Genomic DNA, 72,089 nt, shown 5'->3' with positions numbered 1-72,089 from the left:
TTCCATCTTCAAAGTCAGGGATTCATTATTTTTTAGTTTCACTGACTTCTCAACAATTCATGAAATACTTATCAAAATTTGATATGCCCTTCATGAATCTCTGAATTTAATACTTTTTTTTTTTTTCCTTATAAAGGTGGGCAATAAATACAGGCTCCTTTGGAAGAATCTGGTGCTGTGTACACCAAACACAAGGATATTACAGCTGTTTCAGGATTAAGGTCTACAAGTGGTAGGAGGTAACACGCAGGCAGAGCAGGCATTCTAAACCGGAAAACTTTGTCCTCGTGCATTTGGCTATGTGCAGGCAACACTCAGGTTCAGTTATCATCACCGCTTACAGAGGAAGCTTCCTAGAGTTATGGAAAGTCGTCACTTCCTAACAGAAACATGAAATGGCAGCAGAGAGTTGCCAGCAAGGCTCTTGCCTACCAGCTATCACATGTGAGCAACTTCCACTTCTCAAGAGGAGAATCCAGTTTGCTCCTTCCTGTCCACCCGCATGTTCGACAAAGGCAGCCTGCATCTGCAGTACTTGTGCTTTGAACGGTCTCTTTCAAACTGTACTATCTGTGTTGCAACTTGACTCGTGTGAGAACGACCGCTAAAATGTTGTCACACCATTTCTGCTTAAGTTTGATTCCTAGAACTTTTGCACAGTATAAAATGATCTCGGAATGAAAGATTGCATTTGCCATCTTATTTTTGACAATATGAAACATTTCAATTGCATTCACAAACACAAAAAATACCTGTGATAACTATAGCAGTTCCTTACTTGGAAAAGTAATACTAGAAAGGAAACACTCAGAACACTTATCCCTTTCAGCTCAGCAGCTACATTTTCACCATGTAATCTACCCACATCACATGCATCGCCATCTGTGCTGGTTTTGGCTGAGAAGGGGTTAGTTCTCCTCACTGTGGGGGGCGGCCGCCTTTCCGGCTTCCCGCTCTGCCGCGTGGCGGGGGGGGGGGGGGGGGGCTGGGAGGGGCGGGGCCACGGCGGGGGCAGCTGACCCCGACTGGCCAGTGGCAGGTTCATTCCATACCATGTGACTCCATGACCAGTATATGGAGGGGGGGCAGTTTCGCAGCTCAGGAGCAGCACGGTGTCGGGTCGGCGGGCGGCGAACGGCTGCGGCGCGTGCTGTTCGTTTCGGCGGTTCGTTCCCCCTCTGCCCTCCCTTCCCCCCTCCCCCAGGGCTTTGCGCGTCTCATTGTTCTCCTTTACATTGCATTTCTCTTGTTGTTTCTTTTAATTTTAATTATTAAACTGTTCTTATCCCAACCCATGAGCGTTACCCTTCTGATTCTCTCCCCCATCTACTGGTGGGGGAGTGAGCGAGCGACTGTGTGGGGCTGAGCTGCCGGCTAAACCACGACACCATCAAATGGACAGCCGGTAGCCCACAAGCCTATAAATAAGAATAACTATTTCAGAACACTTATTTAGAAACTATGAAACAACATGATTATAGGCAACATCGCATTTCTTATGCTAAAGATTGCTTTTTGAAAGCTGTACCAGCTTACATAGCCAAGGACAAAGCCAGAATCTGACAGAACTCTGCAGCTAGATCTAATATCTTTAACACTCCATTCTATTTTGAACTTTGCTTTTCTTCTTCAAATTAAGTCCTCTGTTTATAAACAAGATCTAAATCCCTCCTGGGGTTAATCAATAAGCACAAAATACAAACCCAAAGAAGAGAAAGCACCTTCAAAGCTGATATTTGCTCAAAACCTGGAGCAGTTGCCATGGAAATCAGACCCTTTTGATCCATAAATAGCATTGAAGTAACATGAATATTTGAACCAGGGCCAGTTAGTTTGAAATCAGAAAATAAGAGGAAATGAAAATGACAGAAGGAAAAAGAAGTGACAAAAATCTCCCCAAAAGTTACATTTGCCTCTCCTTTTCAAACTTTCTTCCTAAGTCTGTGTTTTACTAAAAACTTCATTTTAATCTTTGTTTAATGAAAATTTGAAGTGCTGAAGAGGCAGAAGATTTAAACAAAGAGATTAAATTGAGAGCAGCATTGTTAAATACTGCATAACATAACTATACTAGCTGTGTGAACGCTGTGTAGTTATTAGTTGCACATAGTCAAGAAAACATCATTGTACCTGAACATGTCTGCATCTAAACTTGTGAATAGATAATTTGATTCAGAAGAATTACTCATCCAAGTACTCAAGAATCTTTGCCATAAAGTGATGGTTACATCAAACTGTACCCTTGCAGACCTAGGCATCATGGAAAAAGTCTCACCACACAACTGTATCCACTATGCGCAACACCATTAATATAGATTTTCCTATACACGGTCTTGAAACACTTCCCCCCATCCTATTTTGCACTTTCACTGACTTAAGACAATGATCCAGTTTAATAATTGGCTCCATTTTTTTTTTTTAAATAACAACCGAGAAAAGGCAGTTTAAGTGTACCAGTGCTACATCCTGTGAGGCTACCCTTCCCCCGAGCAGCTGTAGAACATTCCTCTACAGCCCTAAGGCATAGCAATGCTGGTCTATGCCTCAGGGGGGTGGTGGGAAGCCCTGTAGCAGCCCTTGTGCCTTCCTCTGTGCTTTGTCTCATCCTTACCAAGAGGCAGGAACCACTACACTTGCAAACTAGGAGCACTGACTAAAAGTTTAGCTCTGTTCTAGGCTCAGTTCTCCATGGCTTTTACAGCTAAAGCAAGACCAGGAGACCTAGACTTCCCCTTCATTATGACTCTCATTACTTACGGTTTTCCTTCAAAAACAGAAACGACCGAGCTTGCATTTCCTGTCTGCAGAGAGTAGTCTATGCTGGAGATGACTCCAAAGAGGCAAATTTATATGGTGTTGGATTATTTGGAAATACACAAACTTATCTTGTCTTCCTCTTTCACCTCCCTGCACCACAGCTTCTTGCACAGAAAGAGACTGAGGACAGCTTCAGAGCTTCCTGGGCACGCTCTTGGAGATCACACTGCAGAATAGCTACAGCAGCTTCTCCTCCAAGCAAAGTCAAGAGGCAGGATTTATTTTCTCTACTTCAAAATGGTACTTAGAAAAATCCTGTTCTGCGAGCTGCTTCATCCTGCAATCTCACAAGCTTTCTCAGACAGCTTTTGCGAAACAACTTAGGGAATGAGAAAGTGATCATTCCTTCACTGAATTGGCAATAGTATCAGAGACATCATTCCTTTTCTGGAGGAAACTGCTGCTTACCAGTCCTTATTTTACCTTGCAGAACAGTGCTTCACTGGGATGAAATAAGATCAGTAATTGCTGCCTTACAGCACAACCTACCAGAGCAGGAAGGGGGTTGTGAAAGCAAGTATTTTTCAGTGCTGTACTGGAAAAGATCTCTAAAAGAGCCCTTACTTCCAGTTTCATTATTTTTTTCCTTAAAGGTACTGCTTTCAGTGCCCAATGGCTATGGTGATGAACACGGTCAAAACAAACCAGGAAACTAAAAACTTATATTGAAATACAAGTTCAAACTGCTAAACTGACCAGTCAGAGGGGTAAAACAAGCAAGGAAACAAACAGAAAACCCACACTAATTGGTCACCTACACAATGATCCCACAAAAATATGATAAAACAGGAATTTATACATATCAGCATGAATTAAATTGAGGAAAAATCTGAAACAAACCTGAGAGTTGTACTGAAATGTAATGTAACTATTGTATTGATGTTGTTGTAATGCAATGGTCAAGTTGCTTAAAACCTACTGGACTTCATGAAACATTTTAAGTAGCATTTTTCAGGAGGAAAAAAGTCAGTTTTCCAAGATAGATTTGTCATAAAATACTGACTGGTTCTATAACAATTGTTTCACAATATCATCTACTGTTCCTCTTATATCTAAGATCAGTACAACTAGAAAACTTCCTTACTGTTACCCCTAAACAATGACATATGTAGAAGTAAAGACGACATCATACTTACGTTATGGCACATTTGCATTACGGAACAGTTCAGATGCTACAGTGGAGGCCTGAGTATTTTAGACACTATGAAATATTTATGAAGATGTATTCCTTTGTTGTAAAGTAGTACTGGGCAAGACCTGAAGAAGGAACAAAAACTAATCATCTATACACTCTGCTTTCCTATTTGTATACCTTTGGAAACTTCCTTTCAGGCAGTCAAAGATTCAACAGCACTTTCTGCTTCTTGAGCCATCAACAGCTATCCAACAGCCTTTCGAGGCAGCACAGACAGGGCAAGGTTGAACAGGACGGAGATGACAATAGGTACTGGGCTTATGGCTCAGACAGGAGAGCCCCATGTACAGACTGACTCACAGGCTCCCTGCAGAAGAAAGGAAAGGGGAGGCAGGCAGCCACGCTCTACAAGGAACCATCAGTGTGCCACAGACTGAAGAGTTATCCGATAGCAAAGAGCAATACCAGTGATTGATGACTATATTCTCTATATATGGACTTCCTATGTTATAAGGCAGTTGAGGTACATAGAATTATTTAGGTTAGAAAAGAACTTTAGGATCATCAAGTCCAACAGTTAACCCAGCACTGCCAAGCCCACCACCAAACCATGTCCCCGAGCACCACAGCTACACATCTTTTAAATACTTCCAGGGACTCCACCATTTCCCTGGGCAGCCTGTTCCAGTGCTTGACAACCCTTTCAGTGAAGAAATTTTTCTCAATATCCAACCCAAACCTCCTCTGATGCAACTAGGTGCCATGATACATGTACATGATTTGCAGTCATTGCTTTGGAGCAAAGATCTTCCAAAGGACTTCTTAGAAAATGCAGTTAAGACTTCTGCTTATGTTAAAATTGTATTGGAGATCAGGAAGGAAAAGAAGGAAGAAAAAAAGACAAGGTTCATACAAAATATAGTTCCAGGATTACTCAAAGAAACATCTGAGTACAAATTTAGTGGGCTCAAGGACCAGAATTATTGCTTATATCCATCAGAGGATGAGACCCAGCAACTCAGAAATAGCTGGACAGTGACTAAAGATACGGTACATTTAAAACAAGCAGATGCTTTTCCCACTAAAGTTGTCAGAACTTTTCTAAAAGTTCTGAAACCCTGTGTCCCCAGATCAATAAAGACATACATACTTGGGTCACAATCCTGCAATTTAGTATATGTAAGCGCATACATAGGGGAACACATTTTGTGTACAACTATTTGCACATCAAGATCCTTATTTTCCATTTTCATGCCTATCCTGCATTACTTTCACTTTCAGAACTTACGTACTAGTATTTCAGGACATTAATTATGTCTTTTTTGACTGGAAGGCACTATGTGCAAATATGTTGTAAATAAAGTCTGTTTGGTGCCTTAGTGACAGCCCCCTGTTGGCTTTTTGTATTTGGACACTTCTTTTCAAAAAGAAATGCAGAAATAAGATATTTTCAATGGTATAAGCCTCACAGCGTTCCTTGAGGCATGTGTTATCTTACTGCTACATATTCCTTGGCATATGCTTTTTTTTAATAAAAAGCTCCTGAACAAACACTGTATCTTTTGTTGAACAGAGGAAAACCAAATTATTCCCATTCCATTTATGCCGTGCAACTATTATGTAGAAAATTAGACTACAGCTTGCTTTCTAAAGAGAGGTAGGCCCAAAAGCAGATCTTTAAGCAAGCTAATTTGTTGTGCTAAGGAACATTAGAGGTGGGCGTAAATTAGTCAGAAAATGATCACAGATGGTAAGGAAGTGCACCTTAGAAGAACTCATACACTATAACCAGAAAATTATGCGTAAGAGTATATATGAGGCATAATTAGAGAAAAGAAAGTACAAATTAAAGGTGGCCTTGCTCTTTGTTTGCAGTTTTCTCAACTGCACCCGCAACTTTCCCTGAGCCCATGATCACAACACATGGCTGGAGGAGCCTTGGAGCAAAGCACTTAACAGACACCGTTCAGCTGCCCCCCACAAACTCTCCCTCCTCCCAAACCTGGCGATCCTGGCACACTGCCACCCTTTGAGCCCTGACCACCTCTTCCTCTAACGGCCACACTAGGGGCGGGAGGCAGAGTTCTCACCGTCTCCAGTACAAGCTGCCACACAAGAAGGTTTTGGCCCATGAGAAACAATAACCTGAGAAAACTAGCCCATTTCTCATTTCTGGAGGAACTGAGAACTCCATTCATTCCCTCTAACAGGCAGCAGCCCCCTGGAACTTCTCCAGGCTAAGAGGGAGTTTCCTGAATTTCTTTTTGAATGCTTCCTGTCATGGTTTCAGCTGGCATAGAGTTAATTTTCTTCACTCTAGCTGGTATAGTGCTGTGCTTTGAAATTAGCATGGAAAAAAAAAACCTGTTGAGATAACACACAGATGTTTAGGCTGTTGCTGGGTAGCGCTTATACTAGTCAAGGACATGCCTAGCCTCCCATGCTCTGCTGGGTGCACAAGAAGCTGGGAGGGGAGGGGGGCACAGCTAAGAGAGCGGATTCAAACTGACCAAAGGGATATTCCAGATCATGTAACGTCATGCCCAGTATGCTACCTGGGAGGGGCTAGCCAGGGGAGGGAGGGAGCAATCGCGGCTCAGGGACGGGCAGTGTCAGTCGGTGGGTGGTGAGCGGTTGTATCGTTCGTGTTTCTGCGGGTTTTTTTTTCCTGTTTTCCCTTTCCTTCCTTTTCCCTTTTATTATATTAACATTATTGTCATTATTATCATAATCATCATCATTCTATTGTAATCATTAAACTGTGCTTATCTCAACCCACAAGTTCTTTTGCTCGTCCGATTCTCTTCCCCATCCCACAGGGGTGGGGGGGGGTGAGCGAGCGGCTGCGTGGTGTTCAGTTGCCAGGTGAGGCTGAACCACAACACTTCCTTATAGAGTTGTTCACCACCTCCCTCTCTACACCCTTCAGGCATGGGTCACCACTATATCCTTCCTCTGATCTGTTTTACATAAAATCCTGATGGTATTTCTTCCTAATAGCTACAAAATTCACCCACCCTTTCTACCTCAAATCACTGGCTCACAACTGCACTGTTAATTACTGACACCTCATTCTCTACAGGTTTCTGTGGAATTAGCTGTTATCTCCTGCTAGTCCAAACATCCTCAAAAAAAGCATCCTTTAGGCAACTAAATTTGCGTTATTGTCTTTTCTCTTTTCTCTTCTAAAACTGTACTAAGATTTTACTCTTAGCGCCTCCCATACAATAGACCCCAAACATCATTGCTTGCAAGTTGTGTAGGGCAGCTGTTTTTAAAAGATCTTTTGAGACAGATACACATGTGATCTAAGTTGTTCCCAGGATGTTATCTGCAGTCCTGCTTTATTCTCACTTCACTTGGCTCTTACCCACTCAGTATTTTATCACAGATCCTAAACGATAAACTCTCCAGGCAAAGCTGCTGCTCCCCTCTGCTTTACCAGGCGTCAGGCATCCCTTTACACACTACATAGGTAAGACTATGCAAACACCATATACTTTGAAAGTACACAGGAAAAGCTGTTTGACAGTTGATATTTCACCATGTAAAGTCTGGAGCACAGTTTGTTACTGACAAGGTAAACAGAAATAGAATTGCAGCCCCAACGAGCAGTGCCAGGGGTGACAAACACAGCAGATCCCCTGGCTCGCTCCACAGGATCACAACAGAATAGGCAAGGCCAGCAGGTCCCTCAGGCCAGCCTTCTGCTCAAAGCACAACGCGGCTTGTATGGCCTTCCCAACAACCAAACGGGTGCTTCAATGGCAGGAGAACCCCAACCACGCCATCTCCTGCAGAAGCAGACACATACAAACCTCTGCACAGTTCTGATGTCTTCTTTTATTCATTAACTTATAAAGACAGGGCCTATCTGAAAACATTCCAGGCCAAATTCTTTAATTTCTGCTCACTGCAAGCCTAATGCTTTCATTGTGAATCTCCTGTAACTGTAATATTGATAATGAAATCACAGACTTTTCCCTTTGGAAAAAATCTGACATTTCCACTAAGATTATGAAAAGAAATTAAACCATCAGAAGTTTCAAACACGGCACCAGCATACCAAAGCAATAAATGCACACTGTGTGAACTGGCAACCCCTCCGCCTCTCCAAAACTGTATTTAGATTGTGGCCCTAGAAAAATACAGTGTGAAAACAGCATTTGTCCAGAGAAAAGACTGAAGATACACACCTTTCAGTTATATGAAAGGGGGCATCCTCCTGATTTGCTATTAAGTGCACAATCCTATACAATTTTTTAAAATCTGATACAATATCTTCAGAATTACAAGTTTTGTTCTGTCAGAAATTACTCAACAGGACAACATCAGTTTGAAACAGCAGCATTTCAAACCAGATCTTTCAGTTCTATCATTCGGCTCTTTGGAGTACTGTTTAGCAATATAGAAGAGGAAAACTCTAAGTAGTCACAAATTTAAAAATCAGAAATAGCCCTCATAGTGAATGAATCCCATTCATAGAAGCATTTGTAGGAAGGGTCCAACCAAAAGGTCAGCTAGTCCAACCTCCCACTTTAAGCTATAGCTTAACCACCACTAAACCAGATCAGTCACAGGTTTACACAGCAAAATCTTGAAAACCTCCAAGCACAGAGACTCCAGAATGTCTGGGCAACCCCTTCTGGTGCTGTACTACCCTCATAGTAGATTTTTTTTCCCCCCTCCTCTAAAGTTCTGCCCAAACCTCTCAAACTACACTTTATGGGCATCACTCAACTCTGGTGAGATTGCATCTGGAGTACAGTTCCTGCTGAGTGGCCTAGTTCAAAAAAGAGGCTCAGAAGCTTGCAAAAGTACGTTGGAGGACCACCTCTGTGGTGGCAGCACTTGATCTAAAGGAAAGGTTGAGGGAGCTGAGCTTATTTAGTCTGGTTAAGAAGAATCTAAGGGACAATCCAAAAGTCCCTCCAAGTTTTGATGGATAACGTCAAAGAGGAGGCCAAACTCTTCCAGGCAATATAACAAGGTCCAGAAATCTCTTGCAACCAGTATTTCTATGCTGCTACAACTCTAAGGAAAAAAACTGGCCTCCATATTAACTCCTGGGGCACTCTGCTCATGATCGGCCACCAACCCTTCAAACCTGGCAGTACAGCCAGTTTTCAGGTGACCATTTAGCCAGCCCATACTTCCCAAGTTTCCACATGAGAACACTGCAAAAAGGTGTCAAAGCCATACCAAGGTCAAACCATATTACAGCTTCACTGATCTCCCTTCATCTACATTACCGGGCCCTTTTCAGTTAAAAAACAGTTAAGGTTAACAAACCAGAGCTTTCTTTTGATAAATCAATGCTGACTACTTCCAACTGCACGCTTGTTCTTTATGTGCTTGTAGCTGGCACTCCAAAGATGTTTAGCATGACCTTCCCAGGGACTAGAGTAAGTCTGACCAACCTTAGTTCCCCAGGTCCTCCCTCTAATATTAATTTAAGATGGGTGTAATCTTAGCTGTTCTCCAGTTGTCAGGGGCCTCCCTTAATAACTGTGATTTTCCAGCCTTGCAAAATCACATGGGCAATCTCTTTCACCATCATTGAGTGAAGCCCGTCTGGCCCATGGGTTTGAACACTGAAGAGGAGCAGGAGGGCACATGACCTCCAAAGTGGACATGCCTTATTAGACCCTGCTTTGGAACAGGCGTGGAGAAAGATCCTACTCTCCATAAATACCAGGGACATGAAGCTGATTTAACTCTCCTGTTAGGGGTGTTTTCCGCTAATGCATAAACACACACGAGGAGAGTCTTATTGTTTTATTCTGAAATTAGGAAAATCTTCTGATTCCTTACAAGTCCCAACAGATGAATTAGTACATCATCTCTGCCATCACAAATGTGCCAGTGTGATCACAGCAAACGAATAATGTAAACAGGCATGATTTATTTCAAAGCTGTGAACTTTCACACACATTTTTTAAAAAATTCCTTGTGCTTGATGAACCTTGCTTTATCATGCTTCATTATAGAATAGTTACCTCGCTTTGCATTATGCAAATCCTAGAAAAACCCTAGAAAATCTTAAATAGGTCACTTGCATAATTTCCAAGTTACGTCATGGGAAAAAAATAAATCACACCGTTGCCTTTTTTTGTTTTTAAATGTGCATGGAATGGTGAGAAGATTTGTTTACTACTTCTGAGGGTTGCAGGAGAGCTTTTGTTAAAATAAGATTTAAACTTGTTTAGGAAATCCATTTTGATTGTCTGAGCATTGTTAGACAATTTATCATATTGGCAATAAACATCTGCACCACACTCTATAACGGTTCCATGGGACTTTATAGTGGGATATGCTGAGAATACATATGAAGAATACCACTAGGAAAAAGTCCCATTAGCTTAACAAGTTGCTAAGCCGAAACAGAAGCACTTTTTCTGTGTTTACATCGTTAGTTTAATTGTTCAAAAAGCTAAGCAACTGCATCACATTTTCTTTAAACAAATGAAAATATCTAACAGCCAGCAAATTCACATATTTGGATGCAGGTGTCTGCACATCACATATGTTACTCCTAGTACGGATGTTCAGGCTTCTCGTTCAGGATGGTATTTCATGCTGTACATGATAGAAAACAGTAAGTCACAGATGGAGCTTCCCTGCCTGAACTCTCTATTCCCCTTTGATTTCTGGTCAGCATTTTCAGCAGAAAGGGGAATAGATGAACTTTGTGGGCTCTGAAGTTCTGCAGACTGTGCACCTTTGTCTGCAAGTGAGGGAGGCAGAGGGGAATATGCTAGGGACTACAACAGTCCATAAAACTAACTTCACCAGAAGAATTATTTTTCTCTGGCACTGTATTCTTACTTCATCTTTTACCCCAGCATTCCCAGGGCAGTATGAAAGGGCCAGTCCTATATTCAATGTAGGTTTCTTACCTGAAGTTCTTTTTGCTGTGTTTGTGTGAAGAGGGTTTGGTTGGTATTCATTGGTTTGGTTTTTTGGTTTATTTTGTTTACACAGATGAAATAATACACTGTTGTTCTCACTTCCCTTTTTTTCTCCCTAGTGATTTTCCTAAGTGTAATGGGTTCTTGATAACATTAGAACTGAATAAAACTTTTTAATCCATAAATGGCTTCAAAACAAAGTTTGTTCCCTAATAGCAAAATGTGTAGAGCGCTACCAAAAGAAAAAAAAAATTATTGGGAGTCGCTTGATAAAATTTTCTAAACAGGTGATATCTTGTTCTGCTTATTTCGTACCTCTCAGGTTCATTCCTGGAAAAGTAACACTTCCCCCGCCCCCAGAGGAAATCCCCAACAACAGAAAGCTATCCAGAAAGGTACAATGATCTTTTGCTCCAGTGACCCTAAACATTTAAAGAAAGGATTAGAAAAAATTAAAAAGCAGGTGAGGCAGAAGGCTACTGCATATTTGTTGTTTATGCCATCTATTACAGTGGTTCCAAAAGTTTCATGAACATAACACACACTAAAACTCATCTTACAGATTGCAGGGTCACACCAGAAACTAATTTCATCTCCACCTGGACATCAAAAAATTACCCTTCTGTATAACGAAGTCAAAGTTCAAACTGAGATTCAGCAATGCATTTTAAACACTAATAACCCACAAGCAATTCACGGCTCAAAAGCAACAACCAGAGTGAATGCAAAAGATCAATTAAAACAGTAAGCACATCTGAGAAGATATATGATGCTTTTATAGAAGATATGTTAATAGGCAAAGAGAAGAAATTCATCATAGAGATTATCCACTATAAATTACTCACTTAACTGTTTAACTTCCGAGAAGCACAAGTGCCTGGATTCAAACCTGCGCCAGTTACAGTTCACTGATACGTACGGACACACTCATCTTGAATGTATCAGCTTCTATTACTTTCCTTAAGATACATGAACTTCTGGCCTTTCACAAATAATACTCTTGGATAGCCAAATGTGTAGAAGAGCTGCTATTCATGCACAGCACATGAAATCCACATCATCTACGTGAAGGCTGTTTGATATCCATTCATGGAGTCATAGAATCATTAAGGTTGGAAAAGACCTCTAGGATCATCAAGTCCAACTGTGACTATGGAGGGAGAGTGGGGAGAAATGATGCCTAAATCCTTTGAACAGCAGCTCACAAACAGTTACAATCCCACATAAACATAAAACAGAAGATAGAATCCAGACATTTTCTATTCTAGGGTCTATTTAAAAAGATGTTCTCTTCAAACCACGTGAAGAGATCTGGCATCCTGCAAAGCACAGCTTCATGGAGAAGTACAATGATATGTTTTAAGAAAAAATCCTATTATTTCTGTAAGCACTGGAAAAGCATCCCTTCAACTAACAGACTTTTTTAAATTCTCATTTCCAGCATTGGCAAGCATCAAAGCCAGCATGCAAGCAGCTGGGAGTCCAGCAGCAAGCTCATACTTGGAGCCAAAATCCATCTCTGCTGATCAAAAAGTGTACCAATACGTAAGAGAAGGACAAAAAATAGTTTGTTGGTAGTCAGGTTCTAGCAGTTGGTCAGTCAGTCTTTGGAAAGGAGCATTCGTCATAGAACCACATTTTGTGTATTGTGTACTCACCTAGTGAGGGCTCTTTTGCTTAGTTTTGGGCTAACGCAGCCACTTGCCCTTCACATATGGAGGCGGTGTACCACAGGTACACAGGAACAAGTAAGGCCAAGAGGGAGAAACTACTGCCTTCGCTGCCTTTACAGCTAAGCTCTGCACTCCCTAACAGTTGCATTCTGAAGTGCAGGTGTCCAAAGTAACAAGAAGCACCGTTGCTTTCTGGAATCATTCAAATACAACCTACAGCACAACTGACAAAAATACCACTTACTGACATAAAAGAAGAGAGTTTACCAACACCTCATTTACATGTTTGACTATAACCCAACTTCAAACTTTTGGCCTTCACTTTGATGGGATTCTTCTAGTTGAAAAGTTTTGCCTGACCTAAGGTACACTAGAGATCAAATATTTGTTCCAAGCTGAATAATCTTCCAATTAGCATATTTGCTTTTTGTCATAAATAAAGCATGATTTATTCTTCAACTGACAGCAGACTTAATGTCTCGGTTTTGCTTGAACTCACGTTTTAGTGTTTGAAACAAAAAGCTCTTTCAAGCCTTAATTTGGTATGAAAACAGATTCTCTGTTTCTCTCTTCAATATATCTGAACTGCAGAATACAAATGTCTGAACATAGCTTTTCACAAAATGGGTACAGAACTGACATAAGCAACAACTGTTCTGTTAAAGTATTCTAAAAATGTTACAGAGAACTAAGATTGCCCTATAATTAAGTCTAGCTGGGTTAGATGGAATACATAGGTACGTAACGTGTACAGTATGTACACAATGTATGTGTCTTATGTGTGCAGGTACTTACTTCAGGTTTATGACTTTAGTGCCCGTACTCCTTTAAGCACCAGGACCTAGTCTTCCAGCTTTAGGGACAGAGTGGCAGCTGTGCGAGTCATTTTGCATGCCAGGAAGTACTTTGAAATCAGTCCTTTAACAATACAGCCATTGGGTTTTCAGGCTCAAGCCCAAGACAACTTTTGTGGTAATACGGCATTTAAAAAGGAAAAATTAAAAGAAACATATACAGAAGCACAGGCTGCTTCCTGAAGTGTTGGCTTCAAGGTCAACAGCAATGAAGTCCACATCTCAGAAGCGGTGAAAATGCAGTGCCTTGAGCATTTGTTCTCCTTTTTAAACACTTCACACATTTTGTTTAACATCTTGAACAAATAGTTTGCATTTCTGACACTCTCCCACAAATCTTGCAATCGATTTACATGAAAAGTCAGGGCATCGCAGCTGTATGTTTTTTAAAAAGTTTCAAGGACACTAAGACATCTTACAGAAATCCAGAACAATTAAAAAGAAAACCATTTTGGGTGATCAGGATTTTATTAGAGGATGAATCAATCTTCTACTGCTCCTGAACTGCTGCATTCCAGCAGAGGAGACAACATGGGTTTTGCACACAGGTTTTTCCTGCCAGTTTTTGAATACCAGCAATCTTCAAATGGCCTACTTTGATGCTTCTAAAGGCTTTCAAATGACCTTACTTTTGGAAGTGTAAACCGATCCTCTGAAAATTGAGAGTGATAAGCCATTTGAATATTGACAAAATCACTTACTGCTTTTGAAACGACTACAACTCAAAGTACTCAAACGCATTCTGATCTTTGGCCTGAAAAATAATTATTTCAAATTTCCCTATCAGTCAGTTACAGTATGAAGAAGCAATCAATAATACAAAAAAATTAAAAATTCATAAGGCAGTTAACATTCAATCAGAGAGAATCCAATGTAGTGATCTTCAGTTATCCTAGTTAGAAATGTAATTAGCTGAATCAAAACAAAATAATCATGGCCATTCAAAGTGCAGAGAGATATTTAGGCCAGTTTTGTTTCAAGTTTCCCAAATTGGTTCAACCCCTCCCCACATACACATAGTCTTCTCTTTTCTTATTGCTAGAGTACAAACCCAATGCTTCAGACTTGGTGTAAGAAAATTAATTCAGCCTAAAATACATGATAACTAATAAGTGTGTTGTCTAAGGTGTGTAGGTAGGAAGTTACCCTAGGCTTGATACACAGCAAATCGAGAAAAACAAGCAATGCCGAGAGGGAGTCAAAGCACAGGCTAAATGAACCGCTTCAAGCGGCTCCTGCTGCTTCATTTACCACATCCAGCTCAGGCTAACTTAAAGTTAGATGCAGCTCAAAAAAACCCATGTCCTAGATCATCACCCAAAATGAGGAGGGAATAGGCAGGTCTTTGCATGCATGCACCTATGCAGAGACACTGCATATGTAGCATCAGTGTTCAACATGTAAACCAAGCCACTCTGTGGCTTCTAGCTGCAGCTTCCATGAAGAATAAAAAGCATATCCCGTTTGTGGCCTCAAAAATGGAAGCACTAAGAAAGGAGTTAGAACAGAAGGCAGAAAGGGAAGCAGAAGAATTGTTTAATGTTAGCAAAGGTAAGAGCAACATACTCTAAAGCAAGCACTTTTGCAGAATTATTTCTTTGAAGCCCAACAGAAAACCGCAGAGCCCACGGTCCTGCCATCAGAGAACACCCTGGAGAGCAGCAATCTAGAAGCATGCATCAGGCCCACTTTTGGCTGCAGAAGGCCAGCCTGACGAGTCACACCGCATTACCTCACTAGGTCCCATAAAATTAAAACCAAAACCTAGGTACAAAACATCAAGGAAAGTTCAGCCTTTGCCAATAATGTTTCTGTGCATCAGCGAAACCAGTAGGGAGCGAATCGTGTTGAATCTGGTCCCCGGTAGCCTCGCACCTTCCATTGCTGTACCTGCACGCTCGTGCTTCCCCACGCACACCGCTGCTTGTTGCGCCAATCCTGCCTGTACTTATCCATGACACGGATCACTCTGGGTCCGTGTCTGGACTTGTTTTTCCCCAAAGACTCATCCACGGGGAGCGGTACCCTTCCGGACACCCTTCGGGTGCGCTATGGGACAGCGGCGCTTCCCTCAAAGTGGCCCAGCCACCTGCAGCTTGGTTGCAAGCAGCCCTGCCAGCCCGAGACAGCGCTCCCAGGGACTGCTTTGGGCAGCCTATAGAAAAAGGATTTAAAGGCAACAAAACTAGTGGCTCGGCAGTGGTAGCACATAAAAACTTGAGTACCAGGTAGAATACGCCTGAAAAACTCATTAATGGTAGCTTGTTTAATTTACCTTATTCTGTGTGTACTTCCAGCGCTGTACATAGTTTCAACAGACTGTTTGGAATAGACAGCTGATTCATCAGCTAGGCAATTCTTTCTGCCTGCAAGCCCTAAGAGGCAAGCAGGAAATGAAATGTACAAAAAATATATGTATGCTGCCACATATTTCTAATATTACTCCACCACTCAGTTAAAAGTCCCACAACACTGTTAAGTTCCATATCAAAAAGAATTGATATTTTCAAGTAATTCTGCCCTCTAAGATCTCAAGAGCTAAAAACCTTTGAAAAGCCAGATGCTTTTTAAAAACATAAATATGGCTTTTGGTACTATAACCTCAGAATTTTATTTTGGAAATAATGACCTTTATATTTACAATATAGATCAAAGAATCAGTTTTCCCTGTTCTCTTGGAAGGCATTTTAGAGGCTGGTCCTGCAAGACCTTCTGCCACACAGATGGAATAAACTGTTGCAAACTAAATTGGACTTACGTCCCTTGTTGGAAGTGGGTTGCACTGCACTTAACAGTATTATTGAACAGTATTTGTCCCCTCAGAATTGAGGTTAGAGATAAAATTTTAACTTGCATAGACTTTTTTCTAGCACCTCTACCTACAGGTGTCGTTGAACTGATTTAAACACTTAAAGTTTTAACTCAAAGATATGCAGTGTTAGTTCCTGGTAGTACATAAAACATTGATCAAGCTGTACATAATGACCTAAATCTTACCTTGTGTGTATTTGTGTAGTCTTTTCGAATTATAATCCAAATTCTGCAAATCTTACTGTAGAACTTACCCTAAGTACAGGGCTGCAATATACAGTGCTCTAGAGAATATTTATCTGTTCATTTTTGTTAATTTTGAGATTTTTTTCCCCAAATGTTGAACTGCAGGAAAAAAGCTTCATGTACACAGAACGTAGTAATATTGTTTTAATTAGCCTTCCTACATAGTCTATCTGCACACACATTTATTAATTTTTAATTATTAGTATGTTCTTCCCCAAAACTGAAATAAAGCCTAAACAGCATAAGCAACTACTTAAATCTTTTGGTTAGCTCATTCATAATGAAAAATACTGCTCCGTTCTGTGCAATTAAATTAGGATCAGTAACCTCCCGGGATCATAACTGCTAGAGGACAGAAAAAGATAGCTTCTGCTTAAAATAAATGTTTGTAATTGTTTCTACTTCAAATCATGATCTGGAAACATATATAGTTGACTGGTTGTGGATAATGTTTTTTATTCAAATATTTTTAATTGTTTGAAGGCCAAATCTTTACCAACTGCTGATTCCAATAAGATAAAAATTATAACTGAGGTAAGAAATAGAGGACATTTTGAACAGAGAAGTATGGCTCAGAAGACACAGAAAGAGTTAGAAAAAAAAGAAGTCTTATTGTGGGGTAAAAGGAGGAATAAAAACAGCCTTGGAAAGGTCTTCCACGAAGCACATTGTCAGAGTTGAAGCAGGTAACCTGTACCCATGCAGCTGACTTTTGCAGGGCCACTACGTTCCTCTCCTTAGAGTCTCCCAGACCCTAGGAAGGCTAAAAAGATGCAGGAGATCCCTAACAGCCACAGGCCTGCTTCTCAAAACAAGATTAAGGGTGTATATGACGAATGAAGATACGCTGCACTACCCTGCAACAGAGAAAAGAGCACTCACAAGTGACAGAACAGTAATTCATTGTCAACAGGCAAGATATTACTCTGAGCCTAGGAAGGAAGTTTCTTCTGCTCCTGAAACAGCAGTCACAGCTGCAGTTATGAAAATGGGGAACGTTAACAACGTAAAAAAGAGCAAAAACATAGCTAACAGCAGTTGAAATAAATATTCGAAAGTTGCCTGCAAGCACTATTTTCTCTTCAAAGGGCCAAATCGCTCCAGGCTCTCTCAATCCACTGGAATCTACAATTTGAAGCTTCAAATTGTTTTCAGTAATTATGTAATAAGAACAGTTAAAGCCACCGGTAATTGCAAACATGTTTACACAAATCTAAGTTGTACAGTTCCATTTAATATGCATCCAACAAAATAAAACAAATTAGTACCAGTCTTGCATAACATCAAGTGTTTCCATGACTAAAGATGGGAGCCTAACAGCGTTGGGAGAACATGAATACAGAACTTCAAACACACATCTGTCAACTGCTACCATTTTATCATTATTTTATTGCAATCGGTTAAGTACCTCAAACTCCCACAGAATGAAAAAAGACACTTGGAACACTTACTAAGGTGAGAAATATTACATTCTGAAGTAGCATCTTTTTGTTTTCCTGCATTCCTCAAATATTCTATAAAATATTTTTATAAATATGAATAGCAAGAACAACCACCTAAGACACAGGCTGACAGTGTTCAAAAGGGCTAAGTATTATGATCCCTCTTAAGCTATGACACAATCATTACTAATACAAGTTTTCAGTCAACTTTTTTAAGATTCTTATTTCATTAAATAATGCCGTAATTTTTTTTATTTTAGAACTAGAAAAAAAAAGTCTCTATCCAGAAACCCCAACATAGAATCACAGAATCACAGATTGGAAGGGACCTCAGGGATCATCTAGTCCAACCTTTCTAGGAAGAGCACAGTCTAAACAAGACGACCCAGCACCCTGTCCAGACGACTCTTGAAGGTGTCCAACGTGGCCAAGTCAACCACTTCCCTGGGGAGATTATTCCAATGGTTGACTGTCCTCACTGTGAAAAATTTCCCACTGGTGTCCAATCAGAATCTCCCCAAGAGCAACTTGTGTCCATTCCCCCTTGCCCTCTCCATGGGACTCCGTGTAAAAAGGGAGTCTCCATCTTCTTTGTAGCTGCCCCTTAAGTACTGGTACATGGGGATGAGATCCCCTGTGAGCCTCCTTTTCTCAAGGCTGAACAAACCCAGCTCTCCCAGCCTATCCTCGTACGGCAGCTTCCCAGTCCTCTGATCATCTTGGTGGCCCTTCTCTGGACCCCTCCCAGCCTGCCCACATCCTTTTTGTACAGAGGGGACCAGAACTGTACACAGCACTCCAGGTGTGGCCTGACAAGCGCTGAGTAGAGCGGGATGACGACTTCTTTCTCTCTGCTGGCGATGTCCTTTTTGATGCAACCCAGCATCCTGTTGGCCTTCTTGGCCACAGCAGCCACTGTTTGTTCATGTTGAGCTTCCTGTCCACCAGGACCCCCAGGTCCCTTTCCAGAGAGCTGCTCTGCAGCCAGGTGGATCCCAGTCTGTGCTGCACTCCCAGATTGTGTTTTCCCAGGTGCGTGACCTTACAATTCTTCTTGTTGAACTTCGTAAGGTTCTTGCTGGCCCACTCCTCCAGCCTATCCAGATCTCCCTGCAGAGCAGCTCTCCCTTCTGGAGTGTCTACTTCCCCACTCAACTTGGTGTCATCTGCAAACTTCATCAGGCTACGCTTGATGCCGTTGTCCAGATCACTTATAAAGATATTGAATAACACTGGGCCCAATATCGATCCCTGGGGGACTCCACTAGTGACAGGTTGCCAGTTTGAGAAAGAGCTATTTATCACCACCCTTTGGGTGCAGCCTGTCAGCCAGTTCCCCACCCATAATAAATGACAACATTTAATCAGTTGTTATAATTTTTACATAAATTAATGCTTACACTTGCCACCCAGCCCTCAGGCATTCCTGCACTAGGCCCTTCATAACAATTTCACCAGCTGCTTTACAAAGAGATGGGCATGCAACAACTCAGGCTGAGAATTCAAAAGGGGGCATAGGAGGAGGTTACAAATTCTTTTACATGGCAATGTTGACTTTTACTCTTCTGAGGCATTACAACTAAATGTCTTCATCTTGATAACATTATCTTAACAAGCAACCCATATTTGCTTTTGTCTTCGTGATACTGTTCTCTTAAACCTCCCTCATGTGCATACAGACACACACACACCTACAGCAAAACTAATCCTAACCACCTAAAAAAAAAGCACGCGACTCATCAGGCAACATCTGATCCTTCTCCCAAACGTGCCACCCAATGTCACTGTCCGAGTCCCAGAGCAAGCATTACGAAGCCGCCTCCACCAGAGCTCTCGGGAGAGTAGCGCTCTAGCACAGGCCCCACATCAGCATGGACTCAAGTTCACCAGCTCAAGCGGCCAGACAGACAAAACAAGCCATGAGCTAGCTGGCTGTAAAATATACTGAATTCCTAAGTGTGGTACGGATGCTTCAAGCCTGAGTTACAGACAAGTAACATGGATGGGAAGATCATTAGTCATTCTGACTAGCACACCTAGATGGGTCCTACGCAAGAAGCTTCAAAGAAAAAAGTGTGCTACAGGTGGGATGCTGGGCCTTTTAAGTGCTTGTACTTTGAAATAATATTACTCTTTCTTGCCCAAAGTGAAAATTACTTATTGCAATTTTAGATTTACTACCAGGCAGGCTGCAGTAGGCGGCGCACAGCTGGCCACGCGGTTGATGACTGGGGGTAGGGTGGCAACTTCACAGTCGGGTTGGGCTGTCAGTCTTACCGAGAGTCACGTGGTTTGGGCACTTACACAAAACCTCTGAAGCAATGCTTTGCAGTGCCTGACTGCACAGGAACATAGCCACTGATTATTAGAAAGTTACGTCCTCTGGATGAATAGCATATTGGAGAACACAGTCAAGCATTTACAAAAAACTGGAAAAGCAACAGATGTTATTAAATTAAATTTACAAGAGAATGTCTAGATATTTAATTAACATCTGAAAAAAGTGCTTAAGCAAGGAAGTTACAGCTTTTCAAAATATCAGTTTGTATTTTAGTAAAAAATTGTTATCTTATTATCTTGCTTTAGCAGTTTTGTTAAACGCCACTTAAGAGGAGATTGCCATCTTTATAACCAGGATAACAGCGGCAGCTCATTTGGAGAAAGAGCAGCCTACATCTACACCCACGTTTAACAGCCAGTCATTTCTTTAGCTGTAGTACACCCGCTGCTGCAACTACAGTCACAACTTACCTTTTTTCAGACTGAATTCTTTAATCCACGAACCTTTCCTCCTCCCGCATACGGAGGCAAAAGATACTACTTAGATGAAATCAGGTTTCAGGTACTTGGATAGTACTTGCTGCTTCTGTGATCCCTAATGTTTCTTGAATTCTCAGTGCAGACAAAGGCAGGACAAGGCGTGCCTGACAGCTTGGGTTATGCCCTCTGCCTGTAATTACTTTAAGTCTTTAACAGAGTGCTCAGTTAACTGACAGCTGTTAAACTGACTGGCCTAAAGTTGAATACCCTCATCGTCATTCCATTAAATACACTTATAGCCTGAGCGCTCTCAGACTAACATGTACAAACATCCGAGGTAGAAAGGTGAGGTAAAAGCTCAAAAGGAAAACTGAGAACTTGAGCCTAAACTCCTCCTTCCTTTGTAATAACTCCCCTTCTAGAGCTTCCAGCATTCTCTTTTTCTGTGTGAATTTCACAGTATTCCTCAATGTTCTCTGGTTTATCAATGAACCCAGAGGTGTACGTACAGTAACTTCAACTCCTACCCGATTTGTGCACAGAGCACGTACAGTTGGATCTCCAGCTATATTTTACAGGAAACAAACCTGGAGGAAATAAAAGAAAATACATGCATCTTTGGACATGGATGGGTAAAACCATCTTCAGGGACACATCAACCAGTGTCAGTTTGGTGATACCACAATTCCTTTGTTCCTTTAAAGTGTAGCAAAAGTATAAACAAGGGAATGAAAATAGACAGTTTCAAAGACATTTGAGGTGGCTTCTTCAGATCACTGCAGATACGGCCATTGCTGTCCAACAGCCTTGAAAAAATAAATATTTATGGCACTAGTTAAGAATAAGTAGATCTTGGGACGAGATTTTTTAGCTACATCACAAATTCCGGCACAAAAGCGAAATAGACCTTAAAAATTAAGAGCAGTCTAGAATAACTTCGCAGTTCCTAAACTGTGTTTGCTTTCCCTGTTATCGGTGCTGACTGTGTCTTTCTGCTGTATCTCCATTTAACGAGAGGACTGTGGAGGAGGAGGTTAGTTTTGCCTGGGGTGGGGGGTGAGGAGGACTGAGAAAAGTATCAAGAACATCATCTCCTCACTAAAAAAGCCACAGGTTTGATTCTCTCTTCACTGCGGTTAGACGTACAGTCTCGCACAATGTGAGAGAGGAGGTGGTGTCATTTACACATTTGCAGAATGTTGCTTTGGAAATTAAAAAGCTGGCAATTCTTTGACTGAAAAACAGACCCAAACGTGAGCACCGAATATAGAGTAACATCACTCCCTTGTCTCATTTGCTTCCAACTAAGCGATTTAGTTTAGACTGCAGACATGGTTAGCAGGCATACTAATTATGAAGAGATTGAATGCAACGACACTACCTTGCTGAATGAAAATCCTGAACCAAGAGAAAAGTGCCTCAAGGATGGCAGTGCAGTGAATTTCTTACAGGGCCCAGAAATCAAACAGCAGTAGACAAACCCAACGGCTTGGTGAAGCAAATAAAAACAGAGAAGAGAGAACATATGGAGTGATTAAGATCCACCTGCTAATTACAGCACCCTATTTATTTATCTGCTTTAAGTACGTTGCCTTTTACTTTCCCTATTTAATTTTTCTTGCAGTACGGAAAAGAAAGAGAAAGATGGAAGAGTGCAAACTGCTGTTTCCAAACCACATGCTTTATCTTCCATACCTTTTCCTTTTTTGCTTTTCTCTTTTGTTCCTTAGGTTCAATCCCCTTCATTTCCTGTATAGCTTTAAACACTCTGCTCTGGTCTGTATCTCCTCTACATCTTTATCTCCTGTATATCCTGCAAGGACTAAGAATCACTATCTGCCAGCTGTGCTAAGTAACTTCTCCGCAGCCTTTACCTTTCTTTGTCCTCAGGCCCATCTAGCACACTGATAGCCAGACCAACCTCAAGAGCATTCAGGTTTCTTCTAGCTTCAAGAGCTTCCATAGGAATTTGACAAATTGCTCAAGCAGTGTTGGTTTGTCACGAGCTCACTCTCAAGCACCTATGCTCTAACTCATCATAGGGTTGCTAGACACAGCCCTGAAGGACGCCTGTCTAGCACCGACACCTATGAAACAGAACCCACGGTCAGTTCGCCTGTTCCCAACACCCTGGGCCACATCCTGAGACTCCGTTCTCCACACCTAACATATGTGATCCTTCTCCAGGAGAACACACTTCAGTTCTTTGGGAGAAATAGCTATGAGCAGGTAGCCAGAGAAGCTTCACAAAGAACTTCTATTCCTCCATCTTTTTTTAAAAAAATATATATATAAAAAAAGCACCACACATGCCTTTGATGATAACAACTCCTGAATGTAAAGTCCTTTCCTCTGGTCCTCCAAGCCCTTGGCAATTCACAGACCATTTGGATTCAGAAAGACAGGTTTGAAACTCCTGGAGTAGCTCACCTTGAGCTGATGGAAGTCACTGAGAAGTGCGAGGGATTGACCCCCTGCTCCCCCATCATCGCTGCAGCTCTCCCATCACATGCTGCCCATCCCTCTCCTCACACCGCAGGCCCTGCCGGGTGACCTTGTTGCCAAGGTAACCTCTTCCCCACAGCACGGTTCTCCTCCATAGGAGCTGGGTTATTGTCACAGATGTTTGTACTAAAATAGGCGGCCATCTGCATTTATTGTCCTCCTGTTATTAGGGCTTTGTTCTCATTTTGTCTCAACACAGAAGTGAACAGACACTGAAGAAGGTAAAAGGTCACACATCCAAACTAAAGTCAGCAGTTTAGCAGGGTTGGATACAGCTCGTTGGGAAGAATGTGTCAATTCTTCATGCATCAGAGACCTTCACATTGTCAGAGGACTGCTTTGCTAAATGGAAGGGAGCAATAAACCCTTTCCCAAGATATGCCACGCTATAAACTGATTAAGTGGCATAGAACTAATTACAGCATATTATGCTTCGTAGGACTTTCAGAGAAGGGACATCTAAAGGAGTAACATTCACTAATTAACAATTGTTTCAGGCTACCAGGTTTAAAAGAATCTGGAGCAATATAAAGATAAGGGTCTACAACTGTGTTCTATGGCCATTAGCTTTAAGGTATCCATAACAGCATCTTCCTTCCCTTCCTACGCCGCCAGCTCCATACACATCCAGCAATGTTATGGGAATCCCTCTCATATGAGTACAATCATCCCAAAAGGTCTGAGAATTAAGTTGCTCCTGTTTTAGTCCACCTCTGCAGCCAATGAAGAGACAGCAACCCAGAGAAATGCAATAAACTGCCTCCTAAAGGCATCTATTTCTTTCTGATAAAAGGACACGAAGGCTGGAAGACAGACTTTAACAGGAGACTTCAAAGTTTCAGATGCGAAACTGCAGTGGGATCACACTTCAATCATTAGAAAACAAATGCACACGGCTCCAGGACAGATTTTACCTGGAGGAGAGACGACCATGGGGAAACAAGACAAAAGGTAACTGCCAAGATGAAGGAAGTAAATTGTTTTCACAGACCACCACGCACAGAACAGGAAATATTCCAACGTTGCGAGACACACAGATTAGATATCAAGGCAAAACCATTGTGATCTTAGTGACAGACAAGTCACCAGACAGATTGTCTGGTGACATTACAGCATCCACACCCTTTGAGGTTTTTTTTTATCCGTTGGATATAATGGACCCTACGTTGCTGCAGAGGGATATCTTCAGTGAGGCTTCACCTTGCAGCAATTTTATGACAATCTTACTTTTTCCCCCTGAAAACATTGCTCATGTGAATGCGTACACCAAGAGCTTGTTCATATGGGTCAGTGTGCCTAACTGAAGCACAGTGTTTGAACAGGCAAGCGACCTTCTGATGATTTGCCGGCCTGAGAATAGATGCTTCGCAAACAAAAGATGTAATGCCACTCTGCTTTGTGCTGAGCAGAGCTCCGTACGTATTGTTACGAGTAATCCCCAAAAGTCTTTGCTACAATACCTACCTGCCATAGAGAAACATGCAGGCCCAAGAGAATGAAGGTGCAATAAACCCTACAGCATTAAAGAAACCAAAATGCCTTTATTAAATTTAATAACTTCTGGGTATTGGCAACTGAAAACCTAACAGAAAAACAGTGTCGTTTCAACTGATTGTTGAAACATTTTTTGTATTGATATTTAAAAATACATACAGCTTGCGGTTTATTAGTATATTTGGTCAGCTGTCATCCGCTGAAATGAAGACATACAGACAGTCCTAAACCACACTACTTTGACCTTTTCAAAATTTTCAAATTGCAGTTGTTGGCCATTCCTTTTATTTCCTCTGCCTGTAACCTTAATACTCTGTGAGCAACAGAGAGAGGGAATGGTTGCCTACTCCAAGCAAATATACTGTAAAGGTTACAGTACCGTAAAAGATCGCCGCTCTTCTTTTGCTGTCATTTGCAAACTCTACTGGAAGCCGTGACTGCAAGGTGCTGCTCAGATGAGAATGAGAGTGGGACTAAGGAGTGGCAGAACTTCAATTCCTTTTCATAATAATGAGCTTTACAAACATAAATTGAAGTCTGCTCTCAGGAACCTATTAACACACATGATAGCTTGAGCAGCCCAGTTGATGCTAATACTGTGCTTTAATAATTTCTAAGATTGTAACAGTACTAAAGTTACTTTACTTACAAAAAATATTGCTCACAGTATTTCTTTCTTACAATAAATAAGAACAAATGGGATATCGGCTTTAATTTTTCAATCTAAATGGAAAGGACCTATAAACAAAATGTTCCTTTTTCAGTTCAGAGTACACATGACAACAGGGCAGAGTGACCTTTCAAGTATAGACTAGCTATTCCGCATACCTTTGGAAGGGCTGCAAAAGTTAGTCACAAATACTAAGCTTCACTGAGTGCAAGTCAGGAACTACTTTTCTCAGTATGGTGTCACATACCTCTTGCGATTCACTACACTCAGAACCATGCAACAGGCAACGCATCGTTTGAGCGGAGCTAAGAACATACAGGTAGTTCAATAGCGTTTGGACTACTGGACTGGTAAAATTACAGTCTCATTACAGGAATCTAACTAACCTCATTGCCAGTATGAATATTAAGAATTCTCATTACTAATACAGATAATTTAGTCAAAAAACTTCCTGGCATCTACTGTGTTCTCTGGCGCTGCACTCCTTTCTACATCCCCAGGGTTAAAGACTTTACAGCCTCAGGCCTCCACAGGCAGATCTAGCGGGGAACACCTCCTCCTGCTCAGTCTGGGCCACATATTCATATCTTGCTCTGCTTCCTACGACCCTGCTCCGCCAGGACAACGCAGTGGCAAAAGTCCTGTCGTTTACCCCTTTTTAGTCCTATTGTCAAATGATATTGGCAAAAGTCCTATTCAGTGGATGAAGTTGCAACTTCCCTTCCCCCTCCACAGATCCTCACTTGGTAGATAAGTGTTTACTGACTAAGCCAGAGGAAGGCTGCTTTAATTCATTATTTTATGCAGGTACACAAACTAACTTTAACATAAATATTTAATTTGGCATAATGTGAAGCTCTAGTAATGCACTGTTTACCTCCAAAATTTAAGCTAAACCCAGCAGAAATCCTTCAAAGAATAAATATTCAAGTGGTATAATTTTGCTCAGGGTTGTAAAATTTTTCCTTGATTGAATGCATCCTAAGGGTCAATACCTTGACCCCAAAATAACAACTAACAGGGGCTTTCAGGTTTGCTTTGTATTGTTAGTAGAATTAATGACACTTGCAGCTAACTGGAACCTACTATGCCCTGTCCCATGCAAAGTATTAAGCAAACTGTTTCCATGACCCTTCACAGATAGGCTGGAAAGCTGATGAGCAGCTGGAAAGCTGATGAGCCTTGAAACTACTACCATATTTTCCCCGTAGACCTTTCCATCTAAGAAATATACCTAAATTAAGAAAGGCTTAGCTGTAGTTGTTGGCAAACAGAAGATGACTGGGATGAGAAGTAACATGGGGATTTTCTCATGGGTTCAAGCTCATGTGAGAGTTTGGCTCCTAAATCTCTTCTGCAGTTTAAAAATTTTGCCCGTTTTGCAATTTCTAGGCTTCTCTAGATTATTTTGAGCTGTTTCAAGTTGCACTATCAGACAGCCCACCCTGGAAGTCAAGGTGACTGGAAACACCACACAGACTAGAGAAGCTGCTGCTGCTGCAGCTTATATGCTCTATTCGAGTCAACTGCTTCTGCCAGCTGAACTCCCGATAGCCGTCTCATCATGACAGCTCGAACCACAGACTAAGCGTCCAAATATTTTGTCAGGGTCACGCATTCTGTGGAGAACCCCCAGTGCTGTGACTAACTTATTATCAATCTAGTTAAACGAAATGTGACTTAGATATCTATAAAGGAGCTGCGATCACTCTTGTCAGCTGAAGGCAGGAATACCCTGCATGAGTTTTTTCAGCTTTTCCAGCTTAGTTGCATGCATTAAGAGCATTTGTTACCGCTAACACCTAATAAGACTTGCATAACTGCCTGAGGGACTTGAAATCACTGCTATCACCTGGAGGTTCAGGCACTAGCAAACATATCCATATCCAAGAAAGTCATGTATTTGCAGCACATACAGCGTTTGTTCGAAAGCTCAAATATATTATACAGTCAGAAACTTAAAACAAGACACACATGCTGAAATTTACCATCAACTTTGAATTTGAATGTCAAATAACATTTGATTACAGCATTTAGTAAAAGTTACTTATTTCCAAAAACTAAATAAGAGTGGAAACCTCTGCCCGTCAGTTGTTCAACCACCTTAATATCACAGAATCGCACTGTGGCCGAGGGTGGAAGGAGCCTCTGGAGGTCATCTGGTCCAGCCACCCTGCCCAAGCAGAGTCACCTACAGCAGGTTGTCCACGACTATGTCCGGACAGCTTTCGAGTATCTCCAAGGACTGAGACTGCAAACTCTTGGGCAGCCTGCTCAAATGCTCAGTCACCCTCACAGTGAAAAGAAGCATCTCCTGATGTTCACATGGAACCTACCATGTTTAAGGTTGTGCCCGCTGCCTCTGGTCCTGTCACTGGGCACCACTGACAAGAGCCTGGCTCCACCTTCTTTACACCCTCCCTTCAGGTATTTATACACATCAGCAACATCCCCCCTGTGCCTTCTCTTCTCTAGGCTCAGTCCCATCTCTAATCAACCCTTCTTTATATCTGAGGTGCTCCAGTCCCTTAATCATCTTTGCAGCCCTTTGCTGGACTCTGCCGTATGTCCTTATCTCTTGTACTGAGCAGCCTGGAGCTGGACACAGTGGTCCAGGTGCAGCCTCACCAGTGCTGAGTAGAGGGGAAGGATCACTTCTCCTGGCCAGCTGGCAAAGCTTTGCCTAACAGCCCAGGATACCATTCACCTTCTTCACAGCAAGCGCACAGTGCTGGCTCATGGTCAGCCTGGCGCCTGCCAGGACCCCGCATACTTTTCTATCAGGCTGCTTCCCAGCGGGGTGGCCCCAGCATGTACAGGTGCCTGGGGTTGTTCCTTCCCAGGGGCAGGACTTTGCACTTCTTGTTCAACCTCATGAGGTTCCTGTCAGCCCATTTGTCCAGCCTGCATGTATGCATACAGGAGAGGTACCAAATCTCATTCACATCTTTTTCTTAGATACTGATAAAAAAAAGTTGGTTTTATGCTCATCTTTAGTTAGATAAAGCTATGGAACTAGTGAAGGAGGACTGACATGCACTGTCCCAACTTAAAATAGAAAGAAAATATAAACAGTAACATAACAAACAGCAGGAGGTCTGCTACTCGCTTGGGAGTAGGAACACTGCCACCCCAAAGATTTTCAAATCAAAGGAACATAGAGCATGTACTGAAGTGCACCCAGTAAATCAGAATATGCTTATTTGTCTTCTGCTCTATTTCTTTTAGTTAACAAGCCCAATCGAAATCTTGGCTTCACAAACCAATTTGTACAATTTACTCATACATGAAACGAACAAGAGCTTTCCACTGCAGAAAGCCCTGCTTGGATCCATATTTTGCCACCACGACAGAGCTCTGCCCTCCTCATTTGCAGACCTCACAGGGGACTTTCTAGAACACTATGCAATTACTACACAATGCTCTCACAGCATTGGTGTCAGCTCTCCTACAGTATTTTTTAATTTAGAGTTACAGAGTGAATGTACCAAGATGATGTAGGGAGTAGGAGCACATGACATGGATTGTGCTGCTGTTAGCCGCTCAAATACAGTTACAGGATTCACAATCTTTGAGGCAAAATAAAAACATCACTGGAGATTGCTTACAAATAAAGCTAGATTTCACTTCTGAAGCAGTGATTTTCAAGTAAAAAAAAAAAATCAGTGGCTTAGCAACTGTGCTACGCATCTGCGCATGGTACAAGGCTCCCCCCAAAACATTTATATGTACAGGAATGTACATAGACCAATAAGCAGTAGCCAGGACCTATTCTGTACCGAGATTTGAGAGGCCAGAAGCAAAACAGCAACCAGAGAGGGTTATTGCACAATGACTATTCACAGAAATGTATTTTGGCTATTCTTTAGGTCTATGGGTAATTCTTACTAACAAACATCACTCCCCAACTTCCCGTTTCTTTGCAAGACAGTACGTGTTAGCTACCATCAAAGTGAGTTCTCATCTGCTTTTTGAATGAGGAGGTATGACTCTTTTGCTGCTCTCTGACAGTAAATGGTGTGTTTGATAACAACTTACTCCAAAGTGCGTTGCTAAGTTGGTGGTGAACTTCTCATGAGGAACAGATGAGCAGAGCATTATTTGAGTATTGCTGATGCTTCCATTTTACTTCCATTCACAGGTTCACATACAGGAACTTGTACATGGGCTGCACAGGTTAGGCATGAACACAGAACACCCCTCAGGTGTCAGACTTGTACAGGTGAAGATAAATCAGCTTCACAGACATTTTGCAGGTGAATACTTCCTGGAAACATACTCACACCTGGAGTGGGCTCTGCACAAAACCAGTAGATCAACATTTCTTGCAAGGGTTATACTGCATGAGCAGATGTGTGCACTAAATCAGCACACTCAGTAACGAATGCTTTCCAAGAGGCACTCTTTTCACTGCTGTGTGCTCTGTGTAGAGCTGTTCTGCACATGTACACATAGGTAAAGCAAAACTGGGGTGCCATGGTGCCTACCAGCCCACCTGGGCTTCCTGCTCAAAGCTAGAAGGGGCCTGTTCTGCAAAGGAATCAGACCTTAGTTTAAAGGATCTATCTGTGCAAGGCAAAATCACATTTCAAGGCTGGGGTTCATTTTGTAATTTCCTGTCACAGCAGCTCACTCAAAATTCTTCTGCCAATACTTAAAAAACACAGATATTTTCAACGTTTCAATAGATAGGAAAAGAATAGTTTGTGCGTCTGTCTTTAAATACTCTTATACGCTAGCAGTATCTGTTTCACAGCAGGATGTATAAAGTGCTTAAAATCAGACTTGGATTGAAAAGCTAAAAAGGAAGTTCTTTGTTATTACCCTTAGTATTTGTCACCCTGTCTTTCATCCTTTTGTATTCTGATAAGCCAAATCTTTAAATCCTTCAAGAACTCATTTGGGTTTTGGGGTTAAGAAAGATTTGGTTCAACAGAAATGCTAACATTCCTCCCCCAAATCTATGTCTTCATGATTATACATTAAATAAAAAAATTTGAACATATGTTTAATGAATGAACAGTTCAGCATTATGTAAACATATTTCACAATAAAGCCTGAAAAGACAAGGTAGGACTGTTACTCCTTTGATAACTCTTAGCTTTCATTAGAATCTATTTGAAAGAAAGTTAAACTATATCAAGTTTGTTTCACAAAACAAAAAGGAGAAACATGGAAGAATCACCTCTATTAGAAACTAGAAAATAATTAGGTGATTCATCTGATGAAATAATGCAGTTCAACTACTGGTCGTGGTCCAAAGGGCTGGATATGTTCAAAGAGGGTACATACATTGCGAGCAGCCTGGCATTAGTTAAACAAGACAGCTCTGTTGAGTTTTAGCAGAATTTGGTTTAAGTCTGTTTATTTCTTCAGCATTCTGCAATTAAAGAGGAGTTTCTAAAGGCAATAAAAGACTTATGATGGGTAAAAGGGAACAACATTGAAAGGGAGCTAAAAATTTATTGTTAGTCATATTATTAAATAAAAAAAACCTCATTGCTTACACAGGTGAAAGTGTTACACAAAGGCATCCTGGTATGTCCACCTGACTCTACAGTCCAATTGCCTCAGGCAGGGAAATACCTCTTCCTGCTCAGCCTTGGCCACAGGGGCTTATCTTCACACATTTTCTGATCACGCGCTGCTTCGTCCCTCCAGATCCCAGCCAGAGCCAGGCAGGTGCCCACTCGCCTCCTCCAGCCGCAGCCAACACCAGGCTGTGGTCTGTCACATACCGACCCCCAGGGCTGTGACGCCAGCCCCAAGGAGGCCACAGGAAAACAAGCCCCGACCAGCTCCGACAAACACAAGCCCAGACAGCTCCCAGGGCCTCACACTACAGGATCACCGTGTCTGGCTTTTTACTGGCAACAGGGAAAACATCTAAAAACCTCCAAATATTTAGCAGCCCATACCACACACTGCTGTGGCAACGTGTCTTCAGTCTCATGTACAGAGCTAGGAATCAGTTTCTCTGAACTTTTAATCCTTGGGCAGCCATCAGCAGCAACGCCAAGCAGCCTTCAACTGCAAAAAAACAAAAAAATTAGAAAAACAATTATTAACACAGTCTCTACTGCACACAAAGTGCTCTGGTATCACAAGTCTGATTAATCAATACTTTGAAATGAGAAAGCCCAGAAATTGGGAAGATCTGCAGGAAATCTAGCCCAGATACATGTAATTTCAGCTCCTGAATGGACACAGCAGAGTAAAGGGAGCATCTAGGAATGCTTGTGTTTAATTATGGAAACTTGCTTCATTAAGACACCTGCCAAGAATTTAACTAGCTTCTCCAAAGGCACGTTGGGCACATTGAGACCGCTAGCGGTATCTGGGCACTTAGATATCTTTTGTGAATCTGAAAGACCCTGCATAATATTGAAAGCTACAGCATCCTGGTCTCTATGTTCATGCAACAGTCGTAACAGTGCTGTGGAGAACTAGCGCAAACCCACTTGTGTATCTGTGCAGCAGCAGACCCCAACACCCAGCCCTTCGTTTTGGTGTTGTAAGAAGCCTGCAAGATAAACATTTTACAAGAGATCCTCAAAACACCTGGGGAAATACTTCAAGGCTTCAAAATGAAATTTAATACAAAAGATTGGGTTTGGGGTTTTTTAGTAAAAATAAGAAGTCAATAGCAAAATGACAACAGAGCTATCAGCATGTAGGCAATAACTCTGCTGCTGACTAAAATTGAAACAGGTCAAGAAAGACTAAAGAATAAGTGCAATGAATAAGCCTGACTCATATCTGGATAAAACGAAGTATTACTTAGCATGGCTGGGAATAGACTTTGATGTAAGGCTACAAGAAGCGTGAGGAGAGGTTAAAGCTTTCTAAGTCACCCTGCAGTTAGTAGTAAGAGGGTGAAACGAGAGTCATCTACATGGGTTTCTACCCCACTGCAGAACAGGCACTACCAATTCATTATCTCCTTGAAAAGTCATACTTAAACCAATACAAACTCACATTATTAATGATAAGGGAATCACAGATTTAAATTCTTCATCTTAATTTTTCAGTTAATTGTAAAACAATATATCCCTTTGAGGCAAAACAAGAAAATCCACTTTCTCTAGAAGATCAAGCCAATGAAAAGCAATGCTACTGCATAGCAAAACTCAAAGAGGGCATTATGATGCAACATCACCCTGCAACAGATAGGACACCTCCACTATTTTAAACTCCTCTGCAAAGCAACTGTATCAGGAGGGGATGCCTCTATTTCTTCCAGCCACCACCTAGACACAGCACAATGCAATTACCATTTCACTACAAGACACCTTCCAGCACAGCATTTGGGAAGCCAACACCTCCCTAGCGTACAAACCCCTTCAGAGCCCAGCTCTAGCTTTTCCGCAGGTGTATTAGGTAAGAGCTGTGCACCTCTCCACTCTCTTTCTCTTATCTGTTTTCTGGAGCACAGTAACTTAGTGTCACACCTTAAACTTGACTCTTCCAAAAGCACGGTCACATCCCAGCATGAGCTTGGGGCCTATAGCCAATGCACCAGCCTCTTACTTGGAAGGTAAATTGAGGAAGATCATTACTAACCAGTGAAATACCAAGTTTGATAGAAGTGGCATCTTTCAACTCTTGCTATTTCTTCAGATTCACTATGTATCTTCAAAACCTGAAAATAGTAGACAACAAATCAATGATTATGTGTCACAGAGAATATATCAGAAAATGGTAAAAAATTGTGTCTCACCAAGCATGGCAAATACATGAGCCCAGAGCCTTGATCAAGACTAACTTCATGTCTCGCTTTTTGCATAATGTCTTTAACTAGCAGCTTTCCAGAAGTGAAGATACCTTCAGTTTGTAGCACTTGGGAGATTTCAAGGTGTGCACATGCTGAACATAAATGACTTCTGCAACTTGAACTCTTTAATTGGCATAATGACAATAATACAGGTGTGTTTGCATGAGTAAGAAGTTGCAACATTTCAGTCAATGTTCACATGCGTGCCCAGCCACAGCAGATGCCTGGTAACTTGTGTTAGGATTAACTGTTTGTGAAAAGTTCACCTTGTCTGTGGGATTGTCAGAGACACATCACTTAAATTCCGCAACACTGAAACTCATAGCCCTGAATATACTGCTATCATTATAATATGACTTGGAGGAGAGGCGGGGCGAGGTGCAGTGTCCTGTAACAGCTGATCCCAGACTCCACCCTGAAAAGAGGGATCTTTTTACTTTCGTACCAACAGAGCAAAATGTTCTAACTCCAAAGCATCACAGTGGCTGCAGATTAGCTACAGATGATCATAGGCATTACTACCAGCCTGATTTCCCAGAACTACCCAGTTAGACTCCCCATGATCCTGGAAATGAAAGTCACTTGCCCTATCAGCTTTATTTCCTACCCCTTTTAGGCCCTTTTATTAGTAACGGCATGTAGCTGGTCACAACACACTGGCTCCCAGAAAACCCAGTCCTGCTTCCTTTGTCACCACAAGTTAAGAACTGAAATTCCCAGGTCCTACAAACACAGTTGGTTTCCACTTACAATTCCAAGCTCTGTCACAGTAAAGGCAACATTTCATTCCAAAAGCACTAAGACGACTCTTTTCCAGGGGGTTGCCTAGCAGACTTCAGAGTTTGCCACAGAGATGCATTTATTCTCTCCTGCATTATTGCTGTTACAGAATGCGCCTCTGTGGAGGATTTAAAGATATGTTTTGCTTACTGAAACCTAACTGTACAAAACCTCTTATTGACATGTATTTGAAGGAAAAGATATGGAACAGGATCCAGCTGCAGGACAGACACCAAAGTACCTCTGGGGAGCTGAGACATAGTCAACAAGCATTAGACGGGAACAAGATTAGCCTTGAACTCGGGTATGAAGAGGCCAGGTAGCAACACACTTGGGACTGAAGGGCAAAGGTGCCAAGGAAGGAAAAGCCCTGCTTCTGATGGGAAACTAGTAGAACCTACAAAGGAAAACTTACCCAGAAGGTGTACAAGACATTTCAATGGGATCATCATAGCCTGCTAGCATATTACCTACACACAATGGATTCCTGACTGCTTTTTCCTCTCTTTGCTTCCATGTGTCTACAACATACATCTTCCACTCTGTCAAACGTCATGCGATACGTTTAGCTTACACCCACCGTCTGATCTTTCCTACGGCCATCTCCTTTCTGCCAGCAGAACAATATGGTTTCATCATGTCTCTTGGAACCCATTAATGCCACTTTCTCATTTCCCAGAGAGTGTTTCTACAGAACGACAGCAAGGTATTCCTCCCCTTCAAATGCTGTGCACATTTGCCTATGGTCTGCTCAAAGCCGCCCGCTTTCTACACTGCAAATAAGACACCAAATTCAAGAACTGCACACAGTATTTTAGCACAGAGCAGAGAAAAAGCCTAGCCTAAGTATTAACTATGTTGATTTGATTCAGACTGAACCTTGACAGATTTTCAGTCTGGATAAAATTCTGATAAGAAAGACTGAAAATAGTTAAGGCAGTTTTCTTAAGTACAGTTACACTGGATGCTACAACCCCTCTATTTAAATTTACCAAGTTAAGAATATTCAGCTAATTAAGCAGTCTGATTAGCCAAGAATTAAGTACTTCATAGCAGCACTGAAGGTCAAACTGACAAAGCTGACAGTACCCTGTTGCACCCAGATACAGCAGGATGTAAAAATACACTAAATGAAAAGGTAAATGTATTACACAGAACTATGCTCGGACAGCAGGAAGATTGCAAACTGACTCAAAACTTGGCAAGTACCAGAATCAGGGCTGCCTGTATACCTAGAAAATAGGAAACATGTTTGAGGCAACTTCACAAAAAGCTAATCACAAGCTGTTTGACCTGTACCCTGGGCAAGGGCAAGGATGCAAGTCACTCTAACTACAAAGGCAGGCTTGGAAGTTCAAGGCAGTCTTAATTTACATTCAGGACTGGCCAGCTATCTAAAGGTTAGTGAGTACAGTGCAGATATATGGGACTGATAGGTCTGACAACTGCAGGCTGGTAAGTCGGACGCCAACAGTATTCACAGTTTCTGAAAACGTGTTGAAACAATGTGGCAAAAGCAAGTCAGTATTACCTTGAACATGCATATCTGGAACTAGTTTGTGACCCAATGTTATCTGAAAGATTCTCCTACCTATGTTATACCACAGCATATTTAGACAGTCTTTAATCTCCTTTGAGGGGACCAAAGTCTTTTAAAGATTTCTGAATTAGCATTTTTTATGAAGTAGAGTGTCATCACCTTTAGATCAATACAAACATGCCAAGTTACCTTATAGCATCAGTTATTTGAACATTTAATTAGGTTTGTTCTATATTCTAGATTGTTATATGGAATTCAGTATCAATGTTATCTTCCACGAAGCATAGCCTGTGAAGTTAAACATTCTGAGACAAGGAAGCAACAGAATGGGCTAAACGAAGACATGGAAGAAAAAACCTCTCACTGATTTTGTGGCATACTTGTAAGTAAAGTTAATTACATGTAGAAGTGTGGCCATTCTGGACCTTTACGGTTAAACATACAAGTTTATATTCTACCCCTGAACTTGATTTTTTTTCTTTTTGGGCACAATTACCTTCCAGGATGAAGAAATCTGATTTGGAGTACAGAATCCTGTAATAAAATGTTTGTAGTTATGGAGCCACATGGGTATTTTAAAACACTATACCAGTGTTAACTAATAAGAAACAATAGCAGCTATTTAACAGTCTTGAGATTTGGTCCAACTCCCTTTAAAAACAGCAGCAATATTTCCTCATGTAAGCAGGCCTTTAGCAATAGGCAAGGTTTTTGGTTGAGCAAGAAACTTATTATAAAGTTCTATATGAATACTCACAAGTCTGCTGTGGACATGCTCATGCTCTGCAACTTCATGACTTTGTGTCACTGACCTTAAAGGCATGAAGAACAGACGTATTTATGAAATGGGCACACTCACAGAAAAATTTGGTTACATAGCTGCATTCTCACAGAGGAAAAAGAATACATTTCTTCCAGAAGCAATTACACTAATGCCATAGTTGCATTCTCACAGAGGAAAAAGATGACATTTCTTCCAGAAGCAATTACATTAATGCTGACTGTTAGAATTATGCCCCTCCAAAGAGTAGAAATCCTACCTGAAATACACCTGCACACACAAAAAAAAAGCCATTCTAACCAAGATTTCATCATGCAAACTTTCACCATCTTTCTGAAACCAAGGCAAAAAGGAATCAACATATAAAAGGTCTCCATCAGCTGCCATTACAGGATTATTGAGGCTTTTAAACATGATGTTGTGGGAAATGCATCATACATTCAGAAAGGCAGGGGAAGAGGAGGCAGATAGAGAAGGGCACTGATAACTAAGCCAGCTATTAGCTGGATTATCTGACAGGTTCTTACCCAGCTGGGTGTTATTTAGTCCTGACTCAGTGATCCTGAAATGCTTTAGAGGCACCTCAGGGAGTCAAGCTCCCTGCTGTTAAAGTGACAGTGACCCAGTAAATGGGTTCCTTATGTACATGCCAGCATACTCTGCACCTGCCTGCATGATTACACCGCAACTCTGTCAAAAAACTTAGAAGAGCTCCTATCAGAACAGAAAAGAATCATCTGCAATTCTTACCCCTGAGTTCCTTTATAACTATGGAGGCCCCGTCTTAAAAATATTACTTAAATCAAGATCCTTTTATTACAGAGGTGTTAGGCTTAAAAGCTTTTATGTTTATATCCGTACAATAAGTGAAAGATATAAATAATCCAAGTAACCAAAACCACTCATCGCTAATTAGCTTAACCAGTTTCAACAGTGGCCAAAAAGCATGCTGGAATCTTTCACAGTACTAAAAAAACCGCAACCCACAGCAACACAATGAAGAACAATGACTGAATGTAATGCAGAAGTCTCTGTGAAAGGTAACAAAGCGCTTAACTCTGATCTATAATGTGATTTTCCAGGTAGATTCAGGGTCTTCACATACTGCATCCATAGTGGGAAGGAGAGCAAATCACAGCTACAGAAATAATATCTGCTTATAACTCAAATTAAAGAATTTTACGTAGTTTCAAGGCAATATGACATTACCCTCCCCAATAATAGACGAGTTCACATTTATCACTCCACCTCCAGTCCATATTGAAGGAAACAAACAAAAAAACTGAGTTCCTCAAAATTATGGCAGACTTAAATCTAAAACTGATGTTGACTTCACGAGTAATTGTTCCCCTTTAATTTCTTATACAATTTAAAGTGATATTTTAAGATATATGCCTCCCACATGAAACTCATGACAGCAAATATTCCCCATCACTTCCACAAAAAGTAGGTGGGGTGGGGAAGAGTGGGATTCAGAGACCTCCGATTCCTCTGATGGATGCTGGAACCCAGGCCCACAGCATGCAATGAACAGGCTACCTGGCAGCTTGGCCATTTGGTGTATCACCTCCCTGTGCACACTTCAAACACCTCAGCTAACCCACAGACCAAAGTTGGCATCAGTTTTAATTGTCACAGGTTTAATCTGTCAGAGGAAAGAAAAGTATAATATAAATAAAGCCTCACATATTGGCAAAGACACTACAGACGTAAGCAAGGCTGTACACTATAGGTTTCATTTACAGAACAAACTGGGAGAAAACACTTGACAAAGCAACTCAATTAAGTGGGTCCCTGAGTAACAGCAAACTGGGCAAGAGATTGGAGCAAGTATCATTGTTTAAGGTATGAATATCAACTATTATAACAACAAGAAAAAATTTTAAATCACATTGTGGTTATAATTAATTTTTTGAAGTTAACCCATTCAGAGAAGTGACGTTTACTTAAGTTATTCGGTTTACCTGAAGATTCTCGTGCATGCTGGTCTGTAAAGCCAGGCCAGACTCTGGAGCTATTTAATTTCTAAACAGGGCATCTATTTTTACTGCTTTGCAAATGACTATTAAGCGGGATACCTGGAAAAGAATTTGTTTTTCATTTTGAGAGCGAGCTTCAGCAAACACATACGTAAAACTGACAGTCAGCTGATGACTTCCTTGACTCTTGTAATTTCTAGATTTGAGTCCAAGTCAGACTTCGCAGTGAACATAAAAAGCTGTAAGAAAATACTAGTAGGGAAAAGTTTAAGTAATCTACATCTGTCTGCCGCAAGCTACCTATCAGAGCCAGCTTTAAGAGATAAACAGTGATGCATAGACAGTATTAAAACTAGTGAAACACAGGATCCTGAAGAAAGTCACTGGTAAAAAAGGGGAACCCCTCTATTTTTGTATGCTTTAAATGAATTTTCTACACAAAAGTCAGGTAATGTAAAGCGCTACAAAGCTTCTCCACATAAGGAGATTAGAAAGTTTAGAGAGGTCTTTGAAACATGTGGTTCTTAAAGAATAGAACAGTAGAAACAATGTTCTTACATAATTTCAAGGAATATTGCATGCAAGTTTCCCGTGGATGGCTTACTTTCTCCCCGGGACACGGTACTGCAGCATCATTTCTGATTGTACAAATAGAACACAAATACAACAATTAGCCAAATTTTCAGCTGAAGTAAATTGCTGTACTTCCACTGAAATTAAGAGTTTTAAATATATTTAAAAGAAGTGACTGCTCTTTCATAACCATCAGAATTGCTTTTGCAAGCAATATTTTCACCTTGGCAGCTGTGAAGTTAACTGAGGCCCACCGTAGATTAACACCCAAGAGCAGTAACAAGCAACTAGTCATTAAAGACTGCAGGAACAAAATATAACAGCAGTTTTTACTGTTGTGCAGCAGCAGTGAATTCAACGGGGCAGGCGACAGCCTTTAAGTAGCAGACTAGTTAACTAACCAAGAAACTTGGGTCAAATTCCCCTTTACTCGTGCCGGTGCAAATTAGTAGGAATTTCACTGCAGTCGGTGGCGACACACTGACATACTGGCAGGGCTGTCAGTCTTTGGCCAATGCCTGTGTGCAATTACAATCTACAGCAGGATGCAGTGGCAGTCTACTTGCACTTTCTTCACACCCCTGAATAAAACACAGAATTATCTATCCCATCACAGTTATGTAGCTTAATTCCCAAATTCCACTTTCTTTACATATTAAACATGCTTGAGTATTATTACAATATTGAATTGTCTAGTACAGTTCAATTGATTACGACAGGGCAATGTGAGCTACACTACTTCTGTAGTATTGACCTTTGGTCTAGGTAATAATTTTTGCTGTCAAAAATTGACTAGCTAACCACTGACCAAGTCAGAGTAACAAGGTTTTTGACCTAAAATTAAGAATCCTCAACAATGAAAAAATACTGATAACACAGCACAAGGGGGCTTAAAAATCTCACCGTATAATTGTATCTGTCCAGCTTAAGATGCAGCACAAAACAAGGAATGCACAATTAATAAGATGACTGAGGGCAGTCACAAAGCTAGACACTGAGTGGTCTCTAACTACTCCTGCCAGAGGGTAACAAACTAACACAGTGTCACATACATGACTGCAACAAATGATGCAGAATTCCCTGACAGTGATTTCCACATTATTTATTACCATGTCAACTGTTAAGTCACCCACCAGTGATGTGTTTATGTCACTTATTCACAGCATACAAAAGCATTCTTTGTAAAAACACTTCTACAGGCAAAACTTGTCTCTAATGACACACTCCATGAGGATTATCTCTACAGAGTGACATTAGGTTAGTAATGTCACTGTGTTCACTGACCACTGGTTGTCACCTAACCAGAAATTATATCAATGTCCTCTCTCTTAACAGGAGTCTTTGAAGATACACCATAGAACTTTCCAGTATGAGGAATAACAAAGAGAAAATTCCATGGATATTGCAAGATAAATTTAACATTATACTTTTATAAATGTAGTATGCTTTAGCAGTATACAATATGGTACTTTTGTGGCCACTGATTTGAAAAGCTACAGTAGTTACTCCTGGGGGTGGGGGTTGCACAGGGGAAAGGGGGAAGCAGGAAAAAGAGATCTATCCATTAAAATTTTCCTGCAATAGCATTGGACAGACCCTCTAAATGGCACAGGTTTTCTCTGCAGGAAAGGCAAGAAGAGTTAACTTCGCAGAGCAGAAGGCAGCTTAAGATATATATGCACACGCACTTGTGGCTTGGTGTCACACAAACATTTTACCTTGTGTTACTTGCCACTGCTTCTCACTCAATATCCACCGAGAGGAGAATAAACACCCTTAGTGTGTTTAAAAACCAATAGAAATTGACAGTGAAAACCACTCTTCCATTCCCAAACTAGTCCTCAGCTTAAAAAGGACATTTTGCAAGAAATCTGTATTTTGCCAGTTACATTTTTTTGCAAATAATGCTTAAAATGCCAGGTATATGTTTCAGCCAGTAGACAAATGGGGATCTTGTCCATTGGTTTGTACCTGTGAAAAGCCTCACATAGTCAAGGTGTGCTGATTTTGGCTGGGATAGAGAGAATTTCCTCCACACCAGCTAGGATGGGGCTGTGTTCTGGATCTGTGCTGGGAACAGCACTGATAACCCAGGGGTGGTTTCACTCCTGCTGAGCAGGGCTTGCACAGAGCCAAGGCCTTTCCTGCCCCTCACCCCACCCCACCAGCGAGGGGCTGGTGAGCACAAGGGGTTGGGGGTACACGGGCAGGACAGTGACCCCCACTGCCCCCAGGGCTGTCCCATACCACACGGCATCATGCTCAGCACATGGAGATGGGGGAGAAGGAGGAAGGGGGGACATTGGCAGGGATGGCGTTTGCCTTCCCCAGGCACCGTTAGGCGTGATGGAGCCCTGCTGCCCTGGGGATGGCTGAGCCACGCCTGCCCATCGGGGGAAGGGGATGGATTCCTTGGTTTGCTCTGCTTGTGTGCGCACTTTTGCATTCCCTGTTACACTGTCTTTGCCTCAACCCATGAGGTTTCTCACTTTTCCTCTTCTGATTCTCTTCCCCATCCCACCAGGGGGAAGTGAGCAAGTGGCTAGGTGGAGCTTAGCTGCCAGCTGGGGTTAAGCCACAGAGGTGTTAGAAGAATTGAATCATAAAAGAAAATGTGAATATTCTTAGAAAACTCACTCTCTTGGCAGCAATAACAATTCTAAATTGAAATTCTGAGTAAATAAGCAACTTTTGACCATGAGCTGACCCCCCTTTCTCTTACAGACAGCAATCTGAGCTGTTGATTTTCTACTGTAGCACAAATTATGAAAAGCTGACCAAAATAATAATAAAAAACCCGTGCAATAGATGGGATGTGGGGGCACTGGTGAAGGGAGTTTTTGAGGAAAGAGCGCCACTGTTTCCAACATGAAAAGGTTTTCTGTGCCGTTGATGACTTCATCTAATTCCAAAGACAAAATAAAGTAATCTACATACCCCTGCTGCAGGATGCCTGGCAAAGCTGCTCAGTGACCAAAGAGTAATTACTCGAGAAACAGTGCTGCTTCCCCTGGCTGTTAGAATTCTCACATTCTTGAATAATTCTGTCTGACCTACCTTTCTGTCCTTGACTAGTTCTGTCACCTGTCCCTAGCCAACCATTTTAGCTGTACTTCCATCCCAGAGAGTACAAAACTGCCATCCGGACCTGTTCTGTCCTAGTACATCTCTCTCCAAGCTTCCCGCATCTCTCAACTCTGCTCCTGCCTTTTGGGTGTTCTTGCTTGTTAGTTATGAGCTTTAATTCCTTACTTGGTCTAATTATTTGTAACTATGTCAAGCGCTGAAAATACCAGGATTATTGTATTAGGTTATTTTTCTATCTCAATTATTTTCAACCTTCACACCTTAAGGCCAACAATGACAAAGTTATTTCATTCTCATTTTTAGAAATGCCTAACAAGACAGCTAAGACTCCCCGTTTCCAATAAATGCCTATTTGCATTCACTATGATTTTTTTTTCCATTTTAAACATGAGCACCCTTTCTAGTGCTGTTGTCTTCCCAGCAGTGATGTTTCTATTATTCATCACATTGAATGATACTTCTGTTAAAAACCTCCACTGTGACATTTTACTATGAACTTTTTCAGCAGCAGAAAACAGAGTGTGGTCCCACACAGTTCACCCCTTATGAGAGGAAGTCTCAGAGTCAGTCAGATAAAACTAGAAAGCCAAAGCTCAAGTGTCAGAGTGGTAGAACCAAAGATTTATTTCAGCATAAAAGACTACTGACAGTAGCAATGCTGGCATTTTTGCTTCCATGGGCAAAGGCTATGCATCCACGGCCTTCCACATATCCAGTGTGGAATATAGACAGCCCTAGCACAGCAATAACTGCTTCATTATTTGCAGAGCCCAAAGGAAGAAGCTGAGAGTCAAAGCAATTTCTGAAGCCCAGGCACTGAAGATGGATCATAAGCAGCTTCTGCTTGCCTTTTATCAGCAAGCACTAACCTTCTATCAAGAGTATCTTGCCAAAGGAGAAGCTGATGGTGGGTGGTTGGTTTTTTTTTTTTTCTGGCTGTTTTTTTGTGGGGAGGTGGTTTTGCACAGTTTGTTGCTTTTTTGTTGGCGGTGGGGGCTGTGGTTTGTTGGTTTTGGTGGGTGCTTGGGGTTTGTTTTGGTGTTTGTTTTTTTTTAAGAGACAAAACGAGTTTGCAAGTCTGTTGAATAGGAGGTAGATTTTACAGGGAAAGCTACTTCCCCAATATGGGGGAGAAGAATCATTTTAAGACCATCAGTGTGCAACCATTCTGGAGACCTAGAATAGGAATTTGGTTAGAAGGAAGATTAAAATTGTCCTCTCAAAGGGCAAGTTCCCCATTATGAGACATTCCTATAACCACAGTGAATTCACATTACAGGTTATACCTATGTACCATGTATCAGAGTCTGTGGTTTAGATTGAAGTAATGCATGACTGTTCCTGAAACCAAAATAACTGGCATCAACTGTAAAAAAAACCCACAAACAACCACAATTCAATCACTATTGGAGAAAACAGGCCATGAACATTGACTGTCTGAATGCATAGGCTTCTACCAAAATTTTTAAGTGTTTGCTGAAAATAATGGTAAAGCCTTTTGTAAAAAGTTGAATGGTTACACCAGCAAAAAGGCTCCTTCCCTTAATTTTCATACAGAGTTCATTGTAATCCATAAGGAACAAAGTTCACCATCATACCAAAGAAATATCCATGTATTTAGAGCAATGACACAGGCCAAGAGAGCTGAAATTCTTTAAGCACTAGATGAATACTTTAAACCACACTCTTCATAAAAAAAGGCATCAGTTCTCACACCAAGAGAATTGATTTTTTGCTGAATTCCACACTAGCACTAAGGCTTTTCTTTAAACTATTGTTTTCATAGATTATGATTAAATCATGCTTTGTGCCACGTAAATAAGAGACTAGTCCCTATGAGGTTCTCACCATGAAACATCCTAGATGTGCTCCATTTGCATACATTCTTAACAGAAACAGAAGCAGGCAAAGAAGGATTTGGGGAGAAGTAAAACATGAACTTAAGTAATGCAAAAGCAAAACTAAGTAACTGAAGCAACTTCAGTTAAGTAAATAAGTGAAGCAACTTCTTGAGATCCTTCTACTCAGGTATTTAAAAACCACTCTGCAAAATGTATTTATTTAATCTCAAGAGAAGTGTTGGGGAACTAAACCAGCCTCCAATGCTAAGCTAAAGGAACTTCAATGAGTAAACAATGCTTTATGAACATGTCAGGCAAACTGTCTGAGGAGAAGTATTTCACCTCCAGGAATTTTAGTTTTGCTCTTCTGGAACATCCTTGTAGAAAACTTATTCCTCTGCAGCTCCACATCTGCAGTTATCATTATCCATCTTCAGGAAGCCCTTGCATTCTGCTAAGAACACACATATTTTAGAGTCCCAATTCCAATCTCTCACAATTGCTTGCTCAGTCTGAAATGGCTGATTGCTGCCTCTTATTATTGCCTTTATGTCTGTAGAACCAATATTGCTCAGAGCTAGCTTCTTGGTGTGTGTGTGCGTCTGCATGTGTGAGCTGTAGAATTATTTTTCCTAAATCCCTGTTAATTACATCAATGCTTTTTCGTTAAAGAGAACAGACTGGTAAGAAGGGACTGAGACCAGAAGACAACGTAGCTCCACAGTTAACCACGGACATGATGATTATCGATAATAATTAATGAAAACAAAATAAGACGGATTGACTTTTTTGTGCTGAAGTGACTGTAAAGAACCTGGAAGCTACAAACTAAAAATATGCCTTAATTTTAAACTGAGTACATTGTGTGTGGAAGTTACTGGCTGAGAATTGGGCAGAGCCAATTTCCAAAGTTCAAGAGCACTTTAAAAAAATGTACATTCAGTCTTAATGAGATTAAAACAAATTTAAGGTTAATCTATACTACCTTTCAGGTTCCACTTTGCATGCTAGTCTTGTCTTAGGCTAAAATACAGCTCCCAAATTATTTTTTTTTTTAATATAAATAGCTATAGATATATATACACACACACATGCATTACCCAGATTTAAATTTACTTATCTTAAATTACTGGAAAACAAAATTAAATAAAACCCACCAAACCCCAACCATCCATAGTGCAGAAGAGGAGGCTCAGAAGATTAGCCTCTGAAATATTCAGTCTGGAGCCCAGTTCACCACCAGGGAATACTAAAGCAAACAAAAAAAAGACCAAAGGTCCTCAGACCTGCATCCTCCGCTGTAGTAAACAGGCTGTGCTAAATTACTCCATTCACAGAGCTGGTCTGTATTGTGGCACGTTGCTATCTGTTACCAAACCACTGCACCGAACTTCAGCAGGGCATAACGGACAATAGGCAACAAATAAGAAAAGAATTTAAGAGCTCTTATGAAGAATCTTACATGAGCTAGTTCTTCTCTCACTTTTAAAACCAGTTCACCCATCCTTAGCAAGAGATCTCTCAAATGACAAAAGTCATAGCAAAACCTTGACAGGCACTAACTAGCTATGTCTTTGATTGCACTGTTTACAAATCCGCAAGAGCATTTCTTCCATCTGTTCTGCAGTTTCCATCTATACGCTGAATTTACAAAATGAAATAAACTGCCTAAAAATTTGTCTTCCAGCATGTTGGCTATTGTGGACAACAGTCTAAACTTTGGACAAAAATATTAAAGTGAAGTGGAGAGTTTGTGAGGGGAAAAAGAAAAGGCTCTTGAGAAAAACTGATAGGGTTCTCGGGGGAAAATTTTAAAGAAATACATATCAATTACAACTCAGGCATTGACTGTCTCTCCAACATAACATACAAGTAGTTAGCAGAGCCATTTTGTTTCAAACACCAATGTCAAAAACTAGCCAGTTTTCAAAAGCAAAGCGGAAATTCCGCACATTATCGCCGACAATTCTGTGGTAAAATGACAGGCAGTTTCTGAAACTAAAGCAAAAAAGTTCCCTGTTACTCTAGGCAGGACACTGCAAAATTGATCCGAGGCCGCCCAGATCCTCCTTTGGAGGAGCTCTGAATTCTCTCTGCTCCACATGGGTGATGAGTCTTGCCTTGCTCAACATCCCCAGGTGTGAGCAGATGTTGCAATGATAGCCACCAGGAAAACCTTTCACAGCTAAAGCCTGAGTTACATGTGAAGAGGTTAGATTTTGTCTCAACAAATGTCTATCACAGAACTACAACTCTCTTTTTCTGATGTAAAAAGGTGATATCAATCAAGTTGCTTTAGAAAAAAGCTAACATTGGTACTGAAACAAATGGCATTCCTCACAACAAAAAACATTTCATGTTTGCTCACTGGGTGGCTAGTTACGTGTTGCCCTGTTCATTTAGCCAAGCACTCACAATGGCACCAGACTGAAATTATTTTCATGGCAAGTCTTCTACTAAAACTCTTTTTTGTGTTGTGTATATGCTTCTCTAGTTGTTTGAAAGCTATGTAAAGCATCCGTAGATTTCATTTCTTTTCTGTTATAATAAACTACTACCTTTGCTGTTATTGTTATTATTGCTCAAGTGTGCCACTTGTTCCCACAGTTTTATCTAAAACACCACCAACTTTGTCATGCGTTACTACTATTACTACTAAGCAAGGGTCTAACACTTCAAAGGGCTCAGTCGCTGAGCAAATACTCCAGACATTGCTGGAATTAAATAACATGGCACTTACGAATATAGCTCATGTTTCCTTCTTCATTTACAAGGCACAGTGAGACAGAAAAGTAGCACCCGAGTATGATTCAAAAGAAATGCTTTCTGACAGCCTGCTCTGCAGTGACTAGTGAACACTGAGTCATCACCACCACCCCGGCGCAGCACCATTTCTCCTTGATATTTGCCATTCTATAATTAGAACAAACGACATACTCGGGACACAGCAAAACGTTTTTAGTTAGCTTTCTGCTTAAACCCATTTCCAGAGTCTTTACTGTTCCTGCCTCAAAAGGTAAGGTACACAATCACGATATGTGCTGCCTCCATTTTTGAGACAGCCATATTATTATCAAAGTAAATGCCACCCACTTGCTAATGGTGGAGACTAATTAACTCTGCAATTGCTGCTTAGTGAAGAGGGTAAAAATCACACTGCCTGTTCCAGCAGCTATCCTAGAAAATCAAGAGGATTAGATAATACTTTGTCTTCACTGCCCCCCCAATCCCTTTTCTTTCTCTTCTTTCACTTTTTTTTTTTCATTTTTAATTTCAGCTTGTTTTGCTTGTAATTTTTATATAAGAACTGCTTTTGTAGAAGCGTAAAAGGTCTCTGTGGTACCTCGGGTCATTAATCCATTTGCTAAAATAATGTTTTTGAAATCCTTTTTGTTCATCATCCAAATCCATTTTTGAAGTTTTGTTTTTTAAAGAGCAAGTTCTTGTAAGCAGGTCAGCTAGTGAGCTGTGATTTCAATAGCCATACTGAAAATTGACAGCTATATAGATTCATTAACCATATGGTACTGACAGGGAATCTCTGCATCACAATTATTTAGGCCCAATTTTTAAATTTATTTTTTTTTTTTAAAAAAAGCTCAGTTTAACTTGCTGTATGTCTAGCTAAATGCAAACATGCTCACAGTGTGAGCAAAAAAATCCCAAAAGGTGTTAAATAGGCAAGTCATCCTGTGGAATGAGACCAAAAAAAGCAATGGCCAAGGCTCACAACACCAAGATGTGCATACCCGGAGGGGAAAAATATTACTTAAAACAGTATCAATAGGAATTCTGCAGTTCAGTTAATTGGCATCAGAATTAACAGCATAAACAAGATGCAAAAAATATCTAATCTGGTGGGAATTTAGGAATGGTTGGCAGGACTTCTTACTTTACATGTACTACTTTCTGTCTCCAACAAATACCAGGCAAATTAGCTTCTCTTGATTCTGGTGAACAACCAGCAGCAAGAAGGGCATGAATACTAACATTTTAGAAGCTCAGTTCCTTGAGCACTTTTAGAGAGAACCTCTTTTTTAGGTATCTTACTGACCACTTTTTTCATGTCTAATATTGAAAGCTTTTGAAAAACAGGAACGGGTTCAGTTCTATACAGGACAGCGTTGCTCAGAAATGGACCCTAGTCACTGCTGGCCTCAGTGACCCAGTGGCACACACTCCTCTTACTGGCTGATCTGGCGGCTGGCTGTAAAGAAATCGAATCTTTTTTGTCGTGGCTGGGGGGTGGTGATGGTGGTGTTGCTGGTGTTCTGTCTCAGCTCTATAATCCATAAAGGAACAGAGATTTTAAGGTGTATCATATTACTGGTTTGACAGGACTTGCATGCTAGAGAAGAGTTGCTCAAGTGACTTGCTACTTTTATAACCTCTTGCTAGAAGGAGCAAGAGGGAACAGGGAAGGGTGTAGAGGAGAACTGGAGCAGCCCCGTAGCTGGTGTGTGCTGCCAGCATCGCCCTCGTACAGCCATCTCGCCAGCAAAACGCAGGAGGAACAGAGCAACTTATGGCCACTGCACAAAGCAGCTGCAGCGCAGAAAGGGGAATTTAACTGCAAGGCTGTGAGGCACAGCAAGTGTGGTAGCCAAAGCCACGTGTGCATCACGCGGAGATGTCAAGCTCTCTGAAAGACCCTGAGACAGAAACAGGAAGAGCTTAGCAATTGTTGACTTGGTATTTCTTAAAAACAGAAGTAGCTGAAGGCTTCCTCTTAATTTGCTTCTAGTCCAGTTGCTGGGCAGAGAAGCCAGACCTTGCAGCAGGGCATACCTCCTGGAGAGAAACTGCTAAAACCGCCTCTTTGTTGCTGCTCCCACCAGTCTGTCACGATCCACTGTCGGGCTGAACAATTTGGCAGAGGTTAAACCCCCTTGCTTTCCAACCGACCTCAGGTAGTTCTGGGAGGTTGGGGGCGGCTGGGCTTAACTTCTGACTGACTCCAATGTGTTATCGTGACCAGTCTCCTTTTACATTCTCAGGAACAGAATTAAGACTCAAAACGGAATCAAAGTGCCAAGTCACTTCATTTGGCCAAGGAGAAATACACGAGAGAAAGGCAGAGAAAGAGAGAAAAAAAGAGAGCAAGCGAGCACGAGAGCGTTGGCAATAGCTACCACCACGGACCTGGGGCGGTCCGTCCCTCCACGCGGTCCGTCCGACGTAACTCCAAACCCAGCAGCGGAGACACGTTCCAAAACACTCCTCATGGTCGCCGCTGGTTTCCCCTTTTTACAGCGTTGCCCTCTTGCACAGCCAGTGACTGGTTTCCCTCTCCCGTCTCCCGCCCGGCGGTGCCGCGCATGCCCAGTACCGCCACCAGAGGGCGCCGGAAAGTTCTAGAGGGTCCGGGCCGCGGTCAGCCGCAAACGTGTGAAAGTCCCGCATCGGGCACAGACCGCGCCTGTCCCGTCCCTGCAGGGGCTGCCTCAGTGCACCGATAAGCCCCACCAGAGAGGTCAACCCACCACGCCGTCCTTTGATATAGTTTCAGCTATCTTAAATTATCTAAGCACATTTACCATAATATATGTATTTTGCATAACAAACATTATCATAACAGAAAAACTCTCAACTGGGTTTCTGCTCATTTCCTACCCATAACTCTCTAATTTTGGCCAATACACGACTGCCGAAAGGTGCCCTTGGATGCACATTTCCTGCATTAGCTTGTTCTATTACTGTCGAGAATGGCTTTGGTCTTGCAGCTGTAAAGCAAGAGGGGAAAAGCGATCAGCCTTGTGTAATGAAAGTGATGGTTAGTTGTGCGTTATATTCCACTCCTAAAAATTACCTTCTTTGGTCCGGATGAAGGCAGATGGTAAGGCTTGGCTCTCTCTACAGCCAGCTGCCTCTGACCTCTAGGAAGGGTCTTGCCATGTTGGCCTGATAGAGAATTTCTGGCAACTGCTCTCTGTCACCAGCGAGGAGCACGATCATTCTGGTGAATGAGAAGCGTAAAGCAAGAAGTTAACTAATTACAAGAAGTTAATTGCACGGAACTCTCAGTGCTATTTCAAGTTAGTGAATACATTTCCTCTACAGGTGCAGTAAAATACACCCACTGCACAGAACAGCAGCAAGTTCTGCCCATCAGCGCACACCAGCTTCACCCGGAGTTTTTAGCCAAGTGGATTGAAGACTAGAATAATATCAGAACCTACAACTTTAAGCTAAAACCATGCCGGCACTCTGCAGAACCTCATTCTGACAAACTTGTCAGCACCCACAAGTTTCAAATGGCTGACAAAATAGCAGCCTTTCCCGTTTTTCCTGAAATGCCACTGCCCAAAGTGACTGAATCTCCAGGGCAATGGTGGGTTACGTTGGACAAAAGGAAGTGAGTATTAAAATGAGGAAGAGAAAGCTACCTACACACACCTTCCCCCTGGATTAAAGCTTTCAAATGCAGGCCCTAACCTTCCATAACCACCCCATAACTTTGCTTCCCTGGAAAACTATGGTTCCGGAAAACAGCAAATGTATCACAAAACCACAACAGAAGTTCACATAACACAAAATTTGACCTGGCTATTTTGAGATACAGAAGTTAGGTAAGAATTTTGGTCCAAAAAGTGGTAAAATGAAAGTTGTGGAATTGCAGACCTCATGCTATAACTTGAGGAAATAATAAAAAGAACAAACCATGATGCGAATTTTGCCTGTGGATTGGCACCCAGAGCTGCGTGCAAGATACAAGAGATGACATACAACACACTCTTCATTCCACAGTGACCCAAACAACTTCCAGTAATCCGAACCCTACGTAACATACTGTGCTGGTTTTGGCTGAGAAGGGGTTAATTCTCCTCACTGTGGGGGTCAGCTACCTTTCCAGCTTCCCGCGCTCTGCCGCGTGGCGTGGCAGGGGGGGCTGGGAGGGGCAGGGCCATGGTGGGGGCGGCTGACCCCGACTGGCCAATGGCAGGTTCATTCCATACCATGTGACACCATGACCAGTATATTGAGGGGGGGCAGTGGCAGCGCGCGGGCGGCGCGGCGTCGGGTCGGCGGGCGGCGAGCGGCTGCGGCGCGTGCGGTTTGTTCCGGCGGTTCGTTCCCCCTCTCCCCTCCCCTCCCTTCCCCCCTCCCCCAGGGCTTTGCGCCTCTCATTGTTCTCCTTCACATTGCATTTCTACTGTTGTTTCTTTTAATTTTCATTATTAAACTGTTCTTATCCCAACCCACGAGCGTTACCCTTCTGATTCTCTCCCCCATCTACCGGTGGGGGAGTGAGCGAGCGACTGTGTGGGGCTGAGCTGCCGCTAAACCACGACAGTCTTTTTGGCGCCCAACGTGGGGCACGAGGGTTGGAGATAACAACAGCTGCTGGTCACAGCACCATGTTGTCCTTTTTGCAGTGGGTGTTAAAAATCGGTGTTGGTTGTTTGAGTCTGCTGTGTTCTGCTGTGATTAGTAATGTTTTGCCTACGAGATTTGTTATACAAACACTCGTTTTCAGCTTTACCTGGTATTTGGGGTTTTTGCTGAAACCGTTGCTGTACTTCGGATACCACCTTGTTGAGGCAATTAGCAATTATACCTCCTCCTCTGAGAGATTTTATATGGAGGAAATACAGAATAATACCTTTGCAACTTTGTTCTATGATGTCTGTGCCTTTGTTACAACAACGTTTTTGTATCTTGAACATCCTTGGGTGGTTAAGGTGCAGTCATTGTTAGTTTTTGGGCATGTTGTTTTGGTTTTGACTAAGCAACTTAAGAATATCACCCAGAAATCTGCCCCGAGGCTTGATAGTTACGAGTGGCAGGGCATGTGGGATAGCATGGGCAAATACCTAGGGCAGTGGGCACCCCCAGTGTTTTGGAGTTTCACCCCCGAGCAAGTGCAGAATCCTAAAAAACTAGTAGAATATTTGGAAAAAGTATGTTGTTACGCTGGGAACTCCAGAGAGACACAGATAACTGCAACGTGCTGGGGTCTGGCCCATGCATACCGAGCCCTGCTCAACAGTATTCAGTGCCCCCAGGGGGAAGAGAATGTCTCTGGATTGAAATGCAAAGTGACTGGCACTGTAGACAATCCAGCCCTGACAACAGGCACTGCAGCCACTCAAACCCCCACAACAAGTACCGGAGCTAGCTCAGAAAATAAACCCGTACCAGTATCAGTTGCCCCCATACATAAGACGAAATATTGGAAGCGGACATCAACTCGTTTAGAACGGGATGATGAAGAACCAGGGCCATCGCGGGGAGAGGAGGGAGAAGTAATAAATGAAATAGAGACCACCCGATCCCTGTCCTTAAGCGAGTTGCGAGATATGCGAAAAGATTATAGCCGTCGTTCAGGTGAGCACATTGCCACCTGGCTGCTCCGATGCTGGGATAATGGGGCCAGTAGCCTGGAACTAGAGGGAAAAGAAGCCAAACAATTGGGATCCCTTTCTGGGGAAGGGGGCGTTGACAAAGCAATTGGAAAAAAACCACAAGCCCTCAGCCTCTGGAGGCGACTCCTGTCTGGAGTGAAGGAAAGGTATCCCTTTAAAGAAGATGTTACATATCGCCCAGGAAAATGGACAACTATGGAGAAAGGCATCCAGTATCTCAGGGAATTAGCTGTGTTTGAGGTGATTTATGGTGACCTGGATGATCAACGGTCATCCAAAGATCCAGATGAAGCCGAGTGCACACGACCCATGTGGCGGAAGTTTGTACGGAGCGCACCATCTTCGCATGCAAACTCATTGGCAGTGATGTCCTGGAAAGATGACGAGACACCAACGGTGGCAGAGGTGATAGATAGGCTCCGGGATTATGACACAAATATCTCTTCCTCGCTTGTCTCTGCTGTGGAGAAACTATCCCAAGAGGTCCAGCAACTCAAAGAAGATCTGTCCTACTCCCCACCTCGACAGAGCAGTGTCTCAGCTGTTAGGAATAAGCGTCCTTTGGCTCAAAGAAGGGGATACACACCACGGGCCACCCTATGGTTCTACCTGCGTGACCACGGAGAGGACATGATGAGGTGGGATGGCAAGCCTACTTCGACCCTACAGGCACGAGTACATGAACTGCAAGGAAGAACAGTCACTCAGGGAGGCTCTTCCAGGAAAGCTGCTGCTCCAGTTTCCAGCGAGCAAGTCCCCAGACAGAGGAGTAGAAGCGCAGATTTTATTTCTAAGTGTAATAGAGGGACTCCTGATTCACATTTACAGGAAGTGAGTTGTGACTGCCATGATCAGGACTAGAGGGGCCCTGCCTCCAGCCGGGTGGAGGAAAGGGATAACCGGGCTTACTGGACTGTGTGGATCCGATGGCCTGGCACGTCCGACCCACAGGAGTATAAAGCTTTAGTGGACACCGGCGCACAGTGCACCTTAATGCCATCAAACTATATAGGGGCAGAACCCATCAGCATTGCTGGAGTGACAGGGGGATCCCAAGAGCTAACTGTATTGGAGGCCGAAGTGAGCCTAACTGGCAATGAGTGGCAGAAGCACCCCATTGTGACTGGCCCAGAGGCTCCGTGCATCCTTGGTATAGACTACCTCAGGAGAGGGTATTTCAAGGACCCAAAAGGTTACAAGTGGGCTTTTGGTGTAGCTGCCTTGGAGACGGAGGAAACTGAACAGCTGTCTACCTTGCCCGGTCTCTCAAAGGACCCTTCTGTGGTGGGGTTGCTGAAGGTCAAAGAACAACAGGTGCCAATCGCCACCACAACAGTGCACCGGCGGCAATATCGCACCAACAGAGACTCTCTGATCCCCATCCATAAACTCATTCACCAACTGAGGAGCCAAGGAGTCATCAGTAAGACCCACTCACCCTTTAACAGTCCCATATGGCCAGTCCGGAAGTCTAATGGAGAGTGGAGACTAACAGTAGACTATCGTGGCCTGAATGAAGTCACTCCACCATTGAGTGCTGCTGTGCCAGACATGCTAGAACTTCAATACGAACTGGAGTCAAAGGCGGCCAAGTGGTATGCCACAATTGATATTGCTAATGCATTCTTCTCAATCCCTCTGGCAGCAGAGTGCAGGCCACAGTTTGCTTTCACATGGAGGGGCGTCCAGTACACCTGGAATCGACTGCCCCAGGGGTGGAAACACAGTCCTACCATTTGCCATGGACTGATTCAGACTGTACTGGAACAGGGAGAAGCTCCAGAACACCTTCAATACATTGATGACATCATTGTGTGGGGCAGCACAGCAGAAGAAGTTTTTGAGAAAGGTGAGAAAATAGTCCAAATCCTTCTGAAAGCTGGTTTTGCCATAAAACAAAGTAAGGTGAAGGGACCTGCACGAGAAATCCAGTTCTTAGGAATTAAATGGCAAGACGGTCGTCGTCAGATTCCAATGGATGTGATCAACAAAATAGCAGCCATGTCTCCACCAACTAGCAAAAAGGAAACACAAGTTTTCTTGGGCGTTGTGGGTTTTTGGAGAATGCATATTCCAAATTACAGTCTGATCGTGAGCCCTCTCTATCAAGTGACCCGGAAAAAGAATGATTTCAAATGGGGCCCTGAGCAACGACAAGCCTTTGAACAGATTAAACGAGAAATAGTCCATGCAGTAGCTCTTGGGCCAGTCCGGGCAGGACAAGATGTAAAAAATGTGCTCTACACTGCAGCCGGGGAGAATGGCCCTACCTGGAGTCTCTGGCAGAAAGCACCTGGGGAGACCCGGGGTCGACCCCTAGGGTTTTGGAGTCGGGGATACAGAGGGTCTGAAGCCCGCTATACTCCAACTGAAAAAGAGATATTGGCAGCATATGAAGGGGTTCGAGCTGCTTCAGAAGTGGTTGGTACTGAAGCACAGTTGCTCCTGGCACCCCGACTGCCAGTGCTGGGCTGGATGTTCAAAGGAAACATCCCCTCTACACACCATGCAACTGATGCTACGTGGAGTAAATGGGTTGCACTGATCACCCAGCGGGCTCGAGTAGGAAACCCCAGTCGCCCAGGAATCTTGGAAGTGATTATGGACTGGCCAGAAGGCAAAGATTTTGGATTATCACCAGAGGAGGAGGTGACACGTGCTGAAGAAGCCCCACTGTATAACAAACTGCCAGAAGATGAGAAGCAATATGCCCTGTTCACTGATGGGTCCTGTCGCCTTGTGGGAAAGCACCGGAGATGGAAGGCTGCTGTATGGAGTCCTACACGACAAGTAGCAGAAACTGCTGAAGGAGAAGGTGAATCGAGCCAGTTTGCAGAGGTAAAGGCCATCCAGCTGGCCTTAGACATCGCTGAACGGGAAAAGTGGCCAGTGCTCTATCTCTATACTGACTCCTGGATGGTGGCAAATGCCCTGTGGGGCTGGCTGCAGCAATGGAAGCAAAGCAACTGGCAGCGCAGAGGCAAACCCATCTGGGCTGCCACATTGTGGCAAGATATTGCTGCCCGGGTAGAGAAACTGGTTGTAAAGGTACGGCATGTGGATGCTCACGTCCCCAAGAGTCGGGCCACTGAAGAACATCGAAACAACCAGCAGGTAGATCGGGCTGCCAAGATTGAAGTGGCTGAGGTGGATCTGGACTGGCAGCATAAGGGTGAACTATTTCTAGCTCGGTGGGCCCATGACACCTCAGGCCATCAAGGGAGAGATGCAACATACAGGTGGGCTCGTGATCGAGGGGTGGACTTGACCATGGGTATTATTGCACAGGTTATCCACGAATGTGACACATGCGCTGCAATCAAGCAAGCGAAGCGGGTAAAGCCTCTGTGGTATGGGGGACGATGGCTGAAATATAAATATGGGGAGGCCTGGCAAATTGACTATATCACACTCCCACAGACCCGCCAAGGCAAGCGCCATGTGCTTACAATGGTAGAAACAACGACTGGCTGGCTGGAAACATATCCTGTCCCCCATGCCACTGCCCGGAACACTATCCTGGGTCTTGAGAAACAAGTCCTGTGGCGACATGGCACCCCAGAGAGGATTGAGTCAGACAATGGGACTCATTTCCGAAATAGCCTCATAGACACCTGGGCCAAAGAGCACGGCATTGAGTGGGTGTATCACATCCCCTATCACGCACCAGCCTCTGGGAAAATTGAAAGGTACAATGGACTGTTAAAAACCACACTGAGAGCAATGGGGGGTGGGACATTCAAGCACTGGGATACACATTTAGCAAAAGCCACGTGGTTAGTCAACACGAGGGGATCTGCCAACCGAGCTGGCCCTGCCCAGTCAGAAATCCTACATACTGTGGAAGGGGATAGAGTCCCTGTAGTGCACACAAAAAGTATGCTGGGCAAAACAGTCTGGGTTCTTCCTGCCTCTGGCAAAGGCAAACCCATTCGTGGGATTGTTTTTGCTCGAGGACCTGGGTGCACTTGGTGGGTGATGCGGGAGGATGGAGAAATCCGATGTGTGCCTCAAGGGGATTTGATTTTGGGTGAAAACAGTCAATGAACTGAATGGCACAATGTGAACTGCTATATAATATTGTGTGTCACCTCTGTGTTGTATCAATGATATCAGAGTACGAGCCTCCCAACCCATGGAAGATCAACTATGAAACAAGCCGTGCAGCAGTGATGGAACGATGACTGACTCGGTATGCAGCAACCCAACGCCACACACCATCTCTCCCACCCGGAAAGACTGATACAACAGATGGAGCCCAGAGTCATGGACTGCGTGAACTCAATGGACATTTTAATGGACATTTTACAGGGAAGATCCATGAACTAAGGGAATGATGTCTGTGTATTATGTTAAAGGATGGGAAGGGGAGGGGTGGTGGTTGGTACGGTTGTATTGCATCATATGGGACCTGGGCATGGTGTAAGTGGTATGGAATAAGGGGTGGAGAATGTGCTGGTTTTGGCTGAGAAGGGGTTAATTCTCCTCACTGTGGGGGTCAGCTACCTTTCCAGCTTCCCGCGCTCTGCCGCGTGGCGTGGCAGGGGGGGCTGGGAGGGGCAGGGCCATGGTGGGGGCGGCTGACCCCGACTGGCCAATGGCAGGTTCATTCCATACCATGTGACACCATGACCAGTATATTGAGGGGGGGCAGTGGCAGCGCGCGGGCGGCGCGGCGTCGGGTCGGCGGGCGGCGAGCGGCTGCGGCGCGTGCGGTTTGTTCCGGCGGTTCGTTCCCCCTCTCCCCTCCCCTCCCTTCCCCCCTCCCCCGGGGCTTTGCGCCTCTCATTGTTCTCCTTCACATTGCATTTCTACTGTTGTTTCTTTTAATTTTCATTATTAAACTGTTCTTATCCCAACCCACGAGCGTTACCCTTCTGATTCTCTCCCCCATCTACCGGTGGGGGAGTGAGCGAGCGACTGTGTGGGGCTGAGCTGCCGCTAAACCACGACACATACATCTGTGAATAACTGAATGGTAAGAGCGGCTGACAGGAAAGACACTTATTTAATCCTCAGACACAAACAAACTATTTGAAGTGGAGTCAACAACAGCCTGTAACACTGAATTTCCAACTTCAAAGGGTAGCTTTGGAGTAGTGACATCTTTTGTTCAACTTTTAGGTTCAGCTGTAACGTAAGGTATAGAGGCTTATTCCAAGTATTTCAAAGAATGGTGTGATAAAGAAAGCAGGATTCTTATTGAGTGCTGTTAAAACCGGTTAATAACACCTGAGAGAAACTGGCACACTCAGTAGAACTTTTACGCTTACCATGAAATGAACGTTCATCGCCTGGTTCAGCTGTAGTGCTGCCATACAGTTGGCACGCTGCAGATGCTGGGCTAAAAGAATTTCATGATTCTGTAAAAATTTCTCCAAACACTTCTAGGAGAAATAACACGTTTTAAAACATATATGATGATACTGCTTCTTCTCTTGGCAAAGAGGGGAATAAGATTTTTTTCTTGCCCACACTTACTTGTTCGGCATCTGTGAAAGGCAACTTCAGGAAGTCTTCCACTAGTCCCATCTCCCGACAGATGTCATACATGTCTTTTAATAGCTCTTCCACATTTATCTTAGTGGTGTGTTGCTGCAGCAGACCCCAAGCCTCCGCCATGCACCTGTAATTAATTTTTTGAGACGTAAAGGCATATTAATAGTATCACCAAAAATATGCCCCACAAATATTGTATTCAAATTTTAAAGGAAATTTAGGGGATTGTGATTTCTAGTGTTTGTTCTCCACCTTTCACAGTATTTGAATGCCAAATTGTTGGCATATATTTCTTTACCTATTGGACAACAGCACAGTGAGGAAAAGCCGCACTTCGCTACAGCTGGAGACCGATAGCTTCATAACCTGTGTGTATCTGAGGGCTCACCCATGCTCTCCTTGGCACACAAGGCACTAAAGAATTTGCACGTCTTGCCACGACACAGGTTTGATTGCAGCTGATTCAACGAGCAGGGCCAGGGAATTCTGCAGAAGTTAGATATCAGGTTTATTAAGATATATAGACACGCACACAACAAAACTATTCAAAAGTGTCTTCAGTAAGGGTGAATGTCTGTTGAATAAACTTAGATGATGACTAATGAAGGATTTGATACAGGACAGGTAAATATAAATTTTGAAGTATCTGCAGAAAAAAAAATCAGTGAGCCATAGAGAACAAAGGGAGTCTTTTGAAAGGAGTGATTCACACATGGCCAGGATAACCAAATCTCTGTATGCAAACATCACCTTTTATAAATACAAGTTATTCTCCCAGGCAAACGGGTTATATTGACATTGTGACAGGCAATGAACAACCTTTAGCATCAGAAGGAACATGAATTAGATTGAAAAGTCACTTTTGCGGTCTTCTGTCTCAAATTTTGCTGCCAGGATGGTAGCTTAATATTTAAAGCACCCAAACCACTGCTTTTGAGAAAGTGCTTGACTGCTCTGCTGAAAACAACCTGAACATATGGCTTTGACAATTCACATGTCAAGCATTATTAACGTTGACTTCTTGATTGTCTTAATCCATTTCCTGTCAACATAATTAAAATTTCAAATCATCACGTATTGCTGAAGCAGTATTATAAAAAAAGCTTCCCATGTTTTATCACCTGTTGTTAGCTAAGCACCAATTTTCTGAAGTCATTTTATAGGTCAAAGCGTTGTACTGCAATGTATGTCTAACTAAATTGGAACATACTTACTTCATAGTCCTTGTGGTTTAGAAGCCAAAAACCTTGTATAAGCTTAACAAGGCCCGAAGGGATGGCAAAGGCAGCTGTGAAGGAGTGAAATGAAGTTTCTGTTTTATTTGGAAAGGAATGCATGATGTCTAGCAGCAAGTAAATTGTCTGATATCAAGAATCTAATTAAGGCTAATAAATTTTCAAGACGAACAATTTATCACATGAAATAATATTATTACTATTATTAATATAATGTTAATAAATAATAAAGTTAATTAAGAATATAATAGTGGTAGTGCGCAGAAAATACTCATGTATTAGTCTTGCCATTTTATGCTGTTGCAACCTGAAGATAGTCAGGTCCTAACAACAAAATTGCATTCTGAATAAATACCCCAAAAGAAAGACCCTTTGATTTCTCTAAGGCATTCAGAAAGGTTACCTTTCAGTATTTAAATAGTTCCTTTGGAAACTCAGGCTCCCTCTTTAGTCACTGGAGCCACCGGCTGGACATTCAAAACATGTGAACAGCCAATGCTTGGTTATTAAAGCAAACAAATTCTACGGTTGGTTTTTCCCTCCTTTCTAGCGTATATAAAACAATTGAAATTAGGGTGTCCTTACAGCACAGATTAGCTCTGAATTATTAAAACTGGATTTAAACCAGTGTCTGGATCACTCATCGGCAGTGTCACCTTCTCTTTCTGACAGCTGGTCTTGGGGGATGTATGCTAATCAGAGAGCTCCGGGGTGCAACAGCTTTTAAACCCCCTGCTCTCTAGGCTCCCCTCTCGGGTCAGGCAACAAACAACCAAAGCAACACAGGGTATTTCGGCAGCTTAAAAATTAAGTTTCTGCCCAATGACTTTTCTCTTCTCTCTGTTTATTATTCTGTGTGCCTGCACTTTTAAGAGAACAAATGCAAGCCCTCTTAGCTGTGCTGGAAAATGGATGATTTCAGCAAAATCAAGTACTGGTAAACCACTGTTAGAAATCCTTTTGCTCTGGATCAGCACATTTTAGTGCATCGCTCGAGGAAGCAGCCACTTGCCATAGGTATGGGTGCTTCAAAAATGAAAAACAGTTTACATTTTGAGAAAATCTAAGGGAGCTTTCTACCTTTAACATTGCTTAGTAAACCTGTTTTCTCATATCAGAAAAGACTTTGCAACAAAAGATTTTTTAAATTCCTAAACAATCCACAGTACAAAGAAATAAAACAATGCTTCCTTCTATGACGTCATTCTAAATGAGATGTTTTCACTTGCATTGTGTTTGAAGCATAAATTAGAAAATGTATGGAACACGTAGGTGACAAACATTTCAGAACACTGACACGCGCATACTGAAGGTGTCATAGAAATAACTCCAAGGGATACAATTGCCTGTTTGTAGATTTCTTCAACGCCTTCTAGCAAATAGAGCTCCAGCAGTGCCTGAAATGGAAAGGTAAAAGTTTTTTTAAAACTCCTCTCTTTGAGAAATCATTGGCTTTAGGGGAGGGCTGGGCTGGGGCTGGGGTGTTGTGGCTGTTGTTGTTGCCTTCAGTGAACACAACACTCACACGTAAACTAGGAGGTGGATATCTCCCAGTTCCTCCTTCCTCTCTCTGCCACAACTCCTCAGCTTGGTCTCCTAACTGGGAAACCATCCCATCAATCATCAGGCAGTCAGAATCCTATTTTCCTCTGGAACAAAACATAGCAAGGATTTGGACAGAGAAAAACACTAATTCCATTCTCTCAGTGTCACAGATTTCCTCCAGCCAAAACAAAACAAAACAAAACAAAGAGTCCAAGAAAGTAACAAACATACAAAGGCATGATCATGACTTGAAGTAGACTTGAAATAAATTTCTGAGTCAGATGAAAGGTGTTCATTAGATCATTAAGAATTACTAAAGGAGTTCTTGTGCTTGGCGGTTGCCAGATGTAATTTTTGCATGTTTTAAGAGACCAGCCTACAGCAAGAATTTGATCTCCTAAAACAGATGTTTTTGTACCTGCTATTACAAATATTATTACCCTTTGTATTAATTACCTGATTTAGCAAGTTTTGGGTGTGGGAATGGCAGTTACAGTTCCACGCTGAAAAAAAGAAACCCTGTTTGTGATTTTTTCATTTGCTTGGCTTCTCTGAAGTGTCTTCTTTCCTACTTCTCATGCATCAAGCAAAATGCCTGGGAAGCGTGGAACATTACGTACACAAGAGTGCATTGTTGGCCATAATTCTTAATATCGTAATATTCTTCTGGGTATTGAATCATTTTGATGTGCAGGAATTTGCATGCATAACTCCTTACACATGATGTTAATAATATACACCTAAATTTTAGTGACGGATGGCTCAGATTGATCCAATTTGGATTATGATGATGTGCTAATTTGAATAAAATGACAGGTGTACTTCATGCATGATGCACAAAGGGTATGTTATATTTGTTGCTAGAGAGGAAACAATCACATGGATGGTATCTCAAATACGTTCCTTATACAGGAGTATGCTTTGTGAGGTGAAAATCTGCAGGAATGACAACACCTTGGTATGTAAGAGTTGTGTTAATAACCCTTTCACAGTCCTTATGTGTATCTTGGATGAGTAAACCCTTTGCCTCAGTTTCTTTATTTGCAAAAAAAATATCTAATTATTGTTAGACTTAATAACATACTGCAAATGCAAACCAACGTTAAATACCTTGCAATTAAACAAAATGCAGCGTATTGGGTTTTGATACCAATAAAATGGATAAATCACGTCATCCAAAGTTTAGTATATTTCTAGCTGAATTTATTTAATTTCTGGATAGATTTTTGGAGCTTCTTGTAACTAGGGAAGCGCACCACTGGCATGAAGATTTATTGCATCGCTTAACTCTTACATGTCTGGCAGCGTAGTAAAGTCCACGGAGGGGAAAGAAGCGTAGCCAGCCCGTAGGGAGGAGCTGAGGTGCCCACCCAGCACGTGGGAGTCCCGTGCGCTGTGACTTTTGCCATTCCCCTGAGTCCCCAACGAGCACCCTGCCCACGACCCACTGATACCCTTGGAGCTCTCCTATGTCCCAGGTTAACCCCAGTCTCGCAGGTGGCACGCGGCTGTCTCAACCACCACTCCATTTTATTGCATTCTAAGGAGAGAAAAGCAAAATCTCCACTCTCTGCACAAGTGGGGAAGGTGCTGCAGGTCTGTACAGAAAATTTGTCGTAACACTCCGATTCCTTGGACAGGATTAGAGCTGACTCCTTTTGTCATGACTGGTGCTTGTGATCTGGGAACAAAAGCTCTTTTGTACTTAGGCTGTGTTAGAAGTTTGTTGGGCCACAGTTGCAAACATGTAGGTCAGGGAATAAAGCTAACCGTGCAATAGATGTGCACCCATCAGAAGCGCCTGTTAACACCACCTGGAACAGTAATGAAGTCTAAAATTGAGGATGTGGATGTTTGTAAATTGAGAGGTCACGGAAGTTTTTGTAGTGACAGCTTTTATTCTCCTGTCCTTCTCTTGCAGGTGACAAGGGAGCGGTAAAACATGTTTAAGCAATAAGAGTGAAGATAAATAAATAATAAACATGAAGTGGAAATAATTTTATAAAAAATACTGAAATAGAAATACAAGTAGAAGCTGGGACATGTCTACCTTAGATGACTTATAAGTGGTGATCTAGAAGAAGCAACCTTTTTGAATCTTAACGTGTTATACGGGCTTAGGTTTCTCCTCTTTTAATTTCAATTAAAGCTTGTGTTAATCTGAAAGATCTTAACATTGTGCTTTAATGTTACATTAAAGATATAGTAACACTGTACATTTCACTAATGTGCCTTCTCAAATAGGAGTTGTATTTTGTCATATGATGTTTTCTGTCAGGAAATAGTAGGTTTCAACAGATGAACAAAATGTTTTAAAATGTTTGCTTAAAAGAAATCCCAAAAGAGGTAAAAAAATATACACGTAAGGAGCCCATTTCAAGTTACTGAAATGCAGACAGGAGGGAAAAAAATCCTATGGGAAATCTACTTTTCAGGTGTTCATGAATAGTATCTCGGCTTCTGAAATTGTTAGTACATCGGTTGCCCATTGCAAAGATGTGAATCACAATCCTGTTTCTGTTGACAAAAGGAAATGAGATGCTGATGATATCAGCCTTTCTTTCCTTTGCTCAGCCATGGAAATCAGATCTGTCATGCCTGCCGGTATGGACAAGCGATTACAGCACAAGTGTGGGATGTGGTGTATTTTCTGAGCTGTAGGGAACATTGTGCCACTACTTACAGTCTAGTGTTTCCTAACTTTGCTGATCACAGGGGAAATATTTGTTCATAGGGGAAAAAAATGAAAAGCCAGTCGTCTTCAACTGCCTTGGCATAGTGAAGTTGGCAGGATCAGACATTTTTGCCTCACCAAGGAAGATGCTTTAGGCTGAATTGGAAAGAGAGAAGGTTAATGGTTGGAAACAAAAGGAAATGCAGCAGTGGATTTGGTTTTATCTTCATTTGTGTTACATGTTTATTTGGTCCTCAGAAGTTGTTCGGTTTAGATTGAATGATTTTGTGCTGAAATAGAAAAGCTATTTCATACATGGGCTTGACGGGTCCAGAAGGAGGAGAAAGGAGTAATGTTTTCTGAGAGTGTATTTCCCAGTGGAAGAGCGCTTCTGGTCCTGCTTAAATGCATGAGACTTGACTTGGCGTGGCAGGAATCATGTTCTTGAGTTGTACGGGCTGCCCAGTGCACCTAGTCTGCCGTTCACCAAGTTGGAGAGAAGGACCTCCATTTAGTAATACTTGCAGCAGGCAAAGGTATAATTTTAATTCTGATTTCTTTGAGAATAAACAGCTAATTTCAAAAAATTAATAAGATCCTATGATCATCCTTCCCACCTTTGAAAATCTTGGGACTAAATGAAAGATAGTCCATATGTTAACATCTGTTTTCTGGAAGCCAGTATTATCACTTACTGAGCAAATTTGGTCAGGATGTGTAACATGTAAATAGGCACAAAATAAGGAAAATAAATATATTTGAACTGGTGATACTCTTAAACTAAATAATGTGTCAGTTTTGAGTAACGGTGGTGGGAAGTGTCAGTAAAACCAAGCATCTCTGTAGAGCCCAGCAGATATTCATACCAAACACATGAATTTTCCTAGGATTAATTGTTTTATTTCCCTTTTGTTTAAGTATTAGACCTACTGTTTGATATGTTGTACAATTAAGATAAAAAGGAAGACAAATATTCAATATTCAGGTAACATATGAACGTTGTCCTCTATTCTAGTGAGTAGAGAATGAATTTTATATTAGTAATATGCATGTCTCCATTCTCAGGGTGTAGTATGACGCTTCTCTAAGTAGCCTGATCCAAACCAGAAAAAACCAGCCTAGCCTACCTCCTGAAGTAATTTCACATTATTCCTAAATTATCCATAACCTTATAATCCCTGCTTTATGACTGCTGTGCACAATTACTAGTGTAGCTGTGAAGTCTGTTTTCTTCCTTCATTTCAATTCAACAATGAAAAAATTGAAATTGCATGATTAATCAAGATACATTAGCCAATCTATTTTGTTGTTATATCCTGCTTTACTGGCAGCTTAACAAGTGTTGTTAAGCATTTGATTAAGTTATCCGATCAAAGTGTCTCTTGTTAGGTTTTCAGCAACAGTGCTGTGCCAATACCTGGTCAAGCATTAATGCTTTGCTGTTTGATCTAACAACAGAACTGCAACAGATGTTTATTTTCCTTTAACTGCCAAGTGCATGGAGAAGGGCTGAACTTATTAACTAAATGGCTTAAGTAGAAGTTAACTCACCTGCAAAGCGGTTTGGGTTCTTCTCAGGTCTTTCAGATTTGAATGCAAACAGGATTTTCTCTTGCACTTGAAAGGCAGGCTGGTGGGTAGATATGGCATGGTCAGATGCCTGGAGGAACAGGAATTATCCCCCTAGTATTGTATTGCACAGGCTGTTTTCTAACATGATAGCAGAAAACAAAATCTGTTCTCATTATATTTTCGTCACTACAATTTAAAACGCTCATCTCATGCATTCTCCACATAAAGCCATCAAGCATTTTAAAATGTTAATCTTAAAAGGGATAATTTGATATAGGCTTTTTGTGGTTTCTTTGAAAATTAACTGTTGTTGGGTTCTGTAGATCGCTTGTATCATTTGCTTTGGCAAGTGCCTTATACAGAGCATACAGCTAATAATACCACTTTATTTCTTCATCCTGTTACAAGGAGTTTTTCTGATATTGACCTAAATCTGCATCCTTGCCAGGTGGTGAAAATTGCCTTCTGCTCCCTGTTTGTCTCCCTCACTACAGACCTGAGATTTTGAGTTTGGTAAATTTGCACATTGCTCTTTTATTCCTTTGATATGTGATGGCTTGATCACCTTTTGGATAGAGGAGGAATATGCAAATTCTATGAAAGTATTTGCTATTCTGCTAGATAGGCCCTTATGAACACCTGATCTTCTGTGCTTTCCCCACCAGGCCATGATTCTAAGCAAGCACGTGGGGTACTCTGTCTGTGTTTTCTGTGCTAAAATAGACTTGTGGTTTCTATCAAGGAAAATACTACACATTGATGCTCTTATGTATCTGAACATCAAACTCTCATCGGCTGTCTCTTCTGTTGCAAAATGTTTTTCAAGGAAAGGAGAAAAGATACTGCAAATCGTGCTAAAAAGGGTTTCCATTTTCTTTCTGCTATTATGTCTCTGTCAGAGTGTTTCTGCCGTCCGCTTTGGATACATGCTTTTGGGCATATCCTGTCACATGAAGCATTAACATTTAGTAGTGTCTTGTAAATTTAATCTGGTTTTCACATGGGATGTGGAAATTAATAGGGAAATATATCTGTGTTTACCTAAAATGTTTTAGCATCAAATAACAAAGGTCTACTGATACGGGAAATGCAGGGCAAATTCAATAAGAAATGCAGAAGGGTAGCATAAGGATTTGAAAACATTCTCATGTTGCACAATGCCGTGTTAAATCCTATTTCATAATGAGAGAGTAATGCAATGATAGCTGCAGTTGATGTCCCCCAAGGTAGGCGATTTAGGAGCAAGTACTAGCAAGGCTGTCTTGTCAATACTATTTCATCCTACTGCCAGTTCTGAGGAGAAAATATAAGCCAGGTCAGGGTGTATGTATGATTGTTATTTGGCAAAAGAATATTTTTCTGGTTTTAGCTGGGAGAGAGTTATTTTCTTCCCTGCAGCTGGTGCAGTGCTGGGCTTTGGGCTTAGTATTAAAACAATGCTGATAACAGACCGATGTTTTGGTTGTCGCTGGGCAGTGCTTGTACTAGTCAAGGGCTTTTCCAGCTTCCCAGGCTCTGCTGGGGGCACAAGCAGCCGGGAGGGGAAGGGGCACAGCTAAGAGAGCAGATTCAAACTGGCCAGAGGGACATTCCATATCATGTAACGTCATGCCCAGTAGGTTAACTGGGAGGAGCTGGCTGGGGGAGGGAAGGGATAACCGCGGCTTGGGGACCAGCAGCGTCAGTCGGCGGGTGGCGAGTGGTTGTGTCATTTGTGTTTCTGGGGTTTTTTTCCCCTTATTATTATAATTATCTTATTTTAATTATTAAACCGCTCTTATCACAACCCACATGTTTTTTTCCTTTTGCTCTTCCGATTCTCTCCCCCGTCCCTCAGGGGTGGGGGGAGTGAGCGAGCAGCTGCGTGGTGTTTAGTTGCTGACTGGGCTGAACCACGACACAGGTAAAACTCTTCTTCTGTTACTTGCTGCCAGGCTTACAGTCCTTTCCTTTCTGGATTTGATAAAACTGCTGTAGGAAATAACAGATCGGCTATGATGTTATATTCCAATTTTACGCTTTGTTTTCTCTGTCCATTACAATGACAGCAGTTGTTGTTTATGGGCATCCTAAGGATGCATAGGTACAAAAGGTGAAGATAAGCAGTACAACAGGGACAAATGAGAACTTAACTCCATCACATGCTGTTTTTCTGATTTAAACAGAAAAATAAAAAAAGAATTGCAAGCAATATCATTTTAATTACTTCAGTTGTTCTTCCCCTGTAAAACATCTTTATCCCTTTTCTTCTCCCAGCCAGTTCCATTTCTTTACTGAGGATCAGATTTGAGCTTTGCGAACGCCTAAATCTTCCTTCTTGAGTCTTCAAATGTTTTCTTGTAGCTGTAAGTGTCTGTTCAGATACACACTCAGGCAGAGAGCGTTATGAAACTGAAACTCCTCCATAAAGTGAAATTAAACTGTTTTGTGAAAATGCTTGGAATGATCATGGTCCACTTGGATCCAAGCTGGGAACGAAACTCCACATTATTGGCAGTGCTCTCTTGCTCTTTTTATTTGCTTTGTTTGATTTAGTCTTTTGTTCCATTTATTTGTGTTTGGTTATACTGAACTGTGCCATAAAAGAGAAAATGAGTTTCAATATTGAGCAGCTATGTTTCTAGCAGTCAGTACTACAGCAACAGTAATGCGAAGCTCATATATTATGTAATACCTTTGGTTTCACACGTTCCCCCAGTGCTTTAGTAACTTAAACTTTAGAATAGGGTTAGTTTGGCTCCTCCTAGATAAAGCTTCTACTAGGATTGAATAAATAATATCCTTACAGGTTTAAGACAAAAAAGGAAAGCATATCTTATTCAGATAGGAACTTACCAGGGAATTTAGAGAAGAAAGGGAATTTATTTCCTTATTTAAAATTCAGGTAAGACGTTGCTCTCAGCGCACACACTCTGAAAATGCCACAGACAGTTTTAACAATCATGGAAGCGCACGTTTTCATGGGATGTCTTTTCCAACAACTGTGTAGAGCATCCATCCCAGCTGTGGGGCACCCAGCTGCTTGGTGCCAGGGAGCAGGGAGGACTGCAGACTGGCTACCTTGTGCTTCTATTCAGTCTTTTAAGAGAGCGATATAAAAACCTAGCTGAGCATCAACTCCAAAATAGAGCTGTGCACGCTGATACGGGTTGGGCTGAGAAGCGTAATAGCCACAAAAAGGCAATGTATTACAGAAAGTGCCAATACTTAAGTATACAGAGGAGATGCCAACCTAAAATTAGGCTGAATTATAAAATACCATCAAGCCTTTCTAAAGCTTTACATAATTATTTTTCAATTTCTGACTCTTTCAGACCTGTACAACAGCCAGATCCCCAGCTTGACCTGCTATTATTTCCTTAAGAGCATTCTATTTGAACACAGCATCCTTCAACCATTCAACAGAAGACCTTGAACTCTGCTCCTTCTCATAGCAGGGGTTATGCTGAGAACACTTTTAATTACACCCCTTTTCATCTAGGGATGCTTCTGGAATATATATACTACTAGTTTCCTTGGAGACTGACATGCAGTCAGCACAATGGCTCTATAGCACCTGTAAATCAAACTTCAAAAGAAGGGCCTGTCCTTGTTAGTGGAAATGGCATGCATGGTGGTGAAAGAGTGTTTTGCTTTCTACTTGTCTTCCAGGGGATGAGATGGCAGTGGTCCCATATAGAGGTGGAGGCCTAGGGACTGTGAGATGGCGTCAGATGGTGAAGGCTGGGCAGACTGTCTGTGTAGCAGAGTTCAGACTGCCTGGAGATTTTATCAAACACAAGGCCTCATTTAGGCCTTGTTTTGCAAATGGTTTTGTGGATACCGTAGGTACAGAGTAACTACTGTCTAGATATGAAAAGATGTTTTAGTAATTCTAATCAGCTCGAGCATCCCTTTAGCAATTTCTTCCATGCTATCACAGATCTTGCAGTCTTCAGATATCCCTTCTATCTAGCCTTCCTGCGTGAAGAGATAAGGCCCATTCATTGTGAGGAGATGAGTTTGGATCTGTTTTCTGCAACCCAAACACTTTCCAGCGTGGTTAAGGGGTATGTCCTGATGGTTTCCTATTCCTTTCCCTTATGTCAATGTTTTAAAATGTTATGAGTTTTGGCAGTTAGAAATTTGGTCAACATTTAGCTTCCCAGATTTGCTCTCACACAGAAACAAAATTAAAGGATATATTTGCTTTTAGATGAGCTACAGATTCCAAAAGGGCTAAAAATAAATAATTGGAGCCTCAACTGGGGAACAGATGAGGTACTACAGATGAGGGAAAAGGCTTCCCATTGGAACAGACACATGGGAATTCAGTCTAACAACACTTGGTCAAATAACAATAATATATATAATCCTTATTATTCCCACTTTAGAACCAGTGCTGTTCCTGCCGGTGTCAACGTGCAAATTTCCTGTGACTTCACTCTGAGGGACAAGTTCTCTAGAGCAAATCCACAGCTAAAAATTGCCAGCTGTAGGTACAAACAATTTCACAAACATAGCAAATGCCCTTCACAGTCTGTACAGATTCTGAGACTGAGATTAGGTAGTGCTGGGGCTGCTCATTGGCTGAGCCTGCTGACCGAGGAGGAGGTCCTTTTGACTGGTCACCCCTTGCTTTGCGAGGGAGGTGGGCAAGGGAACCCACACAGTGAGAATAAATGGTTATTCCATTTTATCATGGCCCTTCCAAGTGAAAATAGAGGGACGCAGTCACCTACTGTGTGATTTTATAATCCGTAGCTTCAGAACATGGTACATTACCACCTACAACAATGAGCAAAGCTACAGTTGGATGAGACTTGATCAGATCTGATGCGTAGCCATAGGGCAGTCCTAATTCTTGTGTTGTTTCCTGCAGCCTTCCATGCTGTTAGGACACAGCCATCTTTTCTGCTCTGCTCTCCTTCCTCCATCAGCCACTGCCAAAAGGCTTCTAGGATTTATGCAGAAGGAATTCGTTTCATCCAGTAAGAGGCTTTATCAAGCCTGTGTGATAAAGTTGCATATCTGCAAAGTGAGTTAATCCTCACTTTGCACTTCTTCCCGCACATGGCAGTTTTCCAAATGCCCCAGTCTAGTTCATGTTATCACTGAGTGGGTGCAGGTATCAGATCTTTTGTTAGCAGGTCACCTTTGTCTCAATTCCGAGCCTAGCAACTGTTTGGCCAGAGTGTTTTGGCCTACAATGCTATCCAAATAGCAGTGCCTCCCATGAATTACACGAAGTGCATCATAATTTGTAATGTACTGCTAAAGACCATCCAGGTCTCTCTTCTACATAGAGGACTACATAAAGCCAGTCTACCAACACATACTCTGCAACACCTCTTCTAACATGGTTTGGGGACATCTGGACACAGATCATGTAGCAGATGTACATCTGAGTAGACGCTTGGAGACCCTTTAACGCCCTGTCATTGAAAGCAGCAAGGAGAGGATCGTGGACCCCAGAAAGCCTCAAACACCTTGTACCCTTCTTGCAGCCCAAAAATGAGACAATAGCAGAGGTAGCCTGTAAGTCAGATGAATTGTTTCTCCGACTGATTTCCGCATGCTTAGCGGCAGCCATTCCAGCTTCACAGAAACAACACAGGACGCTCAGCTCAGCCTCTACCGAACCACCGAGCTGTCCCTCTTCAAATACCCTCTGGATGTCATTCAGTCCTACATACTTACTTTCACTGTCATTGTATCACTGGTTGCCGCAACAGTCAGTAAGCGTGCACACCCCGCTCCTAAGAACTCTGGTGTGTGACACTTCCTAGGATACAACATTCTGCAAGAAAAAATTAAAAAATTAAAGGTGCCCACCACAAAATATAGTGTCCGCAAGTCACTGACGTAGGCTGAAGCCATAAAGCCCCGAACACAGCTTGTTTACTAGATGGAAATAAGACATAACTGATGGTTTGGAGAACCTATAATGAGTGTTGCACTGATGAAATGCAAAAAGCTCTCTAGAAATTAATTATGATTATATTGCTCCCTGTGTCCTGATTTTGAAGCTAGATGAATCTAGGCTTTTTGTAAACTTCCGTGCACAGTCTAAGGGTTTTTCCTTTCTAGTCAGAATGACAACTTCTATTAGTCCCCTCCAAGTTGTGAAGTTGTTAGGTATGAAAATAATTAGCACATTATAGCACACGTGAAAATCTTTAAAGAACTTCAATTAAACATTCAACATGAAAGGGTTTCGTCTTGCCTTGATGTACAGGCTAAATTCCCATTAGAATTAGCACCCACGCCGAGAGAATATGAAACAGGAGCCAAAATGACATCCCGATTTGGAAAGACCTACAGCCAGAAAGGGGGAAACGGCAGTTCCAAGTTTGATGAAGTGTTTTCCAACAAATGAACACACCGCACAGTCAAACAACTACTCCAAAAACAAAAAGGGGGAGATAGCCAAGAAACCCAGCACAACCAATTAGCAAAAATATTATACATGATGAACCATTTGTCGCTACCATTCCAAAACAATGATACCCCACCTATAGTAGAACACTATAAAGCCATGGGCAAAGCCGTGTTGGAACAGGTTTGCTTCTGGAGGGACTGCAGCCAGCCATGGGCAAGGGGAGGAGTTCATTGCAATGTTAAAACCTATAACCTGGCCCAAAGGGACCAGGGGTGGAGATTGTGATGAATATACCTTTAAGTCATCGTAACCTGTGATTTGAGTTGCATGTTATAGGAATTACTACAGCAGGAACCACCTGAACCAATGGAGGACAAGCCTTTCAAGAAGCAGTGCAAGTGCAGCAGTGACCTGACCTGAGCTGGCTTTGGTGCCCAGTAACTCCACGCAACACACCACCTTTCCTGTCCTGGGTGACCACAAGAACAGATGGAGACCAAATCCGTGGACTAAATGATATCCGTGTATTTTATCAAAGGATGGGAAGGAAGAGGGGTGGAAGTTAATGAGGTTGTATTGGATAGTGTGGAACCTGAGCATGATGTAAATGGTATCGAAGTAAGGGGTGGATACTGTCCTGGGTTCAGCTGGGATAGAGTTAAATTTCTGCGTAGTAGCTAGTATGAGATTATGCATTTAACAATATTGGTGGCAAATATTTGATAAATAGTTTACATCTCTTAGACTGTCTTTTTGTATGTAAACAGCAATGCATAACTCATCTTCCTAGAACTGCAGAACATTCATTAAATGGAAAAATTAAAATTATTTGGGTGCTTAAAGCTACTGGCTGTTCAAATAGGTGTGAAATTAGGGCTTTTCCTTAAAGCTGGTATTTCTGGCTGTGATCTAATACTAGACCAGAATACTAGAATAACTCTATTTACATGTCTTTGGCAAAATAATAAAACACCCCAGAAGTCAGGCATGCTTTTGTTTTTGATAGAAACTAAATCCCACTTCTTTCTTAATCTTCTGTTGGTGGTGAGTTAGCAGGTTTTTTTACTCCTAGACTACTCTGAGGTTTTGAGCAGAGAATTACTTTAAATATATACAGCTGACTATGCAGCAAAGGGTAAATATAAAATACAAAGATAAATGGGT

The 72,089-nt window shown here is 42.1% G+C and overlaps 1 protein-coding gene across 1 annotated transcript; it reads right to left on the bottom strand.

Annotated features, from left to right (window-relative positions):
• Window positions 1-30,666: 30,666 nt before the first annotated feature.
• On the bottom strand, window positions 30,667-58,871 carry LOC142064490 (protein ELYS-like). The gene is made up of 5 exons (XM_075109548.1): window positions 58,753-58,871; window positions 57,837-58,024; window positions 57,521-57,665; window positions 32,882-32,960; window positions 30,667-31,348 (listed from the first exon to the last, which is right to left on the bottom strand). Exons 2-5 carry the CDS (start codon window positions 57,899-57,901, stop codon window positions 31,287-31,289), a joined length of 351 nt encoding a protein of 116 aa, XP_074965649.1. The 5' UTR covers window positions 57,902-58,024; window positions 58,753-58,871; the 3' UTR covers window positions 30,667-31,286.
• Window positions 58,872-72,089: the final 13,218 nt, after the last annotated feature.

Source organism: Phalacrocorax aristotelis, chromosome 14 (genome assembly GCF_949628215.1).
Source record: "Phalacrocorax aristotelis chromosome 14, bGulAri2.1, whole genome shotgun sequence".
NCBI classification, from domain to species: Eukaryota; Metazoa; Chordata; class Aves; order Suliformes; family Phalacrocoracidae; genus Phalacrocorax; species Phalacrocorax aristotelis.
Note: the sequence above shows the minus strand (reverse complement) of the source record. Positions and strands in the feature narration are given on the sequence as shown.

What these genes read in the sequence shown, in the direction of transcription:
- LOC142064490 (XM_075109548.1), bottom strand. Translation starts at nt 57,901, where the DNA reads ATGAAGCTATCGGTCTCCAGCTGTAGCGAAGTGCGGCTTTTCCTCACT. An exon ending in ACTGTGCTGTTGTCCAATAG is followed by an intron (nt 57,666 to 57,836) that starts GTAAAGAAATAT and finishes AATTAATTACAG; the next exon opens with GTGCATGGCGGAGGCTTGGG. An exon ending in CTTTCACAGATGCCGAACAA is followed by an intron (nt 32,961 to 57,520) that starts GTAAGTGTGGGC and finishes TACTATTTTCAG; the next exon opens with GTTTTGAAGATACATAGTGA.